Source organism: Euleptes europaea, chromosome 5, assembly GCF_029931775.1.
Source record: "Euleptes europaea isolate rEulEur1 chromosome 5, rEulEur1.hap1, whole genome shotgun sequence".
NCBI classification, from domain to species: domain Eukaryota; kingdom Metazoa; phylum Chordata; class Lepidosauria; order Squamata; family Sphaerodactylidae; genus Euleptes; species Euleptes europaea.
The window spans coordinates 40,771,019-40,843,107 of record NC_079316.1 but is presented as its reverse complement, the minus strand read 5'-3'; positions in this window follow the sequence as shown (position 1 = coordinate 40,843,107).

Here is a 72,089-nt window from a genome sequence, read left to right as displayed (position 1 = left end):
GGAGACAGCTATCATAACTCTTAATCAAGGTCTTGTCACATGACTCCATGGGATCTCCTGGCAACCAGGCCAAAATGAACCATTGGTGCTTGTGGGACAATAATCTCATATTTCATCCCCTTAAAGAATATTGTTTTCAGTACAAACCTGCCCCATAAACTAGTCCTTATTCAACATGATAACCATCTCCTGCCCCATAAATGAGAGCAAGCATGGTGTAGTGGTTAAGATCGGTGGGTCCAATTCTCCACTCCTCCACATGAAGCCTGCTGGGTGTCCTTGGGGTCAGTCACAGTTCTCTCAGAACTCTCTCAGCCCACAGGGAGGCAGACAATGGCAAACCACCTCCAAATGTCTCTGCCTTGAAAACGTTACAGGGTTGTCATAAGTCAGCTGTGACTTGATGGCACTGTCCTCCACACCCCATCAACATCTCTCTTGGAGAAATGGCATGAATTAACCTGATCTTGGTTGCCAGTGACACATCCTTACACTTAAGAATCTTTTCCAGCTCCTTCATGGCTGCCCTTCCTACTCTCACAGCCCATTCCTGAGCTGAGGCATACGGGGACGGCAAGAAAGAGGCGCAGAGGCGCCTCTTCCTAAGCCATTTCCCCAACACCGTTAAACAAAACAAAAAAGCCGTTTTGCGGCTTTTTTGTTTGTTTGTTTAACTGGGGCTTTTCGCCCCATTGAAAACAGCGAGGCTGCGCCTGCTATTTAGCAACGCTGCTCCGGCCGCAAGTGGCCAAAAAGGGATAGGGAGCCGACTAGCTGCCAGCTTCTCCCCCTGGCCTGCCCCCGGAACACCTGTCTGTGCCGGTGCGGCCTCTCCACGCCATTGCCGGAGCCACAGAGAGGCTGCGCCGGCAGAGGGGGGAGGTGCCATCCGGCGATGCTCTCCCGCCGGTGGGACTGGCCTTGCCACCAGCGTAAGTACGTTTAAACATGCGATTACACATACTTACGCTGGCAGCGAGGTCACGCCACCTCCTACAGACTTTCGGCCCAATTCTCAGGAATGGGCTGTCAATCTCCTTTGATTTCTTGGTTGCAGTCTCAGCTTTGAACTTTCCTTTTGTATCTATTCATGTCAACCACTGAACGTCCTTTCGGCTTTAGTCTAATCACTTCATTAACTATTTTTAAAGAATAATTTCCTCCTTCTTTGATTTCGCTTTATCTTGAAAGAAAAGAAAACAAAGATTTTTTAAAAGCTCCCTGGTCACTTATTTTCCTGTTACAGGAACTGCTGTGGTCACTCAAGCAAACAGTTGATTTCTTAAAAGGTAATTAAATACTCACTGAACAGGATAAATTTATAACTAAGAGAGCTATTAAAAGCAAATTATTGATACTTTATTATCTTTATTGCTGCCATCCTTGGAATCCAGGAGAAAACAAACCAGTTTTGTATGTTTTCTTTAAGATGCCATATGGGTAGATTCTGCTGGTACTGCTTATAGCATCATGGCCCTTTAAATATACCATAAGTCAGACAAGTACCAATGTTATTGCCACAAAGTGAGACAAGGAAACTGTCCATTGTTTCACTGAAATAACATGTTTATACTTTCGATTTGCACAAGACACTAGATGATTATGAAGGAATTTTCCTATAATGCTTTCAAGATAATTGTTATTGCTTTAGCTTGAAAACATCTGCCGTATTTTACAAGTGTTCTAATTGCAAACACCTTTTGTATGACCTTATGTAGAGTCTGCAAGGTTTTAGTGGTCCTGTTCATCAAAATTGCTTATTAATTCTAAGGCACAAATATCCTCATTAAAAATATTCTGTGTTATTTCTGGACTCATTACAAAAGACCATTATGCTGTAGGAGCTACTGAAAATGAATATAAGTGTTCGGGGGGGGGGGTTGGAGTGCAATCCTAAGCATAGTTACACTCTTCTAAGCCCATTGATTTCTAAGGGTGTAACTCTGCTTTCAATGGCAGTGTTAGATTAATAACTTGTAGTGAAAATGACACTTGAATATTCATAGTGCTCCTTCAGATGTGGAAAAGATGGATTCAAGGTTTATAAACCTTGCAGAGAGGGACTTGTTTTTGACATTGTTTCCTAAAGAGGAACACATACACACATACACGTGTGTGCGCGCGCACACACACACACAGAAAGAGGGAGAGAGGAACTTTACACTTATTTCCCTGTTGCAGGGAGAGTAATTTCAGTCTGTCAGATCGCAGTTGAAAAGATTTGGGTCAGTTGCTATAAATGCATAAAGAAAGCAGACATAGTAGGAATGGGAATGAATTGCATTATTAATTGAGGAGTACAAACTTAACTACATTTCCAAGAATGAAATCAGAAGGGCCATTAAACCAAACAAAAATCAGGAAACTCAGGAAAAACAGTCTCCCATAGGAAAGGTATTCCTGCCATTTATTAAAGGAGTCACTGATAGGATGGAGAAACTTTTGAAAAAACATAACCTACAAACAGTGTTTAAACCCACCAAGAAAATACAACAAATGCTACGATCAGCAAAAGACAAAAGAGACCCCCTCACCTCTGCAGGAGTATATGGTATACCTTGCAGCTGTGGAGAAGTTTACATCGGGACCACAAAACGCAGCATACAAACAAGGATAAAAGAACATGAAAGATACTGCAGACTTGGTCAACCTGAGAAATCAGCAGTGGCTGAACATGGACTGACACAAACAGGACACAGGGTCTTATTCCAAGACACTGAAAGACTGGACAATTCTACCAACTATTTTGTCAGATTGCACAGAGAAGCCATTGAAATTCATAAACATCAGCACAACTTTAACAGAAAAGAGGAGAGTTTAAGAATGAATAAGGCTTGGCTTCCTGTTCTGAAAACCTCCAGACTAACAAAGGCAACAGTCAACAATAGCCATGCAGATTAGCCTTGGATTACACACATTAACAGATCACTTCAGGATACAATGGTTCCATATTAACATACCATACCCTCATTAGCACATTATCTTGATACTTACAGGACAATGATTAGCACATTACTTTTGCAGGACAGTACTCAGCTCAAACCCAACCCCTTTCTGACTATATATTACTCTTCCTACACACTTGACACTGAGAGACACTGTCCTTCAGTGTTAATCCTCTGAAGATGCCTGCCACAGTTGCTGGCAAAACGTCAGGAAAGAAAATTCCAAGACCACGGTTACACACCCGGATAACCTACAAGAACCAATGAACTCTGACCGTGAAAGCCTTCGACAATATTAACTACAGTAAATCAAATGAGGCCAATTGGGCGTAGATTCCATCAGCTCCCCTCAAGGATCTGTCCAGCTGAAATAACTGACCTAAGTAATGGTACCTGACTTCAGAAAGGCCTGTAGTGTCACAAATCAGTTCCCTTTCAGGAAAAGTTGGGCATTAAGTTAGTTCCCCTTTTTGAAGCAATGATGGTTTGTTACCAAAACTGGACCCAGAGAAGGGGGAGTTAGCTTAAAAAGGATTCCAGAAAGGAATAACACAAGACCTTGTAGCCTCTGTATACCATGGTGGATCTTGGTAGGGGCACCCCAAAATAAAATGGTGAAGAGAGAGAGTGAGAGAGAATAATTGTAAACACAAACAAATAACTTTATTGAATACAAAATAAAATGAATAAAAATGCAAAGAACCTACCCTAGGCACCTGAGAACTGATTCCCTAAGCAATCACATACATACTGGCAAGAGAGCACACTTGTAGAAGATAGAAGGAAACTGGGAAGTTTTAAGGAAGGGACATAAAACCTTAAATCCAGGGCTTGAGATTTGGAGCGGTCCAGGGGCTAACACAGCTGAGGTCTAAGGTGCAGAGTACTGAGGAGAAGAGCCTGCAAAGTGGTTGCAGGGGTATTCAGGTAGTGGGACAATGGGGCACACTTTCCACAGACTTTGGATGGTGTTTTTACGGAGAGGGGTGCCATAGCTAGACATGGGAGCCCACTTCCACAGGAACTTGAGTGGTCCAAGATATGGAGTTTGAATTTTACTGGGCAATTTGAAAGTAACTGCTGTCAAAATCTGGCAGAAAGATCAGTAGGGAAATACCTGACATTCCAAGGTGGGGTGATTGTTGGACAGTTTTAGCATATTCATAAAGAACCAGGCATGAATGATGGGTTTAAATGTATCTTGATGGCTCATCCTGGGTGGATCAGGTATTAGGTGTCCTTTATCTATGGCTGGATTGGATTAGCGATATTTAAGGGTTGCCCAACAGTCTATAAGTGGAAATGGCTCACATTGCCTTGATGAAATATCCCTTGGAGCAAGGGATATTATTGTATTAGGCATGCCTTGGAGCTGGATAGACATTTCTGGGGGGTGTCAGGAAACTGGGTGATGTTCTTACTGTTTTTGTTCTTGAACAAGATATGCCATAGAGCTGGGGAGGGGGTTTGCACTTAATCAGTTTTTAATTCCAACATACACTTCCTCTTCTTTCCTGGGAGTTTCCAATATCATGGCTGAACCCAGATGCCTTTCTGAGACTCCCCAAGTTTCAGATCCCCTGGCACTTAGGCTCTAAAAGTCCAAAATAAAAGGGGGACCCTATTATCCATGGAGTCTCCGCTGAAGGAGGGGTGGGGTCCTCAGAGGTTGTTTATCCCCAGCCTGTATATCGCTATTGCACTTATGCTTATCAGCTTTTCTACTCTTTGAAGTGCTATTTTCCAGTTTGTACAAAGTTTCCCACTTCAGGCATATTTTCTTCGTCGGATTACTCTTCATTCTGTTATTTTCACCTGTATCTGCCTGGTCCATATCCTTCAGTTGTAGAAAGAGATCACATTACTTATTTACTATTTTTCAACATTTTTATGCCGCCCAACTTAGAGCCCCTAAGACAGCAATCAATTAAAAATTAGCTTTAATATATATATACACACACTCAAAACAATTAAAACAACAATTAAGCCAAACACACAATTCTTGGCATCCTTCTCTCCCTCTTTCATTATAATCCTTCAATCTAGATGTCATGTGGGCCCTTGATGATTCTAGGACAATTGCAATATTTACAACCTGCAATCACCATCACCATCACCACCTTCTCCTTCTCTTTCTCCCTCTCCTCCTTCTCCTCCTTTTCCTCCTCCTCCTCCTCCTCCCCAAAAATGTGTTCAAATTTTCACTTGTTTTCTACACCATTATCACAGGACATGTCTTTTAAAAGCAGCTAGCTTCAGTTGTATATACCCGTTACATGTCTGCACAGTTGGTGACATGTATTGTTTGGCAGCATTTTTCCATCCTCTTTTTCCCTGGCTCTCCACAGCCAGGAACCTTTTTTCTTCCCCTCCCCCATGGGCCCCCAACTATATTTCCCAAAGATGTTCACCTCCACAGCTAAGGAAGCTTTGGTCAACTGTATTGCAAGTTCCTAGTCTCCCAGCCATCCCCCACACCACTCAAGCAAGTATAATTTGCTCTCCTGGTGTATGCAAAATGAAAGTGACTAAAGTTTTTAGCCCAATCTCATCAAAACTTGGAAGCTAAGCAGGGTTGGCCATGGTTAATACTCAGATAGGAGACCAACAAGGAAGACTGGGGTTGCTACCCAGAGGAGGACAATAAAAAATCACCTCTGCTCATCTTTTGCCATGGAGACACTATGAGTTTGTTGCAACTTGACAAGAAATCCCATCTAACCAGGAAATCCAGGGTTGCCACACAGAAGGAGGCAATGGCAAACCACCTGTGTTTGTCTCTTGCCTTGAAAACTCTTCAGGGAAACCAAAAGTCAGCTTCAACTTGATGGCACTTTCTACCACCTAGGCTTTCTGTGCCTAAGAATTGCTTGGGTCAATTTCATATCATGCCTAGTCTGATAGATGTGTTCCATCGAAACCAATCCACTAATATAGAAAATAAAACTCACCAAGGTTTTCTAGTTCTTTCTCATCGTGGGTACACTGCCCATTGAAGGCCTTTAGTATGCCAGAGAATCTAGAAAATCTGGGAAGTTTTAAACCTTGTTTCTGCTTAAATGTTAATCTATTAAATTGTGATCCTGTGCATAGTTACCTAGGACTTTGCTCTATATAACACAGCAGGAATTACTTCTGAATAAGCATGCATTGGATCATGCTGATTTCAAAGAAATAAAATCAAATCTACTCAAAGTATTCTGAAACAGCAGAGTGAATTACCCTCCAGAGAGGTTTTGTGAAGTCCTTTCACTTGCTGTTTCTTTTGAAGCAGGTCAGAGTCTAGCTACTGTCAAAGATTGCCTGTTTGTGGGAGGTTTTGAAGAAAAAAGCAAAAGGAAAAATTGATTCAAGAGTCCTAGAAAATCCTTTTAGTGTGTCCCAGAGCACACCACAACTATAGTTTCTCTGAGAAGAAAATATCAAGGAAGATTACAGGTAGAGAAGACTTAATCTAATCATGAGAACACTTTTCTGAAAGAATGGCAGAAATATAAATTTAATGGTGTGGGAAGATTGTTCACCCTAGTAAGAGGTGTCTCCCACAAGTAATAAAGCTAGATTTAAGATTCCTTAGTATTCTTCTGAACTCCTGGCAGCTTTTACTCCATAATGAGCTTCCTGAGGCATTACCATACATAATGTATCAATGATCTGTGCTCATTCTTCCATTTAGTGCAATATAAGGTATTTGAAAAGTTCATCATAGGCTGCCTTGTAGCAACTGGGGAGAGCAGACTTTTTAAAAAATGTAAATTGCTGAATCCCCCCCCCCCGGTAAACTATGCATCTATCTGTTGTGCATGTAAATGGGTACTGTAGCTCCAAATGGAATTGTTAGATATATCCGCATCAAAATCTAAAAAGAGGAATCTTTGGCAGTGGTGTCATTTATCTTACTGACATGGTCATGTGGTCCAGCAAGCTGCTAACTATTGAAATACCTGAAATTGATTGTGAGGATTTTAAATTCATTATGCATCACCAAGGATGATACTTATGATAGATTAATGCTATAATTTCTTATTGATGTTCAAAAATTTCATATCATGGCTTTATCCATGACTTGGATGCCTATGGATCCATTCGTAGGATTATGATGTCTGGGAAACAAATCATATAATGTTGGCAAGATGTTTTAATTGGTAACATGCAGGAATCCTTACAGAGATGCCAGAACAAAATGAAAAATAGAAGAGTATTTTTTTATATCCTGGGTGCAGCCAATTCATATCAAATCAATATTTCAAATTTGTAATGTATTTTTTTAAATGGATCCTGAAGTGTTTCTGTTTACCTCTGCTAGTTTTGGAAGATAAAAGCAGAAAGAAAAACAAATAGCCATGATTAGACAGGTAATTGAATGCTTTGGTGATATGGGCACCCAGTGGAAAATCAGTTTTAGAATTATATTTTAGAAATTACATTTATACCATTGGTATAAGGCAACAGGGTTTAAGAGTATAAAATGAATGGAACTTGCTTAGAATGTATCTCTTTGCTATTTCTTTGGTCAAGCCTCTAAGGCTAACCAAACTTACAGGCATCATTGATATAACACTGTATTGAGAACATCTTGTTTGAAAGTGTAGTCAGAATTCACTGTTATTTTGGAATGAAAGGAACAGGAATATCTACAATTGGGAACTGACTCTGGGGGTTTTTAGGGTTGTGACACAGGTGATAAAGTGAAGATAAGGAGTAGTGGTCTCCAGTTAGGCCATAAAGTTCCAGTTTAGAGAACATAAGAAAACAACATCAAACAAACGTAATAAACAGGTAAATCATGCTTTCAAACATTCCAGCTAGGGGTAACCTAAAGTTCTCATTTTAATAGTAAAAGTCACACCCACAAAGAACAGCTTATTACTTTCACAGAACATGCTAAGGCCTATTATGGGATGTCTGTTCCAGTAAGCATGTGTAATTTATTCAGAATGATGTAATGTGATGTCAACTTGTCTGTAACCAATGATGCTCTGTTCTGTAGAATGCCTAATCAATTTGTAAAGTATATAAGCAGGAGCCCAACTAATGCTCAGGGCTACTGCCCTTTATGTGGTTATGCAGCAGTAAGCCTATTTTGTGCACAAAATTATGGGATGTCTGTTCCAGTAAGCATGTGTAATTTATTCAGAATGATGTAATGTGATGTCAACTTGTCTGTAACCAATGATGCTCTGTTCTGTAGAATGCCTAATCAATTTGTAAAGTATATAAGCAGGAGCCCAACTAATGCTCAGGGCTACTGCCCTTTATGTGGTTATGCAGCAGTAAGCCTATTTTGTGCACAAAATTATGGGATGTCTGTTCCAGTAAGCATGTGTAATTTATTCAGAATGATGTAATGTGATGTCAACTTGTCTGTAACCAATGATGCTCTGTTCTGTAGAATGCCTAATCAATTTGTAAAGTATATAAGCAGGAGCCCAACTAATGCTCAGGGCTACTGCCCTTTATGTGGTTATGCAGCAGTAAGCCTATTTTGTGCACAAAATAAACTTGGTGTCTGCTTCATTGACATTTCGGTAGAGCCTGTGCCAGCGCAGGCCAAGGGCTGGGCAATGCCCACAGTCCTCAGACGTTCGGGAGGTATTTAGCCCCTTTCGGAGCAGGCGACAAAGATTATGCTATCTACCAGGGTCAGAAGTCAGAGGCGTCGTCAAAGCAGGCAGGAGTCAACGGCCGGAAAGAGTAATCAGAGGCAGTAGCAGGAACACAGAGAAACTGCACAGTTGCTTCCGCAAAGTGAAAGCATGCCTGCACTGCCTTTATCAGTCAGTGCACTTCCAAGCTAGGCTTCATCCTGAAAAGACTCAGCACCAGTTCTCTGTTTGTTTAGCCTCTCCAAGCGAGCACTCCTCCTTTTACCCTGCAAAACCACAAGCTGCCGAATCCTGATATGCCTATCAGGTTCAGGTGAGCTTGGAGGGCTGTCATTCTCAGCTTCTGCTGTAGGGGTTGGGGGAAGAGTAGCTTCTGTCTGCCCTTGTTCCATCTCTCTGCCTAGCTGTGGTTCCTGCTGAGTTGTTTCAGGCTCCTGTGCTACTGACTGCAATGGAGGTACTGAAGGCCCAGAGGCAATCTGTTCCTCCACTTCAGCTTCAGAGTCCTCCGAGTCCTCAGCTCCCAAGGCAGGGCCCATGACAGAGCCACACAATGAACCCATTACCTAAACTGATGGTAACATTGGGGAGGAGAAATGAAATGCTCTCCCAGAACCAGCTTTCTTGCCCCTTTTCAAGGACTGCTCGCTGCCTGATCCAACTTCCCCTCAGACACATTTTTTAAAAAAAGTCTTTCCTATATGATCTAGTCAACAATGGAATCATGATGAAATCTCAATGCCACAATATTATGCATAACCACTGCTACATGGCAATGTCATATTTCCAAGTGAATCCTTTCCCCAAATCATTGATAGCATATATTTTTGGGATGTCCATGAAGCCAGTCCTCAAACATGCAGTTTGTACTGAGCAAGACAACTCATAGAAATCATCCACGCTGGATCAGGGAATATTACATGCCATAAGCATCATTGTCCATCAGTATGTGATCAATAATTGCACATTACAAGATTTCAGAGCCCTACAGTCATTGTTCACCAATAAGGTAATATTTCGACCCCCATGGTCTGCACTACAAGCAGTACTTAGGCAGTTTAATTTACCCAAAGTTGCCCATGAACTTCGTGGTTTCTAAGATCTACCCCTCTTAACAACCCCCCAGTGACTTCAGAGCCTTTAATCTAATGGTAGCTGAGCTTCCTGCCAACATAAATCTATTATGACACTAGAGGGGGGAAGAGAGAAAATAATTTAAGAATAATTTTAAAAGGTAGAGATCAGGGGATCTTCTGCCATCCTGGGAATTGTGAATATGCTAATATTTTATAGTTAGAAAACAAAACCGTGCTGGTGCCAAATTAACATATATGAGTAACCACAAATTGTAACTAGTGAAGCAATATAATTAGATTCTAAACTCATTTGGGAATATCTGAGTTCAGTTGGAGATGTATTCTGAAGACTAATTTTGTCTTCTGTAAACTTAAAAAGCCTGATAGATTTTCACTCATTTAAAAGCTTAGTCACTCCTTTTGCAAATCCTGTAATCAGGAATTTTTCACCCAAGACCAGAAAGATGCCAATACTATTCAAGACTATAAAAGAAATCATTACAATAACAGGCATGATAGAATTTCATTGCTCCCTGTATTACTAAGGTAATTCTCATTATCTGCAGCACTTAATTGGTGGGGGCTTTATAATCCATAGATCATTACTCCTTACAACAACCTCGTGAGGGAGGTTATTAACATGATAAGCATTTTATAAATGGAAACTATACTTTCTCCATTTTCCCCTCTTTTTCTATTTTGTCTTATATTTGTTTTGCTTCTTGCTCACTTTCCTGTTCTTTGGCTATTTTCCTTCATTGTAGTGACTATACCATCTTTCTTTTCCTTATGCCAGGCTTGCTCCCATGGTTTGCTATTTTCATTTTTATGCTCACTGCAGAAGGTCTCTGGTAGAAAACTCCTTCTGATTATTTTTATTCCAAGTTGGTCTTCTTTATCTGTCATGCTCCTTCAGGCTAAGAAGTCTTATTTTCCCTCTTTTACTCATTACCATGCCTTCTCTCCTAATCAACCAATCATTTATTTATTTGCTTTATATATTTCACCTTTCTCCCCAACAGGAACCCAAAGAGGTTTGCATTATTCTCATTTCCTCTATTTTATCCTCACAGCAACTCTATGAAGTAGGTTAGGCTGACAGTGGGTGAATGGTTCTAGGTCACCCATCATGCTTCCATGGCAGAGTGAGGTATTGAAACTGGGTCTTCAGGATCCTACTCCTCTGCATGGAGGGAGAGCTGATGGTCATAGCTCCTAACTAGGACTCTCCCCAGTGAGGCAGAGCTGCAAGGAGGGCAGGCTGCAAGTCTAGGAAGAGAATAAAAGAATATATATTAGGAGGCAGGTCACCTTTAATGACCCAATGATGAGGATGGGACAGGGAAGGCACTCAGCTGAGGGCAACCCCTCCTGCTGAGGCTTGCATAGGAGGGACTCTGGTAATTTCTGGCAATGGGAATATGTACTCCACTAGTCCACTTATTGTCTACAAGTCATTAGGGTTTGGATTATATAATTATACTTTTAAAATTCATGTTAATGGCGTTATGGGGGGAATATCTTATTCCTTTTGATTTTTAAATAAAATAATGTTCTTAAAATAAAGTATCAGTGAACTTTTGCATTACTTTCATTTAAAAGTGTAAAAGAGGTTGAACGCATACAATAATTCTCATTGCATAAATGTTCATTGCCCTTGTGGAACTAGGCAGGAATATATAATTTGAGCAATGATCTGTAGAATGTGACCTTACAAAACATATCTTTATTTCCTCCTGGTGTACTAGAAATTATATTTAGACCATGCATGACAAAATTGCAGAGCACATCTGGCATGGCTTTCAGCAAGATAACGTATTTTCTTTGTTAACCCTGACTGCTGGCCATTAAGGTGCCCACAGCCATTGAGAGAACCTTTTAAGCCTATGGTAATTAAGCATAGGTAATTGACCATAATACATGAACGCTCATACCTGAAAAGGTTATACATTGCTGTATCCATGTGTTAGTTGGCTTTAGCAGACACTTGATCCTGAATGAAAAATGAACTCTGAGACGCAGAAGTCTTCTGTTAGAAGTCTTTGTGTCTTTAAACGTTATAGCCTACACAAGTTGCATCCAAGGTCCCTGCCCTACCCTGTGTCAGACACAAACTGCAGGCTCTCGTCAATTCCCATGTGCATGGTGCCTGATTCAGATAGCAACTTTGGTGCTCGTGGCACTCCAAAAAATTATCGTTTTAATTCCATATTGGAAACTTAGGAAGGACATGATTAAGGATGAGGGCCACTGAACTGAAGCTCTATCCAAACAAGACTGAGGTGCTGATGCTCAATTGAGAAGTTTCTCTAGGACTGTAGGGTCAGCCTGGGATGGAGAGGGTTGCACTCCCCCTGAAGGAGCAGGCTCACAGCTTGGGGATGCTTTGGATGCTGGCCTGTGGTTGGAGGCTCAGATTTCCTCTGAACCACATAGAGGTGGGGTGAGGAGCAACTAGAGACAGGGCATTTTCTGTAGGGGCACCTTGCCTCTGGAACACTCTCTCCCTAGAGGCTTGCCTGTCATCTACTTTATTTTCTTTTAGATACCAGACCAAAACACCTCTTTTTACCTACACTTTAAATTAGGGGTTTTATCTTAGTAGCTTTTTAAATACTCTGCTTCCGGTTTATGGATAGATTTTGTGCTATTTTATGTCCAATGGCTTGTTTTCATGTTGCAATCTTGTTTTAAGTGTAAGCTTCCTCTAGCAGGAGAATAAAGAGGGGGTAAAGAAAATAAATAAATAGAGCTTCATAAAATATCAGAAGTATTGTTATCTTATTGAGAAGTTGTCTTAATAAATATCAGGAAAATATTCCCTAATGAAAGCAATAACCATGCCCTTTTAAAATGATACATTTTTAAGCCCCCGCCCACCCCCCACCCTGGAAGCAGCAGTAGCATGGAAGCCACAACTTCTCATGGAAAATAATGGCTCCTTAAAGTTGAAAGGACAGAAGTGCTGCTATCATTATCCACTAAATAAATCTGTAGCACAGAACAGTATGGAGTTGAGATAGTGAAACTGTGACTCATCTCCTAGTTTCACATACAATATTCTGCCACTATTCAATGGCAGTATGACAAGCATGTGTGTGTTAAGTGCCATCAAGTCGCTTCTGACTCATGGTGATCCTATGAATCAATGTCTTCCAAAAGTCCTATCTTTAACAGCCTTTCTCATGTCTTGCAAATTGAGGGCTGTGGCTTCCTTTATAGAGTCAACCCATCTCTTGTTGGGTCTTCCTCTTTTCCTGCTGCCTTCAACTTTTCCTAGCATGATGGTCTTTTCCAGTGACTCTTGTCTTCTCCTAATGTGACCAAAGTATGATAGCCTCAGTTTAGTCATTTTAGCTTCTATGGTCAGTTCAGGCTTGATTTGATCTAGAACCCACTGATTTTTTTTTTTTTGGCAGTCCACAGTATCTATAACACTCTTCTCCAACACTACATTTCAAAGGAATCTACTTTCTTCCTATCAGCTTTCTTCATTGTCCAGCTTTCACACCCACACAGAGTAATGATGAGAATACATAGTAATGATGAGCATACAGATATTAATAATGATTTCACTAAGTGATCTTCTTTGGGTACTTCTAATGTGTCCACAAAAACTTACAATGAGCACAGGAAGACATAAAAGAGGGAGAAATATACTCAGGGCCCTCTAAATATCGAATAGACAGAAGGTTCCTTCTTAGCATAAATTATTCTTGTACAATCTAGTACACTAGTACAATCTAGCCATAGTTAAGCACATGTAAGTTCCACTGATTCTACTGGGAGACATTTAAGTATACGTTTATGGCTCTCTGTGAAATTATAAATGGGATTTTGAGGTGATTAATTCTAGCTGGATTGTGCTCAGGTTGAGGAACAGTTTCCCAGTTTTTGCTTTCTTCCAGTTCTCATCCCATGCGCTTTGCAGTTTCCAATGCAAATGTGATGTTGTGGAGTGCCTCATGGATTTTGCAAATTACTGTCTTGTGCTGTGCAGTTTTGACCTTTTCAACATTCTGTAATTTCATTTGTTGGCTTGGTTCTTTAGGCTCTTCTCTCCCCTGCTAAAATGAAGATAGCAGACAAGAATGGCTGAGCAGCAGCTGAAGCAGATTATAGCGAGGGTGGGGGAGCAGGAAATCACAGTTATACAAAATATTGCTGTGTACATTCCATCTTTAATCAGTGAGGATTTCCAGGAACACTTTCGATTCTGTCATATGTAAGAGGACTGGAGACATAGAGACTTTATAATATTTGCTTTGTTCACCAAAACAGAGGCAAAGCAGTGTGGAAGTAAGTACAATTTTGTAAGCAGATAGCAGAGCGCAGAATTCTGCATCAGATGCCCAGAAAACAGCTGTGGCCCCTGGTGTATTAACTGCATAAGCACTTAGTGCTACTATAGGCATTGTACAAGGACATTAGAGAGCCAGTGTGGTGTAGTGGTTAAAAGCAGTTGACTCTAATCTAGAGAAACAGGTTCAATTCCCAAATAGGGTTGTTCCCCCCCCCCCCCGCAAAAAAAAAAAAGCTGAATACCCATAGCGGTAAATATTGGTGTTTGGCTTATTACCGGGTTTACCGAAAAATTGGGTCCATTATAGTCTATAGGGATTTTTTGAAGCTCCTGGATGATAACACATCAGCCAGAATATAAGCCATATTCCTATAAAGTATCTCTTTGTAAAATCGAACCATGACAGTTTCCAGACCAAGAGCCCAAGACTAAATGACATTTCCATACAGTCACAGGAAAGTATGTTACCACTAACTAGTTACAGTGAACAATGGATAACACATCTTTCTATAGAATAGGGGAACCAATCAGCTTGCAATAATTGCAGGAACACTTTGATAACATCATGCAATCCATTCTACATGTACCCACATACAATATAGTGAGTTGCCAAGAACAGTCTCCCGTGAGTCCTACAGCCCAGTGGGCAGGAGAGTAGCACCTAAACTAGTAACCTTAACCATGAAGCCTTCCCTCAGATCATAACTCTTGGCAACCAAAATGCAGCCTGCAAGTATAAGACAGGGAAAATTATAACAGCCAAACGACTCCATAGCCCAGTTATTAGGAAGAACCCTACATATAAATCCCATATCATTCATCACTGTTTTTATGCACAGGAATTTGCTGCTGAGAGATGGAGGTAATTTTTAGTGCTAACAAACCAATTCAATTCCCTAACTACAATTTCTATGCAATGGCTGCCTCTGAGATTACTCAGAAGTATTAAATTGCTAAAAATGAGTTCCACAAGACCTCTGTTATTCTCAGCCAGTCTTTCCCATTCTTCATTTCCCTCTGTTTTATAAGGGTGAGATGGCTTGGGAAAGGAGGGGGCCAATGTCATTACCATGCCACACCCCCATAACTACTATCTCAGTGTATCATGGCATTAAAGGTAAAAGGTAAAGGTCCCCTGTGCAAGCACCGGGTCATTCCTGACCCATGGGGTGACGTCACATCCCAACATTTACTAGGCAGACTTTGTTTACGGGGTGGTTTGCCAGTGCCTTCCCCAGTCATCTTCCCTTTACCCCCAGCAAGCTGGGTACTCATTTTACTGACCTCGGAAGGATGGAAGGCTGAGTCAACCTTGAGCAGTCCAACCTTGAAACCAACCTTGAAACCAACCTTGAAACCAACTTCCATTGGGATTGAACTCAAGTCGTGAGCAGAGCTTGGACTGCAGTACTGCAGCTTACTACTCTGCGCCACGGGGCTCTTATCATGGCATTACTCCCACATAAAGTATTAGAAGTGGTCCTATGCTAATCAGCTGGTGAAATGTATGGGATGGAATGTGCATTTTGTTTGTTCAGTTCAACAAACTTGGGGGGGGGACACCACTCTAAATGTTTGTGCCAATGCTTTGCTTCAGAACACTTGCACACCCTCCTATTTGTATTATATTGTGCTCATCCAACAGTTGATACATCACTCCAAAGAAGCCATTATTGATTGATTGAAATCTTTTATACCCCTCCTTTTTCCCCAATGGTACTCAAAGCAGCTAACACTCCATTTTATCCTCACAACAACCCTGTGAGGTAGCTTAGGCTGTGAGTGTGTGACTGGCTTAAACTCACCCAGCAAGCTTCCATAACAGCATGAAGATTTGAATCTGGGCGTCCCTAGCCCAACACTATAACCACTATACCATACCAATCTCAGTGGCTCAACGTCTGCTGGCCAAACCCATGTTACTGTTGGATCATGATCAGATTGCATTTATTAATTTCTAACAAAGAAAAAATCTAAAGTACTTTCTGAGTCAAACATTAGTTTCCCAAAAAATATCTCATTCAACACGTTCTTCAGAAACCTAACACAAGCTATCTAATTATCTTATAAAGCCTATTAACCGAATGCTTCCGCGGAATCACATGGACACTAGGGCAAGCTGTTTCTTTGGAAATGGTTTTCGTTAAGTGAGAAATTACTTTTGATTGCTACACCAGTGTTAGATGCTGCAGCAACTAATGAATCCAAGTTGCAAAGTGTATCTGTGCCCAGAGCAATCTCTCAATGCAACTGTGTTCATATTCATCCAAAGCAATCTGGGGTGCAAAATGAGGAATCAGAAGGCAGACAGTAAACATAAATCAGAGGGCTTTTTTGGTGGAGGCGGTGGGGAAGGAAAGAAGGACCTGGTAGTTTCAAGATGCTCAAATTCTCGGAAATAATTATTTCCCCTCCCCTCACAACTATTGACCAAAATCAGAGTAAAAAAATCTTATGACAGGAACGGTAATGACTGTGTCTGTGCCAGCTGTACTGGCTCAGGTTGTTTGAAAGAAGATTCATTAGTGGGTTAAGGAGCTTTCCAGCCCCAAGACTCATGAGAATGCACTAGTGGAGCAAACTAAAAATTTAGAATTTGTCCTTGATCATGTCTCGATGCTATGCCACCCCTCTGGAATCACTGCAGCATTCTTACAGGAAATTGTAACTGTCTCTACCCATCTATAAATCCACCAACGTTGACAGCTCATCAGTCCAATGAAATCTGCAATGTTCTGGCACTTCTGTGGTGTGTTTCATGCCTCACATCCAAAAAACCAAGCCGGCCTTCTTTGCTGCTCACTCTTGTCTCTCCTTGTATGCCTTTTTGCATGAAGGGATGTAAGAAAGAACTTTTTAGGAGGCTCATTTGAATGAGTGTTTTGAACATTCATTCTGGCACTGAAGGTCGTGTCCAGGTTCCACCCCCATGGATTGAAGCTGCCTCTGCCCCTTTACCCAAAAAGAAAGATGACGAGCTCTTGGGGTCATGCTGGGGCACCTGATCTGCTTTACTGGCCTCTGGTTGGTGATCACTGTTGGTAACCTGCCCTTAACGGTGAGCCCTCTGTTTCCTGAATTAGATAGTCTCCATTTTGGTTAGGGGAATTTGCACGGAAGACAAAACCTTGCGAGAGGCTGGGTAACCAGGAACGTTGAACCTGTTCATACATGGAACGATCCCTTAGGAAAACTCTCAAATGAAGATGAGAATTGTTCCAAAAAAATGGTGTTTTGTTACAAGAAGGTTTTTCAAGCACACAAGGTAAATGCCCGCACTCAATTCACACAAGAGTTCAAGAAAATAAAGAGAGGAGGGGTGGGATTCAAAAGTTAGGGTGATATTTACCAATCTAGAAGAGCAACTTTCAATGAAAGCAGTGCTGTAGAGGGAGGAAACAAAGCAGCGTTCCTGGGAAATAGCCCTGACATACACACACACACACACACACACACACCAGAATTATTCTACCTCGAGGATGTAGAATGCTGTAGGTTTGGCTGTGGCCTATATTTCTCACTAGTGGCACTTTCAGATGTAGGTTACTGTACATTACTGATTGTACAGGCTTTTAACTATTGTTTTAATTGTTTAACTTGTTTTTATCTTACAGTTTATTTTATGTGAGTCGTCTGAGCCTGGTCTGAGGTAGCTGGCAAACAAAAGCTTTACCAGGGACAAAGAGTTTAATTGTGCCTCTGGTGTTTGGACAAAGGTTAGGATGGGTATGAGGTACTGTCAGGAAGCTACAGAATACCTGTGGTAGTTTGATTAATGAACAGTGATTGCTTGGATATAGATATTAGAATGTGAAAGGATGTCTGAGTTTCTCAGGGTGGGTGTGAGTCAGACAGGAGGTCTGTCTGACTCACTTCTCCAAATGTTAAATGATGATTGAGGGTGCATCAGATGCAAAGGACTAGCGAGACCTTTTCTGAATAGCCTTGATTCTGATGAGATTAAAAGTTCTCACTATCAGTCCAGGTGTCTGTGAGGGGCCCTTCATTTAGTATGCAAAGGAGACTGCTTGCTCTCCATTGTTTCTCAGCCTTTCACAAGCTGGGGCCTGGGGAAATGCAAAGTGACCCATTCCTGCCTGTCAGCTCCAAGGTTCTACACAAACTCACAAAGATGGCTTCCAGGGTCCCCTGAAAGTGTGATTCACCTTTGTGCAGTAGTGCCCTGCTTTAGTGTCAGCATTGGTCCTATATGCCTCTATGGCATCCCAAGTAGCTGGGGCAGTCTGGGTACCAACACTCTGGGAGGGGGGGAAATACCTTCCATTAATTTTAATGTAAATAGCTGATTCTGTTACAGTGGCAGAAGACAACCATTGTCACAGCAGCTCTGCCATATTCCTCTCATCCGGAATTTCTGCAAAATAAAAAAGCCATTAAAACATTGTGACTATTCACACCATTTTAGTCATGACACCGAACATGTAAGACATCACATAGCTTTCAAGAAATGATCTATTTATTCTTGACCGGCCTTTAGGGGAAGGTAATACTGTAACTGTGATGGAAATGTGACGCAATCCAGTCAGTGTTTACGTATTTTAAATTAAGCCCTATTGATTTCAATTGGAGAGAATTAAGAGTACTAACTCTTCCACTGGCAGTAGTGACCTTGCCAAGCAAGGACGGTTATCCATGTACCATTGCTGTTGAATTTGCCATGCTGACTGTACATTCAAGAGAGGGAGCATTCAGTTAATGTTAAAGCCCATAATATAAAATAAAACATGTGTCTCTTGGGTAACCAGAACCTTAAAATGTCTGCCAGCAGCTAATATTCCAGGTCACTGCAATAATACCAGAAACCAGTTGCTTCCAATCCAGACATCTTTAGCACTGAAATAACCATTGATAGGGATGGCTTGTCAATTAGAAAAGAAATATTGATGGAAAAAGCATTCCTATAAATACAAACTTGTCAAAAGAATTTGTAATAAAGGCCAAAAAAGCTCATGATAGCCTTCCTCTCTCAAAATGGCTGGTGTTTCCCTGTCATAACTTGCTGTCTTGCTCCTGGGCTTCTCTTGATCCATGAAGATGTCATACCAGCTAAAAATATATTGGAAAAACATGAATGAACTGAGCAGTGAATGGCTTTGCAATGCCCATGACTTTCATTTTGCTAGCAGCACCAACAATCATCAGCGTCAGTCAAGCTGCTTTATCTTCACTGCTGCAGAAGTTCCAGTGAGTCCTATCATTTAATCTCTTTTTAATCTGCATCTAAAAAGCAGAAACGATATCTACTACTTGGTTTGTCAAGCATTGCTTAATGTTGAAACCCAGTGATGAACAAACAAGAACTGGTCATCAGGTTGCCAATATTCTTATATAAAATTATTTAAGTAGTGTAAAAAAATATTTATTAACCAACATTATATCTTGCTCCTGCACCCAGAAATGACAATGGCAAGATATGTGCTGTGGTTAAACTAGGGTGGTATTAACACTGCACAACTTATCAACTCTTCCCCAATCTCTTATTGTGAATTCCCTGAAAGGCTGCTCCCAGGTGTTGCACATATTTGGGAAATCCCACCCAGGATCCAAACAGAACAGTAGGGTTGCCATTCCTCACTGTTCATCAACACCATCCTCCTATGCTGGTGATGTGAATAAGGTGAAAAGGGTCCCTCTCTAAGCCAATTTGAGAATAACACAAACTAAAACAATAGAAATGACAACAGCAACACCCAGAAAAGAGCATCCATATATGCAATATGTATATGCATGCAAACAAAGAAGAGTAGGCACCTGATTTTTACTCCTGATGGTAGTCCCTCATACTCTGTGCTGCACTGTTGTGGAATACTCCCTTAACTTCATGGAGCTCTTGAGGTGTTGCCAAGTTAGGCCAATGAAAAACCTCGATAAATACACAGAACACTGTGCACAGTGATTTGGATCCCAGCTAAAAAATTATATGATTAACTTTTCCTGTAAGTCTGAAATGCCCTTCCACAGAAGTCCAAGAAACAATGCCCAAAAGTATGTATTTATGTTTGCTTGACACTTGGTCTCAAACTCTCTGTAGTTTATACAATGCCTCAGTTAGTGAGACTGAATTACAGTGAAGAGCCATAAAAAAAATCTAGAAAGGTTTTCATGCCTCTCAAATGATCTAAATACATTTAAGACTGAAAATATCAGTGAAATGTGTTACCATTTCCCTTGTCTTTACATTTAATTGAAAATGTCAGCTTCAGGAGTACCATTCAAAGGAATATAGAATTAGCCCGTCCATTGCCCAAGTTATTTTTCAGTATTATGAAGGTAAAATTATTCCCACTGATAAGTTTGGCCAGTTAGGCATCTCTGAGCTAACTTTCAGGCATGTCAGAGCACTTGGGAACCTGGAAGTAATTTTAATTTATATTTCTAATAATTTCATCTCAATATAAATTGTTTGTCCCTCACAAATACTCATTATCAACATTGGAAAGCTCAGTTTGACTTTCCATCTTTTCATCTCTTCTTTTCTGTAGAGAATCTGTCCACTCATTTAGGTTACAGGGAATATGTAAGTGTTTAAGTGAGCTAACCTATCTAGGCAGGTGGTAATACCTGCCTAGGAAAAACAGTAGAAGGAGGAAGTTGCCATAGCAACTAAATCAGGTATAAAGGCTACAGAAATGTTTAAAAATGCATTTTAGGAAGGGAAGAAAGATAAAAAAAAGACTTTAAATTGTAATAGGAACTTCTCTTAGTCAGAGTTTGGTTCAGGTCTTGCTTGAGGTTAGCACATGGACCCTCACATATACATTCCATACCCACTATTCCTTATAATTTATCGACATATTTTTAAAGGAGGGAAGGGTCATATAAATCACGCTTTCAGCATGCTCCTCCATCATTCAGAGAAAGCCCCTTCAGCTAAGTATGTAAAACAGTCCACAGTCTCTACTCTGGCCATTCTGCTCCTTTATTCTAAAGGGCAACAAGCAACAGCCACATTTGTGCATATAATGCATTTTAAGTCATTTTTTCGGTTTTGTTCGGAATATTGAAGCCTGAGGAAGGATGCATAGTTCAGAAGCCCCTTTCCCTTGCCCTAAATACTTTTTTTGGTCTAGCAGAAGGTATTATCTCACTTTCTTTTTGTTCCAAGGCAGTTTTGTAAGTTCTACAAATCTCATCTTTGAGGGACACAGGCCCTCTGACCTCTTTCCTTACACACCTTATACAGAGAGACATTTCTGAAAATTATTTTGCAAACAGATGGTGACTTTCTGGGCTTTCATCAATTCCATGGAGCATTTTGTGGGTGGGGAGGTGGCATGGTATATGGCCAGATCTTTTCAGATCTTAGACGCTAAGCAGTGTTAGTACTTAGAAGAGAGGCCACCAAGGAAGGCTTTGCAGAGGAAGGCAATGGCAAACCACCTCTGCTTCTCACTTGCCTTGAAAGCCCCTTTCTGGGGCCACCATAAATTGGTTTTTAATCTGAAGAAGGTAGTCCCTTATTTTATATTCTGGCATATCACTGTTCCACATAATGGATCCTCATATGGTCTAGTCAAGTGGTGGGTGGGCATTAAACAACCACTTCCATTGAGCAGTGGCCAAGAAGTAGAGAGAGCCCCACATCCTCACTTGTAGCTGTCTCTGTGAAGCAAAGAAGACAGAGGTAGTATGGACAGCACTGTGCAAATGGTCTGAGGTGAACAGGCAGCCATTTCCTACATTTGCACAACTGGGAGATATCATCAGTCATGCCGGGTGCTGCTGGCCTTCTACCAGAGTTCTTGCATACTGTTGCTCACATTGCTTCCTTGGTGGAAGTCTTAGCCATGGGGCATTCTTCCTCTCAGTAAGGATCGCCAGCAAGGGTCAGCCTCCCTCCCTCTTGAACTGATTGGTGGAGGCGGCCATTTCTTTCCACCTCACTGTTGCTGAAAAGTCTCCTCATTTCAAATGCAATAGCTGCAAAGTAGCTGTTATTTTTAAAATTGCCTTTCTGGAAATATCTAGCCACTGATATGATAGGTAGGAAAGCTCCCAAAGCTGTTCTAACCTGGTACGTAGCTCTCTGAGTTGTATTCCTTGAATATATAGATGCTGAAGCTGTAATTGATTTCACTTGGTGAAGTATAGCAAAATTTACAGTGATTTTCTATAAAGGACATTCAAGGGCTGAAGGAGGTTTATTTTCAGGATACAATGCTCATTGTCAAATGCTTGGTAACTTTTACTGCTATTTTGGAATATTTTCATGTAATGTCTTTCTAAGGTGATATTTGAACATTTAAACTATAAGCAACATAAAATTAGTGAAATATTGGCACTTAAAATGTAATGACCATTTTTTAATGAAATGCTATAATTGACATTGTAACAGTTTCTTCCTTCCACTTCAGCCATTATGTTATTGAAAGTACACAGTTATTGAAAGTACACAGGATTGACAATGTCACTTAAATTGTATATCATTTCAATAGCTTCCAACAGATCTGCAGATGCTTCCTTACTTGCATAGCCTTGATGACTTTTCCCCCATATTGTCAGCAACAGAAAATGCAGCTAAATCTACTGTGCTTACTACAAAATATATGAGCAGGAGGTGCACTTTATCAAAAGTTACATTCTATCTCACCTGCAAAATGTGGGTAATCATAATGTTAAAAGATATGTTTAAATGCAGCCTACATATAAAATGTCATGTTTGGAAACTGAAATGTGATCTTATTTTGGAATCTCTGTTTTCAAGACTTTAGCTGATGGTTTTTCTGCCCCTTCCTAAATCTGCCAAATATCTGCTATGCTCACCGAGCAAGCTCAGTCAATCAGAGCTATACATCATTACTGGCTGTCAAGAAATGGTTTCATGGAAGGAGTCATGTCGCCAAACCATCTATTACAAGGGCAATTCAGAATAATTCATTCAGGGATACTAAGGGAGTTACAAAGACCATTGACGGGGACACAAGGTTATACACGATGCATAATAATTGATGAAAAACATTTTACATCGAGATGCATTTGTTTTACTTATTGGACTGCCAAAGGCCTGTTGTGGTGAGCAGCACCAAAGTGGTCAACAACTGTCTTCTGATACAGAGACTTGGGCGGGCGAGGGTGTGTGTGTTCACTAACCAAAGAAATCAGGCTCTTTATTTTGTCATTTGACATGTGGTTCCTTAGATAATTTTGTCACCTCTCAAAATCATGGTAATGCTCTTTTTACATTGATCAGCAAGAGAGACATAAATTAATTAAGTCACTTTGAATAATTCCCTGCACCCTTCCAAATGAGTTGCGCTAAGTCAGCCTTGAATTATGAAGACGTGGGGATCACGTAGGCAAGATGCACAGGCCCTTCTTATATGCTCTTGGTGGTTTGTATAATCGCAGTGGACTTCAGACTTCCCCCTTTTAATTCTCACTGAGTCCAATCATGAAAAAGTGGCTGCATACAGCCTATGTATAGAGCCTCCTAGGTCCTAGTGTCCCTGGCTACTCAGCTGAGGTCAGCTAGTTTCATTGGCTCCTTCTTGCCAGTGTTTGGGGGGGGGGGGAGGCAGTCTGTTTTTAAGCAAAACCTGCAGTGTAGACATTAATCTGCTTAGATAATTTATTTGCTGTGATTCATAAATGGGTGCTACCATTTTAACCAGTTATAAGAGAGTAGTGGAAGCGTAGCAAAACATTTTTTTTTAGCAAAAGTGCCCAATGCCTCTTGCTACTGGCTGATCTATAATAACTTAAAATAGGACTAATTTCCCTGTTAAAATGGGTAGTGTCCAGAAAGTATATATACACCCAGATCTTTTGTGTAAGCAGTATTCTCAAGTCCCCATTCATCCCAGCAGCATCTTCACCACTGAAGTGAATGGGGAAACCCTTTCAGTTTGGTAGTTCCACATGTACAATGAAGCTCTTCTCCCAACAAGAAAAACACGGGTTAAGGGCCCGTGTGTTTTTTGAATGAACTGAGTACTTTAGCGCCCAACCCCCCCCCAAAAAAACCCCCTCCTAGCTCAAATCAAATATTAGCTATTATATGGGGTGTTACACAAAGCTCTGCTTCTGTTCAATGAAGAAACTTGCATTTGATGGAAATTGAACTTCATGCTGCTTGTTTTGTTTTGCTACGGAAATACCTTGTCATTTTTCCATTGAACATTGATTGACACCACAGCAATGATATCTAGAGGCATGTTAATTAATTTAGTAACTAAACTTCATGCTTGAATGGGGTTGGTAAAATAAGAGGTTATTTTCCACTGCAATGAAAGATGTTTATGCAAGGCAACTATATTTCAAAAATTTGTGGTTATTCTAACAAGAAATTGAATTGGATGTACAAGTGTACCATTATTCAAATAATTTTCCAAAGTAACCTAGCTCAAAGAAAAATGCCATTTTCTACACCAACAGAGCATGTAATGGTTTGTCATTACAAGTAAAGTTTAATTTACACAAAGGCTCACTCCCTATTCTTTGCAAGTTTTCTTAGAATCAATGAATCAGCCTCTCTGTGGCGTACTTTATTTGTATGTTGTTCCTGTATTTTTGTGAGTGTTTTCATCTGGAAGGGACACATCCCTGTTATGATAAAGTCATTATGAATATCCCTGAATGCATGTTGCGCAAGAACTAAATCCTAGTTGCAATCTCCCAGCCATGGCAAAATGTAGAACAAGGTCCCATGTCTAGCTGGTATCCTACAGTTAGATCAGTATCCTACTGATAGTATCCTACAGTTAGATCAGTGCATTGCTATTAAGTGTGTCCTCTGATTAGGGGTATGTCAAACACCCACAAATATTTTTAGCTTGAAATTAGTGTTTGAGGAGAAAAAGTTCTCTCCAAAATCCTTGTTCACTTTCTACTCTTCATTCCCCAATAGGCCATCTCTTCAACAATTCTAGTGTGATCTTAGAGTCTGTCACTTTGCCATACATTGCCCAAGCTGTTCTGATGTCAGAGAACCTGTGCATAAAGTAAATTCTGAGGACAGTAAACAAAGGAAAAAATGGTCAGATGAATCTGGAGACCCACAAAACTGGCTTTGAGGAACAGGACCACTGGGAAAAGGACATGATAGATAAGCACAGAGGAAATGGACAAAGAAAGGGTAAAGGATTAAAGGAAGGGAAGAGGAGAAGCTTGGCAAGATTTTGGGGCTGGGTTTTATTGTTATATAATGTTTTAATGCATTTTAATAGTTTAATATGTTCTTGTTTTATTGTAATATAAGCCATTCTGAGCCCCGCTCTGTCAGGGAGAGCGGGATATAAGAGTAATGAATACATACAGACATACAGAAGTAAATAAGAAAGAAGGAATGGCACAGAGGAATAAAGGGGAATATCATGGTCTGCAGGAGAAAATGAGGGATGAGATCTGTAATTATATAGTTGAAGATGGTAAAGAGAAAGCTACAGGAAGCAGATCAAGGCGACATCCAGCCGCTTGTTGGGATATTTATATGTCCTTTGTAAGAAAATAAATGGGCATTTAAAGAAAAAAAATCTCCTGGAGAAGTCAGGTTATGATAGCCCTACCTTCTCCATGCCAGTATCCAAGATAATCACTAGCTGCCCACTCCACTGCTTTAGTTCTATATGAAATGTCTGTATTAGATCCTCTGATGACAGTTGCCATACAGCAAGAAATAAGATATGTATTGGTACCCTCTCCTGTTCCTCCCCTGGTATTTTCATTGGCCCTTCTCCCTTCCATAGTGAGGCAAACAGAATCCTTTTCTATACTGCAGGTGGGATAGAAAGATGGATGAAAGGAACATGAAATGAATGGATGGGACTCAAATTTGATTGGTGCGTTTAAAGAAGAATCTCTACTCTCTGAGTTGCAGTGCAAAAAAAATCTACTTGTAGTTCTCTGGGTACAATCTGGCAGGAAGGAATTTTTCCCTTTCAGTCTTTTCTCTTACATAAGTATTTGCCAGGCAAAAGAGTTGAAAACAGAAGATATGAATTCTTTTCTGGGAATGAAAAATATTAGAATTTTTGCATCTTGTTTAAACAAGATTACTCCATTCTCTAAAAGGTTAAAATATAAAAGATTAAAAACAACAAGTTGCAAATCAAATAAATGAAGAACAGCAAGTTGCCCCAGCGCCCTGACCTGGATGGCCCAGGCTAGCCTGATCTCGTCAGATCTCAGAAGCTAAGCAGGGTCAGCCCTGGTTAGTATTTGGATGGGAGACCACCAAGGAAGTCCAGGGTTGCCATACAGAGGAAGGCACTGGCAAACCACCTCTGTTAGTCTCTTGCCATGAAAACCCCATAAGGGGTCGCCATAAGTCGGCTGCGACTTGACGGCACTTTACACACACACACACAAGTTGCCCCAGCACCCCATATAAGGACACAAGACCTCAAAATGGGTTTAACTAGTTTATTTAAATAGCTGATCTATGTCATGAATATTAAATATGCTAATATTTAAATAAATGGGTTGTGCTAGACAGCCTAATCATGGCTGCCATTGATTGGCAGATCCAACTGGCTCCAAACTCGGCCAGTGGCTTCCACTGGACTTGCTTATCCTTGGCTTCACATTATGTGTCTAGAGGTGCCAAGCCCCATTACCCTTCCCTGATGGGCCATAAGGCCACTATCAGGTTTGGTAAAATGTTGCTCAGCACCAAGCCTCTCTTTTTCAAGCCGAGCCTACCATAAGGCCAATTCAGAACATGCCCTCCATCACCTCCAATACCTCAGGGTACTTGCCCATCATCTCAACCTATCATGAGCAACATGCCCTATATCCCTGCCAATCTAGTTGTGGTGTAAACAGTCAAAGACCAGGTCTATTTAATTCAACTCTCACTTCCTGATTAGGGCTGTCGATTCGGTTCCATCTGACAAGAAAAACAGCCAAATTTTCCCTGATTCGGCGGTTTCTACTCAGATAGACCCAAAGTAAAAAAAGGCGGGGAAACGACAAACCGAACTCGCGAGTTCAGACGGACACCGGATAAATTTGTACAAGTTTGGTGCCCCCAAAGCAGCATTCTCCTGCGGCCAATCGGTGGCCAAGCTGGGTCTTCTTCTGGCCAATCAGTCGTGGATGAGTGCGTGAGCCCAGCTGCTGCGCGGCCCGGGGAGAGAGAGAGTGTCTGTTTGTGTGTGAGAGAAATCCCTGTGGGTGGGGGGGTGAGTGTGCACATTTGCGGCTTTCCGGGGCTCCAGGGGGGTATTTTTGGAGGTAGAGGCCCCAAACTTTCAGTGTAGCTTGAGGGGACCCTTCTTGCAAGAACCCCCAAGTTTTGTAAAGATTGGCTCAGGGGGTCCCGAGATATGGGGCCCAGAAGGGGTCCCCCCCAAAATCACCAATTAGAATGAAGGCATTAAAAACACATTCGCGGCTTTCCACGGCTCCGGGGGGGGCATTTTTGGAGGTAGAGGTCCCAAACCTTTGTGGTAGCTTGGAGGGACCCTACTTGCAAGACCCCCCAAGTTTTGTAAAGATTGGGTCAGGGGCCCCTGAGTTATGCGGTCCCCCCAATTGGAATAAGGCCATTAAAACACATTTGCGGCTTTCCATGGCTCCGGGAGGGCATTTTTGGAGGTAGAGGTCCCAAACCTTCAGTGTAGCTTGAGGGGACCCTTCTTGCAAGAACCCCCAAGTTTTGTAAAGATTGGGTCAGGGGCCCCGGAGCCGCGGAAATGGCTTTAAATGGCCGAATTTATTCACGAACTCCGAACTTAGTGCCGAATTCCACGGATCTGAATACGGTGAGTTCAGACTTCGGCATTTCCTGAATAAAAACAGGCTAAATTTTGCCAAATCCGAATTTTACCAATTTTTTTTTCAACAGCCCTATTCCTGATACATTGGTATGTAGGCAAACAAAGACTCCCCTGTGGCCAATCAAGGGAACCCGAAAGATTTCTGCTTGGCCCCATAAATGGTGACAAGCTAATCCCACAATAACCAGGGAGGGTGGGCAGGTCAGCAACAGGTGTCAAAAGCCTACCAGAAAGGCGCCGGGCTTGTTTATGTAGCCCCCTAGCCTGCACCTCCTCACTGGCTGACTCTACTCCAGACTCCACTTATTGTCTCACGTAGGGCTGTTGAAAAAAACATTCGGCAAAATTCGGTAAAGTTCGGCTTTGGCAAAAAGTCTGAACTCCCCCGTTTCGGATCCGCGAACTTCGGGGCGAGATCCGGAGTTTGGGGGAAAATTCGCGTGGGGGGCTCTTTAAACAAATCTGCGCCTTCCAGCTGGAAGGTGCAGATCTGTTTAAAGCACCCCCCGCGTGCCTTCAGGGAAGCCCCCTGAAGGCACACGGGGGGTGGGTGGGGGGTGGAACAGATCTGCGCCTCCCAGCCGGTTCGAATCGGGGAAAATTTAGTTCGGTTCGAATCGGGGGGAAATTCAGCTGATTTTCGGTTCGGGATGAAACTGAATCGACAGCCCTAGTCTCACGCCTCATTGGAAGAGGGGTTGGACAAATAGATCCCCAGAAAATGCTGTGAATGCCTCTTTTCAAAGGGATGTACATTTTAAACTAAATAATGGATTGTTGATGTTAGGCAGTCTGGTGGCTGAAGTTAAAGTGCACATCTTCCAATTGCTTTATAGAAGCCAATAACATGTACTTATCATCATCATTTGTATTGTTTCTGAGCTCATTTGTTAGTTGTCATTCTCTGCTGTAGTTCATGCATTGAATATCCAGAAATATTGGGAGGAAATGATGAATGGATGGATGGGTGATAGCTTCCTTTCTATTATGTGGCCTAATTCATCATGCTATGATTTATAAATTAGAAGTTTTAAGTGTCATCCACACATATAAGTTTTTGATTTATATAATATATGTCTGATTTATAAGTCACAACAATAATTTATTAGTGAGATAACTAATTTATTGGTCAAGTGCAAAATATACGTTACTCAATAGTTTCCTAAGTTATGTCACTGATGTATATATCATTTAAATGATTTATAATGTTGGAAATTGAATCAGTTGCAGTGGAGATTCATAAGCAAACACAAATATAAACTAAGAAGACCCAAGCTTCTTTTGCTTGTTTTGTTTCCTACCTTTAACCATTAACAAGGATGTGTCTTCTCCCAAGTACTATCCCAGTGATTCTCCAGAAGTCGAATTTCCTTCATTGTTTTTATTGTGCCAAGTTTTGATCACTCTTTCTCTTGTTATCAGGAGTAGCTCTTCTTCTGCATCTCTCCTACACCCTGTCAGAATCTTAATTCAAAAGTTTATATTTTATTAAACATTTACACGAGCAAGATATTAGTATTAATGAGGTAGTATATTAATATGACCCTGACCTGGATAGGCCAGGCTTGCCTGATCTCATCAGATCTCAGAAGCTAAGCAGGGTCAGCCCTGGTTAGTATTTGGATGGGAGACCACCAAGGAATACCAGGGTTGCTGTGCAGAGGAAGGCACTGGCAAACCACGTCTGATAGTCTCTTGCCATGAAAACCCCCAAAAGGGGGTCACCATAAGTTGGCTGTGACTTGAAGGCACTTCACACACACACATATTAATATGGAGGTCAGTTAGTTATATGTTGCCATGTCCTGATTGGCAACCAGCAGGAGACCAGGGAAGACATCATTGGGCCATCATTGGTGAAGGCGTTACATTATTTTTGGTTTCCCTCAGATACTGATGTCAGTTCTCTACAGGAATCACCAAAAACTCTGGTTCTACAAAGCAGTGCCCTCCCCCTTCCCCAGATAACATGCTGACCTTTTTTGCCAAACCAATAGCACAGGAATACTCAACCTGTGAAGAAGAATGCTTTTTAACTTTAGAGCTATCATAGTAGGGATTAACAGGAAGCCACTAGCAAACGAACACTACTAACACCGAAGCACAAGAGCACATGCAGAAAAGAACAGCAAAGACTCAAAAGGAGCATGAAATTGGGCCAAACCTCTCTTTTTTTTCCCCCACCAAAAACACCTGGATACAGGAATAAGAACAAACTGTGCTATCCTGCAAACAAATAAAGAAAAGCACACACATTTTTTTAAAGCAAAGATTCAAAAGGAGCGCAAAATGGTGTTTCCCCCCACTCCTAAGCTGATTTGCACTAGCGATCTAACACCATTTAAAAAAATAAAGTAGTAATGCACAAAGGAGAAGCACATGAACAGAAGGCATGTTAAGCGAACCCTACCCCCCACACACACACACAAACAGGGAGAAATTTCCACCAAGCTTGCTGCATGTTGTCTGTGATCCCGTTCTGAGCCTAGCTTGCTGGGAATGATAGTGGACTATAAATATAAGGAAATAACAACAACAATAATAACAATAATAATCCTAGGCTCATGCAGGTCTTCCCCAGATGATGGATTGCTCTGAGCAATGGTAGGGATGGCCTCACCAGTGTCTGGAAGGGGAAGAAACTGCAAGTCATTTCATTAATAAAGTACAATCAAGGGCACAAAAAGAGACAGAGGAATACCATTTCTTTGCACAGCAATGACACTTACCCACATCTAAATGCATTGAACACCGTATGTCATTGCGGTTGATTGTCAGAAGAGCATTAGAAAACAATTCCTCTGATCCTGCCATGCACTCTTCACTTGGCCTTCTCTCTTCTACTACCCATTGCAGATTTAGGCTTCTTGCAACACACTTTGTTGGCCTAATGCTTGCATCCCCACTTAGGTTGCAGTGGAGCTCCTTGTGGAACAGACAGGTACCCATTGAATTTCCTGAGCTATTATTGTGGGCAACAACCTACTTGTACTCCTGATGAAGTGCCTTGGTTTGGGTGCAGCACTCCACTGTGGAGCGCTTGTGACCCTGCACTGCCATCTGCTCCACAACGATCTCAAAAATGTCGATGGGAATTTCCCAAAGCCTCCTGCATTTTCATGTCACCCCATAAGGAGAGGAGGTCCAGGATCTACTTTTCTCCCCAGGAGACTCTACAGCCACCGTTTGCCTTGCTGCCATCATTGAAAAAGCCAGCAAGCACTGAAGGAAACCAGAGAATCACAATTAAAAAATGGCAATTCTGGGCCACTGACTAGGCATTCAATCTCTGTGCTCAAAGTTACCGCCTGCAGACAGTATTGTTTCTCTTGGATAGGTACCCCACTGCCCTTAGGGATTTGCCTGAGTGTGGCCATAAGGTGATTATCTGTTAGGCAATTAGCTAATAAACACACATGTGGCATAGTCTCCATTTTGATCAGTGGGTCCACACAATGCCAAAATAAGCAGCTCCCCAAAAAGTATTACCAGGTGCCATTTTAAAACACGTGTGGAGGAAAAGCATTTAAATCTGTTGTAGCCATGAGTAGGGCTGTCGATTCGGTTTGTCCCGAACCGAAAAACAGCCAAATTTCCCCTGATTCGGCGGTTTTTAGTTCGGATGGAACCACTCAAAAAAGGCGGGAAAACGGGGAGCCGAATTCAGTGAGTTCAGGGTGTTCGGTGAATAAATTCGGCAAACTCGGGGTTCGGCGCTGCAGCATAACTGTCAGTTAGTAAGCAACATTCTCCCCCGGCCAATCGGTGGCCAAGCTGGGTCTTCTTCTGGCCAATCAGTCGCGACTGAGTGCATGAGCCCAGCTGCTGCGCAGCCTGGCCGGGGGGGAGAAAGAGAGAGTATCTGTTTGTGTGAGAGAGAAATCCCCGTGGGGGGTGCTTGTGCACATTCGCTCCTTTCTGTGGCTGCAGGGGGCGCATTTTGGGGGGTACAACCCCCAAATTTTCAGCGTAGCTTCAGAGGAGCCTTCTTGCAAGAATCCCCAAGTTTTGTAAAGATTGGATCAGCGGGGCTGAGATATGGGCCCTGAAAGGGGTCCCCCCTTAATGTGCATTTTTATTCCATTTACAGCACACATTTGCTCCTTTCCGTGGCTGCAGGGGGCGCATTTTTGGGGGTACAACCCCCAAACTTTCAGCGTAGCTTCAGAGGAGCCTTCTTGAAAGAATCCCCAAGTTTTGTAAAAATTGGATCAGCGGGGGCTGAGATATGCCCCCCCTTTCCCTATTGGGATGAATGGGATCAGCCGATCCTGTGTGCATCTCGACAGTGGCAAATCCAAGGCAAAACCTCCCTTGCTTAAATGGAACTGTATTGGATTACCCAGTCCTCCAAGTCCCTCCTGATGGAACAGAAGACATCCACAGTAAGACCCCTTTTGGGGCTTTAATCTATATTTTTCTCCTGTGTGTGTGTGTGTGGGGGAAGCAGAGTCTGTGTGTGGGGGGGGGAGGGAGCAGTTTCTGTGGGTGGGGGGGAAGCCAAAGGGGGCTTTCGCCCATTCTGTCTGGGGTGTGTGTGCTCCCTCGAGTCTCTCTCTCCCTGGTTTGAGGGGGGGGGGCTTCAGTTGTGTGTCCTCAGGTTTTGCTTTGCAAGGTTGTGTTGCTTTGCATGGTTTGCAAACTTCTTCTGTCCCTTTCCATGGTTTGCAAACACCCAGGCGTCAGGTGTTGCTTTGCATGTTTGCAAATGTGATGGTTTGATGGTTGTGTTGCTTTGCATGGTTTGCAAACTTCTTCACACCTGCCCCGCCCTTGGTCCCCACAGCTCAGCTGTTTGTCGGGGCTGGGAGCTTCGAGTGGGCGGCAAGCTCTGCTAATTGCAAATGCACATTAAGGAGGGGGGACCCCTTTCGGGGCCCATATCTCAGCCCCCGCTTATTATTGCAAGAAGGGTCCTTTGAAGCTACGCTGAAAGTTTGGGACCTCTACCCCAAAAAATGCCCCCCCAGAGTCGCGGAAAAGTGCGGTTGTGATTTTAATGGCTTTATTCGGCTGAATTTTTCCCCGAACTCCGGACCTCATGCCGAATTGCACGGACCCAAAGTGGGGGAGTTCGGACTTCGGCATTTCCTGAATAAAAACGGGCTGAATTTTGCCGAATCTGAATTTTACCAAAAAAAATTTCCAACAGCCCTAGCCATGAGCAACAGATGGGGAATAAGAGCTCAATAAACACAGAATACCAACAAATATTAATAAAACCATAATGAACATTGGGCTTTGAAACTTTTGAACTATCGATGCCCGCTTGGTAACCCACTAGTGCGCTATCACTAGCTTCTTTTTAAAAAAAAATCGCAGACCTTGGGGCAGCAGAAAGATGGTAGAGAAGATGGAATTGGGTAGCCTTGATAGAGCATGATGAGAACAGAAAACATTTGAAAAAGGGAAAACCATTTGCAGCCTTCAACCATTTTCTGTGATTTTCTGTGATTTTCTGTTCCTCACCAATAACTTGCCTGATCAACAGGGCTGGGTTTCTGTTAGTGCTCTATTGCTAGCCTTCTTACTTGTATTTTTTAAAAGTTTATAAATGTAGTGTGTGGGTGGGGGAAGGCAGTGGAAAAGTAGGGGGATGTGCACCTATATTCGTGTGTTTAAAACGCTACAGAAAAGGTTTAGTGATAATGGGGGAAATCTCTACAGCCCTGTGGATTCTCTTTTCTTTACTAATACTTGCCTCATCAAGTGGAGGGAAAGTGTTAAAACCAAGCATACTATCTACCCCAATATTTAGGTGGGATATGATATCCCACCAATATTTAGGTGGGATATGATACCCTCTCTCCAAGGATATGCAACCTCAGAACACAAGAGGCAATGCCAATCGGTTCCCCCTTGGCATTCTATGGCTAGTTCCATTACTTTAAAAAAATCTGATCGCTAGTGCTATCAAAAGAAAAATATTTTTTAAATGGTAGCAAGGGTTGGAGGGGTGGAGGCATGGGAAGGTTATAGAGGAGGGGGCATGGATACAGTGAGGGTGAATGTTTTGGCTGTCAAGGTGTGGAGAAAAAAATGTACACATGGAATACAGATGACTCTGAAGCGGCTTGAAAAAAATTGGCCTAAAAATTCTCCACCCCCCCCCCCAAAATGAAAAATTGAAGTGACCCTCATACAGAGGAAAATGCATGTGGAAAAGAAAACAAACATCAACACGGTTGGGGATATGAACGAACGAAAACCACCTGTGAGGGAAAACCTAGCTCTTGCTTTCAGCTGTTAGAGATTCTCCCTATTATGTTTTTCTGTTGCCTCATATTACATCCTTCTGATATCCCTGTCCCTTCCATCCTGACAAAATCCCCTCCTGTAAAATTTATTGAGCTGTATTTTTTATGTATTCATAGAATAGCAATCAGATGGTAGCCAGTTTTAAACACTGAAACCAGCAGCTGTTGACATGACCACAAATGCCTTCAGCTGTTGCTTGTAGTTTGGCACAATCAGGACACGATTGATTTGTCAGACAGGATGGGACCATTTCAGACAGGCTATTGTATACATTTAAAAAAAATGGAGGCATAATCTGTCCAAACTTAAGTACTAGAGATGTGCACTCAGATACTAACAAATGAAAAACAGACATAAGTCCCTTCCTTTCCTGGATATATTTAGTATTCTGTATTGAGCTGCTAAAAGTAATAAAAGTTACAATCTCCAAAAATATTTAGAAATAGCTGTTATTCTTGTACTTCACTGTCTGCTTTCCATGTTTGTGAAAGAGGGGCTGTGATGGTAGAGAATGACTTTGCAGATAACTGACAGGGCATGTCCCAGCCAGAACAGATAACACATATTCATAGTCAAAAGGGCCAAAGGGCATTTCCAAGCACAGTGTTTCCATGTTCTGCCATTCATCGTACTGTCTAATTGACTTTAGGAGGGTTTTCTGGAACTATATAAGCAGCACTGTGTCTTGCTTGTTGCCATTCCATCTTCTGTTCTGCTTTGCTGCTTTACTGACCCACCTGCCAGGGGCAAAGGTTTTGTACTGTCTGAAAGTGGGTGCTGCAGACTGGGGAGGGGAGGGGCTGGGTTACATCCTCCCCTCCAATGATAGGCAGCTTGCTTGCAGGAAAAAGTGGCAAGTATTTTGCTTGTATCCTCTCAGGGAGCATAGAGGCAGAAGATTAGCCATACAGCAGCCCTTTACATGCAATAAAACACATTGCTTGTATCTGGACATGAAAATTGTGCCTAAAAAAAATCACATAAATTTTATATAAAACTGCTGAGAAAATATAAACAAGTATAAAGAAGAATGAAATAGGAAACATATATTCATTTCTAGGGTACAATCCTTACTACCTGTCCAACTATCTGAGGATTCTCAGCATGGAACGTTTTCACTTCCCGCTCCTGTTTAAGCCTCCTGAACCCATTGAATTCTTTCCCTAGGGGTCAGATTCAGATTTTATTCAGATTTATTAATACAGCAAAGCCATTAAAATATTCATATCAATTACAAGGTAGAATTAAAAGATACAGTATCTAAAACTATGGAATATATAAATCTTGAATAAATTAATTAACTAAAAACATCAGATTAATATAACATTTTCCATTTTAGGTTGGATTGTCAAATCCCCCCTAGGAGTCAGTTGACCCTCAGAACAGCATAAGGAGAAAAGGAGACTATGCAGTGGGAGGGGGAGTAGGTGAACATCACCATTCCCTCTTTCAAAAACCTAGATGTCATTCTGTTAGAACGAAGAACTGCATGATTGCATTTAAACCATTGAGAGTAATCATAAACGGGTCCACCCAGAAGTAAGTCCTATTTTATTCAACAGGGCATTGTCCTAGGAAAGTGTTCTTAGGATTGCATCCATAGCCCTACTTAAATGCACTTTAGTGACTGTTTGCAAGTGGATTTTGCCATTTCACACAGTAAAATCCAGTTCCTAAGTGCACCGAAAGTGCATTATTCAGTGTGTGTGAAAGTGCCATAGTTTTCATGAAAAGGCAACCCAGATACCCTTTCTTGATATAAAGGCAATAGAGCTAACAAGACATCAGTAGCGTATCTGTCTGTGCATTGGAGCGGGGGGGGGGGACAATGAAGTCATACTTTAGCCTCTTTTTTACATAGCAGCAGTTTACTTCTGCATTGCTGATAGTACTTCAGTACTATCTGCACAGTTTTAGATAAGTTTCTGTGCAAAAGTGCGTTTAATTCCCAGTCTTTAACTTTCTTCTTTACTCCTCCTGTGTGTATACCAATATATCATTGTGCAAATTGATATATAATGAACCTAGCTACACATTCATCCACACATGTGTCTTTCATAATTGCTGTAAATAGTGAGGTAAATGATGACTAAAAACATGGTAAGACTTGGAGAAATGTTGGATGTAAAAATCTTAGCTGCGCAGCTTGATCCCATCTCTGATTGTCATGTTCAGAATTCCTTAAAATTCTCATGAATTGTCTGAGGCGGACCCAACGAACTTTTCCACTCAACCTTGCCTTCTTTCTGCAATCCCCCATTTGACTTGGCTTTTGTCCTTGCAAGTCTCATAACACTCAGCATGGCCTTTGTGGTGACCAACCAACCCCCTCTTTTTCACTGGCTGGAAAGCTGGGCCCTGGTTCAAAATTCAAATTTTGCCACTTATTCGTTTCACAATCACAAGGAAGCAACATCCAGGATTAGGTCTCAGTTGGGAGAGTTGGCAACACTTGTTAAATACTGTAAAACTTTAAGGATCATATTGGAGTGAAACCACTCTTCTATTTTGATCCATCCGTAAAATGGTTTCATATTCATGCATCCTGGAGTGGCCATATTTTAGACTTAACAGTACAGGGTAGAATCTCTTGTGGTTTCTGCACAGAGGAGAATCTATGTGAACACCACCTTGCAGTAATGTGTAGAAAACCCCTCAGAATATTTCTGAATACATGCCTTATATTTTGTACAATAACTAATAGTATACCAGAAGGGTTTTGAATTCAGTCAAATGTACAAAAAACAGGAACAACAAGATTAAAGAGTCTAGAGGAGATTGACATATTAGAATCTTTCCCAAGTTCTCTCTAAGCATGGCTAACTCCTTATCCATTTATCTTCATCTCAATATATTCCAAATTTTGATTTACAGCATCAAATATTTTATTCTAAAGTTGTCTTGTTCCAGTTGTAAAGAACTATTTCCCAGCTTGTTTCATGATCATGACAATTTCACTGGCATGTCTTTGTGCTCCCTTGGTCAAAAGCGCTTGAAAGAATAGGATAAAAAGAGGAATAAAAATAGAGAACTAAATGCTGTAAATGAAGCACCTTCTGGGATGCCAGTGATACTGTCCAAGCTTAACCTCACTGAGAATTAGGCCTGTGGCAGCAATAAAACGAGCGTCTGCACAGAAGAACATTAGCTGCAAGATCTGGCACCAGCCATACTCTGAAAATAATTAATGAGGACCAATTTTCAGCAATTAAAAGATATTTCCTCCGGCAATGTATATAATGTGCCATGATTTTGCTTACAAGTCTCTCAAATAATGAGCAGCTCTGCCCTTCAGCACTCAGTTTCAAATAATGAAGAAAAAAGAGATAAGAACATGAATTAGTCCCAACGCAGCTACTTTGGAAAAGTAGCTCTTGGGGATGCTGGACTGGACATCTCTTAATCTTAGGAGTATTCTTGTTTGGATGAGTGATCACAGGTACCTTCTAGCAGGATACTGATAGTATTAGGAAAGTGTTGATGATGGTGGTGTGCATTACGAAGCTCATACCAAAGCCAATTATTATGCTCTTAGCACTGGGGCAGGAATATTCAAATATGCTGAGATGGCAAATATATCAGATGGATATTTGGCTCTCTCACATAGCTGGCTCTGGGTAGCTATCCTAAGCAAAAATACTAAGGAGTAAGCCCCATATTGGCCTTAGGAAAGTGCCCTTAGGACTTCAGCCCTGTATATGGCATTTCTGTGTGCCATATACAATCCTTTATCTGTCATAAGCAAATGAAAGACAATGCATACACAAATGCAATAGTTGTTGCTAAGTCAATTAAAACCAATACGAATTTGATCTTTGACCTCCAAAAGAAGAGGACTCAATCTATAATTAACGAGGCAATCCCATATTGTTTCTGGATCATGTTTGGTACCCCCACTCCCCTCCCAAAAGGAACAGACCTACAGTTCCATGGCTTGTATTACAATCAAAATAACCAGTGTAAAGTCAAGACATCAGTACTAGAAATGTCACATATGAAGTGGCTTGACTCCTTATTTGTTCTACGTTTGTTTCATTTTCCTCTGTCAAACGCAACCTTCAGTTTATAGTTGTTTTCTCTCTCAAGACTACGATTCTGTCCAAAAGTGTTCAATTGTAAATTAGTTTTAGAATGCCTACCAGCACTTCATTTAAAAAAAGAAAAGCTCTCAAAATTGGACAAAGAAAGGATGGTTTTGAAATGCCCCGTTCAGTTTGAATTGCCTTGTTACTCGCAAAAGTGCATTGATTGTCTCAAAGGAATTACTGCTTGATTGCCACTCATTGCCACTGGGCAGCCAATTCTAGAAAAATGTTCAAGGACTAGTTGAGTGGCCATCAAGCACAAAAATTATTTGATCATGCTCTAGCATCCCTTGAGCTAGGCCGTGGCCTATGGAAATCCATGCCAAAATAAACCAGCTAGGCTGCATTCCAGAGAACCACGCATGATGCCAGGCTATGGAAGAGAAAGAAAATAAACTCAGATTGTTATTTTTCAGATGTGAAACAAAGTACCTTTGATACTCACTGGGTGAAATACAGCATTATAGTTGGAAAGATTCAAAGTCCATTATTTTCCTGCTGCCTACTTTCCTAATTACTGTATTGATATTGATTCCCTCTAGTTTTTAAAGCCAATATTGTATATTTGAGGGCATGTGAGAAAATAAGGAATGGTTCCAGAAGAGCATATGAAGAGATGGGTAGCCAAAATGCCTCTGTATGTTTATACTTCTCCCTGAGAGTGAGATTTTCTGTGTACAAAGGAAGTAAACAAAAAGTATGGGAAAATTAGTCAAAATAAATTAATTGTGCTTATGATTCTTTAATAGGATATCTGTGTGCAAGTCTTGTCAGGGAATAAGTAAAAGAGCAGATGCTTCAGCTATTTGCCAGCAATGACTATTCCCCACAAGGTGGGACCAGATGATAGCTGAGGATTGATGCCTTCTATCCATATGTTATTACTTCACATTTTCTTAATCGTTTTCCTATTTTCTCACTTGGCAAAGGCTTCTTCAGGAACCATAAGTCTCTGGTTTTGTTTTGTTTTCTCCACTTATTGGCAAAAAGAAGTGTCATCTGGAAGAGAAAAACAGAAGTGGCAGAGGAATGAAGAAGAACTATCGGGCATAGTTGTGTTGTAAAGCATTAAAAGTACAAACCTAATGGTCTTAGGATGTTACTCTGAGTGTAACTCTGTGTAGAACTGTACTGTACTTAGATCATAAGTGCATCCCAAGCACAATATTCGTAGTCTCATTTGTGTACTAAACATGAAGTATAGGAAACATTCAAAGTGGGCCCCTTAGGCTGAACTTTTAGATAGCATGTTCACTTTCAGATAAACCTCATTCATGCCATCAGATAAAAAAATCTACCCACTGGCGTCTATAGGCAGGGGTTCAAAGAAAGCTTTAAAAAGATTGAGGTGGACTGTAACCATGTGGCTCTAATCCTCAACTATCTCTAGGGAGAGAGATCCACTGTTACTAAAGGCACCTGCTAAGGATATAGATCATGATGGGTAGCCATGTAAGTCTGTCTGTAGCAGTAGAAAAAAGGAAGAGTCCAGTAGCACTTTAAAGACTAACAAAATTTCTGGCAGGGTATGAGCTTTCATGAGTCACAGCTCATTTCTTCAGATATCTGAAGAAGTGAGCTGTGGCTCATGTCAGTTCATACCCTGACAGAAATTTTGTTAGTCTTTAAGGTGATACTGGACTCTTGCTTTTTTTCTGTGGCTCCTGCTAAGATTACCTTAGCTACATTAATCCTTCACATCTCTGAGAATTTCAGTCTGAAGTCTAAGAACATTTTAGTGATGCTGATTCAAAGTGTTGCCTCTTCCAGGACACAAAGCCATGCTGGTGTATGAAGAAGCCGCATCATGGTCTGCTCTCTAGGGCTGAGCTGAAATGGGCATTTTAAAAAAATTGCACTAAACTAAATTTTGTTTTATACAATTAATGAATTATCAGTGGTTGCTTCAAAAAGGGTTGCAAACCTTAATCTCTTTTTAAATCACTGCCCACATTCTTAATGGGTTCTGTTTGACCTCTGTGCCATCAGTATGTAGCCAAATCCAATCATTTCCCTACATAATTACCAGTAGGCTGAGATCACCCATGTGACTAATTCAGGAAACTTTGCCCTTACTCCCAGTTGGTTACATTTGCCCTCAACATCAATACTACGCAGTCTAATCTGATTAGCTATTTAGCATTCCCGCATCATTCCATTCACCCGTACACTTATCAAGAAAGAAGACACAGAAGAGTGTTGTAAAAATGTTGCTAAAAACTGCCTTCTAAAAAATCTATACCTCCAAGATACCTTTGCAACCCCAGAAGCTACATTTACTAGGCGAGAAGTCGTTTTACTTCAGGGAACAGTATGAATATAAAAATAGCCTCCTTGAGTCAGTACAGGGAAGTTTAACTCATTATTAAGTTTCATTGTTGAAACTTAATAAACTTCTGACAATCTCAGGATTATCCATTTGTTTCTTAATGTGAAATATCAGTGTTTTAAAAACTAATGAAGTGAAATTTCAAGGATGGTGGAATGTCTGTCAGCTCAGTAGCGGTTTAACATAAAAATTTAAGTGGCAATATATCTTTTGTACACATTAATTGAACTCAGCTTCAACTGTAGGTTCCCAAGGGTACATAGCATAATGATGCCCAAACAGATAATAAATAAATAAATATCCAGTGTTAAGTCACCAGAACCACCATGGCAATGTCTGCAGAAAATTGTCTCAGTGCAGGGGCATTGAGATCTCTTTTTGAAAAGCAAACCACAATGGAGATAGTAATTATATAGGTGTAGGGTTGCCACGTCCCTCTTCACCACCAGTGGGAGGTTTTTCGGGTGGAGCCTGAGGAGGGGAGGGTTTGGGGAGGGGAGGGACTTCAATGCCATAGAGTCCAATTGCCAAAGCAGACATTTTCTCCAGGTGAACTGATCTCTATTGGCTGGAGATCAGTTGTAATAGTAGGAGATCTCCAGCTAGTACCTGGAGGTTGTCAACCCTACATAGGAAGCATTCAAATGTAGAGGAAAAGGAGTGAAACAGAATAGTATGCAAGCATATTTGTTACCTGACCTGGATAGCTCCAAACTAGCCTAATCTCATCAGATTTCAGAAACTAAGCAGGGTCAGCCCTGGTTAGTATCTGGATGGACAAAATCCAAGGAACACCAGAGTTGTGGTGCAGGGACAGGCAATGGCAAACCATGTCTGAACGTCTCTTGCCTTGAAAACTCTACAAGGTTACCATTAGTCAGCTGTGACTTGATGGCACAAAAAATTGTTACTGCTGATTTGTTTTGAAAGGGATGGCAACATAATTACATAAAATAGCATTTGTTTGTTTGTTTAAAACATTTCTATGCTGCCTTTCCTCGTAAATAAGGTCCCCAAGGTGGTAAAGACATTAAATAATTTAAAATGTTAGAATGGCATTTAAATTAATGTATATATAAAATATTTAAACAATTTAATAAAAACATATAGACATACAAACACATGTAACAACACAATCAGGGAGGAGGGCCAATAAATAAGAGTTATAGGGGGTACTCCAAACAAAACAAAAAGTCTTCAGCTCCTGGTGGAAGACAATGATAGAAGGAGACAGATGAATCTAAGGAGAGAGTTTCAAAGTTTCAGTGCCATGACCAAGAAGGCCATTTCATGGTTACCACCCATCTAGTCCTAGTTGACAAGGGTACCTGAAGCAGGGCCTTGGAAGACAACTGCGGGGGACAGGTAGGTTCATAGGGGAGAAGGTGATCCTTCAGGTATGCTGGCCCCAAGCCATGTAGGGCTTTAAATGTCAATATCTGCACCTTGAATTGGGCCCAGAAGCAAACTGGGAGACAATGTAGGTAGAACAAGACTACAGTGATATGGTCCTGCTACCCACTCCAATCAACATCCCAGCTGCAGCATTCTGTAGCAACTGTACAGTGTAGACCTGCCGAATGCTTCAAGGTGATCAGGGGCTAGGGTTGGCAACATCCAGGCACTAGCTGGAGCTCTCCTGCAATTACAACTGATCTCCGGCTGGAGAAAATGGCCATTTTGGCAATTGGACTCTATGGCATTGAAGTCCCTCCCCTCCCCAAACCCCACTTTCCTCAGGCTCCACCCCAAAAATCTCCAGCTATTTCCAAACCCGGAGCTGACAACCCTATCAGGGTCCTATTGGGTTCCAGCCTACAGGAGGGGGTGGACTGCTCTTCTGTGATCATTTTGCATGGTGTAGAGATAGCCAGTGTTGTATAGTGGCTAAGAGCAGTGATTAGGAGTGGTGGACTCTAATCTGGAGAACCCCGTTGGTTTCACCACTCCTCCACATGAAGCCATCTGGGTGACCTTGGATTAGTCAATGTTCTCTTAGAGCTCTCTCTGCCCCCACCTACCTCACAGGGTGTCTGTTGTGGAGAGGGGAAGGGAAGATGATTGCAAGCCGGTTTGATTCTTCCTTAAGTAGTAAGAAAGTCAGCATATAAAAACCAACTCTTCTTCTTCTAAACAGTTTGTGGATAAAATATCTCAAATCTGATCCAACTTGGACTCTACATTATCAGTGACAGGATCAGTTGGTCCCAGCATGTTGATTTTTCAAAGTTGTGTCAGATACCTTTCAGCTTGTGCAGTTTGAGGATGTGAACAGGATTCAGGTTTGAGAACTACCACCTGCTTGCATAACCCTTGCCCCTCCTGGCTACTTAGATCTGTCTTGGAAATCCTATGGGGTCACCATAGGCCAGCTGGGACTTGACAGCACTTTCCACCACCAACAGCCAAAGGGCAATGAATTCGGTCTGCCTCTATAATACACTGTTAATTTAGCACCAGCAGCAGATTTCAGGCTTTACTTTTGTGGAACTCCTGAAGACTGAAATCTATGATGATGATCATGATGATGAAGATGATGATGATGAAGAAGAAGAAGAAGAAGAAGAAGAAGAAGAGTTGGTTTTTATATGCCGTCTTTCTCTACCATTTAAGGGAGACTCAAACCGGCTTACAATCACCTTCCCTTCCCCTCCCCACAACAGACACCTTGTGAGGTAGGTGAAGCTGAGACAATGTGACTTGTAGGGCTGTCGATTTGGTTCGTCCCGAACTGAAAAACCGCCAAATTTTCCCCTATTCAGCGGTTTCTAGTTTGAATGGAAGCGAATTCAAAAAAGGTGGGAAAACAACGAGCCAAATTCAATGAGTTCGAGGTGATCGCCGAATAAATTTGGCAAATTCAGGGGATCCGAATCAGCAGCATAACCATAAAGGCATTAAAAACACATTTGCGCCTTTCCATGGCTCTGGGGGGGCATGTTTGGAGGTAGAGGTCCCAAAATTTCAGCATAGCTTGAAGGGACCCTTCCTTCAAGAACCCCCAAGTTTTGTGAAGATTGGGTCAGGGACCCCCTGAGATATGGGGCCCGGAAGGGCCCCCCCCAAAATCGCCCACAGGAATAAAGGCATTAAAAACACATTTGCACCTTTCCGCGGCTCCGGTGGGGCATTTTTGGAGGTAGAGGCCTCAAACTTTCAGCGTAGCTTGATGTGACCCTTCTTGCAAGAACCCCCAAGTTTGGTGATGATTGGGGCAGGGGGTCCCGAGTTATGGGGCCTGGAAGGGGTCCCCCCACCCATCTGCCCATTACAGCCTTTAAAAACACATTCGAGTTGGGCCGTACCATTGCCCCAGCCTGGGGGTCTGGTCTGGTGGTTGCCTCGGATGTTGGGCCATACCATTACCCTGGCCTGGAGGTCTGGTTACCTCGGCAGTTGGGCTGTACCATTACCCTGGCCCGGGAGTCTGACTAAAAGGCAATTAATCCTGAGTTATGGGGTCCCCTCCCCATCCACCCATTGGAATGAATGGGAGCAGGCAAATCTTAATGTGCATCTAAAGAGCGGCAAATCCAAGGCAAAAAACCCCCGTTCCAGAGAGTATGTGTGTGTGAGGCTGCTAGAATCGTATTGGATTACTCCTGAGTCCTCCCAGTCCCTGCTCCTGATAGAAGAGAAGAAGACATCCCTTTGGGGGCTTTTCTCTATAATTCTCTATAATTTTTTTCCTGTGTGTGTGTGGGGGGGGGGATTCTGTGTGTGTATGTGTGTGAGAGAGGGGGGAAGCCAAAGGGGGTGGGTTTACCTGTTCTGCTGGGAGGTGGGGGGTGGACTTGATTGCCTCTGTGTGGGATTGTGCTTTCTACTGTTTTCACCGGTTGCCAACTTCGTGTGGAGTTAACTGTGGGTCAGTGAGTCTCTCTCTGGCTGGTTCCTATTGTTTCCAATGGGCTGTGCAGCCGCTCCTGTTGTTTTGAATGGGCTAGCCTATCATTCGTTTTAGTACATCCCCTGTAATGTATTTCAGTGGAGTCAATGCAAGTCAACTGACATTCCTCTCTCCCATTATCTTCAATGGGCTGGGCAGCCTCTCCCATTGCTTCAAATGGGCTGACTTGTCATTAGTACATCTAAATTGTTTATTTAGTACATCTAATAATTTAGTACATCTAAATTATTTTTGAAAAGTCTTGGCAAACAGGTGAGGTGCCAGAAGATTGGAGGCGGGCAAATGTTGTCCCCATCTTCAAGAAGGGGAAAAAGGAGGATCCAGGTAACTACCGACCCATCAGCTTGACTTCTATACCAGGAAAAGTGTTCGAACAAATCATCAAACAGTCCGTCCTTGAGCATTTAGAAAGGATGGATCTGATCACTAAGAGCCAGGATGGGTTTCTCAAGAATAAGTCATGTCAGACTAATCTTATCTCCTTTTTTGAGAAAGTTACTACCTTGCTGGATCAGGGGAATTCTGTAGACATAGTTTATCTAGATTTCAGTAAGGCTTTTGATAAGGTTCCACATAGTATTCTAGTTGAAAAATTGGGAACATGTGGGTTAGATCCTATTATTGTTAGATTGATCTGCAACTGGTTGACAGATCGTACCCAAAGAGTGCTAGTTAATGGTTCCTTGTCCACTTGGAGAGAAGTGACTAGTGGAGTTCCTCAGGGATCTGTGCTGGGCCCTGTGTTGTTCAACATCTTTATACATGATTTGGATGAAGGAATAGAGGGGATGCTTATTAAATTTGCAGATAATACTAAATTGGGAGGGGTAGCAAATGCAGTAGAAGACAGAGCCGATGCAGGATGATCTTGACAGGCTGGAGAAATGGGCTAGAACTAATAAAATGCACTTCAACAAAGACAAATGTAAAGTTCTGCATTTAGGTAGGAAAAATCAAATGCATAATTATAGGATGGGGGAGACTTGTTTGAGCAGTAGTGTGTGTGAAAAGGATCTTGGGGTCTTAGTAGACCAAACACTGAACATGAGTCAGCAGTGTGATGCTGTAACTAAAAAGGCAAATGCAGTCTTGGGCTGCATCAACGGAAGTATAGTGTCCAGATCACGTGAAGTGATGGTATCATTTTACTCCGCTCTGGTTAGACCTCAACTAGAGTACTGTGTTCAGTTTTGGGCACCACAATTTAAGGAAGATGTAGACAAGCTGGAATGTGTCCAGAGAACGGCAACAAAGATGGTGAGGGGTCTGGAGACCAAGTCCTATGAGGAAAGATTGAAGGAGCTGGGTATGTTTAGCCTGAAGAGGAGAAGAGTGAGAGGGGATATGATAACCATGTTCAAGTACTTGTAGGGCTGTCATGTAGAGGAGGGTGCCGAGTTGTTTTCTGTTGCTCAAGAAGGTCAGACCAGAACCATCGGGTTGAAATTAAATCAAAAGAGTTTCTGTCTAGACATTAGGAAGAATTTTCTAACCGTTAGAGTGGTTCCTCAGTGGAACAGTCTTCCTCGGGAGGTGGTAAGCTCTCCTTCCCTGGAGGTTTTTAAGATGAGGTTAGATGGCCATCTGTCAGCAACGCTGATTCTGTGACCTTAGGCAGATGATGAGAGGGAGGGCATCTTGGCCATCTTCTGGTCACTAGGGGTGTGGAGGGGGGAGATAGTTGTGAATTTCCTGCATTGTGCAGGGGGTTGGACTTGACGGCCCTGGTGGTCCCTTCCAATTCTATGATTCTATGATTCCATCCCTTTTAATGGCTTTATTCCAATGGGCAGATGGGGCAACCCCTTCCGGGCCCCATAACTTGGGGCCCCCTGACCCAATCTTCACAAAACTTGGGGGTTCTTGCAAGAGGGGTCCCCTCAAGGTACGCTGAGATTTTGGAACCTCTACCTCCAAAAATGCCCCCCAGAACCACAGAAAGGCGCAAATGTGTTTTTAATGGCTTTATTTGGCTGAATTTTTCCCCGAACTTGGAACTTGGCGCCGAATTCCACGGATCCGAATTGGCGGAGTTCGGACTTCAGCATTTCCTGAATCAAAACGAGCTGAATTTTACCAAAAAAAAATTTTAACAGCCCTAATGACTTGCCCAAGGTTACCCAGCTGGCTTTATATGTAGGTGTGGGGAAACAAATCCAGTTCACCAGATTAGCCTCTGCCGCTCAAGTGGAGAAGTGGGGAATCAAACCCGGTTCTCCAGATCAGAGTCCACTGCTCCAAACCACCGCTCTTAACCACTACACCACACTACATCCCACAGTTGCAGTCCCCACTGCTACCCTTCTGGCTCCATATAATCCTTGCTGCTTTGAACAGCATCTAGCCAAGTCATATTATGTGAAGCTCATTGTGGCTGTATGCCAAAGAATTATATCTAATACATCTGGGCTTTACTAAAGAAGTAGTGTTAGAGAAACATCAGATTCTTGAAAGCAACTCCTCAAAGACTCAGTTGTAGTGTATTTCAAAGCTGCTGTCTCTTTCCATATCTTCTTCTGTCTGCAGGCCTTCTGATCTTTAAAATGCATTATGGGCTTCTATGGCCCATCTATCTCTGCTTTTATTATAATCTTCTGCCTCTAGACTTGAACAAATGATGCCAGGAGCAAACGATGCCAACTCAATAAGTCAGGCTCACTTTCTTTTCATTGGGAAACACAATGTTTGTTTGTTTTTTCAGGTTTGGAGATGTTCCAATATGGCAAGGTCTGAAAACATCCTTGGAAGCAAATTTTAATTATAATAACTTTGTCAGGTCAAATTCATAAACACAAATAACTAATTACTATTATATAGGTAGCTTTTATAAACATTTTACATCATCATCAAGGAAATATTCCTACATTATCTTGATGTGAGTAATACTTTCAAAATTTGGAGTCATTGCTCTCATGATGTGTGTGGGATGCTAGTGAAAAAAATGATTAAAGGGTAACTCTATTACAGAACGCAACATACAAAATGAGAATCAGACAAGAATACCAAATGTGACTGTGGATATAAAATATGAGGAAATACAGTGACATGGAAAAGCATGCAAATATAAAATATTTAAAGATCCCTCGAGGTCCTTTATAGTAAGTCAAGTGAAAAATCTTCAGATCAATATAAACAGGAGCCAGAAGTCAATGTATGACTTGGTGAGAATGCAACATGAGCTTTTGGGGCAAGTAATAAATGTTGCAGTGACATTTTGCATTAATTGAAAATCTCTTGACTCTGGTTTCTTGCAGAACAGAATTGGAATGCATTATTTAGGTTTAGATGTAATAAAGAGATAAATGTCAATATATTCTAGAGGCCCAGAGTTCAATCTGATTTAAGAGATTGACAATGAATATGAACATTTCCAGTTTGATCTTATATAGAAATAGATCTTGGCTGTGCTCCAGAGGTGTGTGCAAGACAACGTCTGGTTATAGAGTGGCCTGGTTTCTTTTTGCTTTATATAGGAGACACACACTCATGACTTGTATGCCAACTTTAAACCACCATTGAACCCTGAGCAAAATGCTGGGGGAAGAGGGGTTGTTGTGTTGCAAGACTTTCTCTCCACCTATGTCCCTTCATGACAGCTATAGTCATCTGAGCAGGGCATCTGCCAGCACCACCCTATAGATGAGCAAGGTTAACAACTGTCCGTACATGTATCTTCTCTGTAGTCTCTCCCACCCAGTAGAATGGAGTAAATCAGGAAGGCTCCTACATTCCTGCCACTTTGTAAACTAAGTAAAACAGAATTGTTCAGGAAAGCATTTTTATAATGGAAATAGGGCTTCATCATAACAAAAAAAGAAGAGGAAGAGTTGGTTTTTATACCCCGCTTTTCCCTACTAAAAGAAGTCTAAAAGTGGCTTACAATCACCTTCCCTCCCCCTGCCCCAATTGGTCTAGAAAAATACACTGTGTTTCTACTAGTAATATCATGCTTCGGCATTGTTTAATACATCATGTTTAATACCTATGCTTTGTTCAGATGTCAACTCTGTTTCAAAGATTTTGTAATTCCTAATCCTATTACATTGCTTGTTAGCCGCATCTTCCTATTGATTGCATTGATTGACATTATGTAATCTGCCTTGAGTCTCAGTGAGAAAGGAGGACAATCAATAATATAAATAAATCATTTTTTTAAAAAATGTGGTCTTTTTATACCAAGTTGGACTATTGGTTCATATAGTTATTATTTATTATTTATTTTCAATTTCTATCCCACCATCCCCAGCCAAAGCCAGGCTCAGGGTGGGTTCTATAATGCCTCCTCTCTAGGGTCTCAGACACTTGGTATTTACAACCTCTTAATTGTTTGCGGCAGGTATAGAACCTTACACAGTGGTAGAGAATGTCCTCTACTTAGTGCATTCACAACCTACGTTGTCACCATCATCATCATCATCATCATCATCATCATCATCATCATCATCATCATCATTATGGTGGTGGTGGTGTTCATTTATAGTCCATATTTCTTGTTGAGATGTAAGGTGAATTGGTGGTCATGGAAAGTGCTGTCAAGTCACAGCCAGCTTATACGCCATAGGGTTTTCAAGGCAAGAGACATACAGAGATGGTTTGCCATTGCCTGTCTCTGTGTAGGGACCCTAGACTTCCTTGGTAGTTTCCCAGTCGAATACGAATCAAGGCCAATCCTGTTTAGCTTCTGAGATCTGACGAGATTGGACTAGCCTGGGTCATCCAGGTCAGGGCAAGGTGAATTACAGAACTAGAAAACAATACAACTAATACTAGTATAACATATACAATAGTACAATGAAACTGGATTGTAAGATTAGAGAACACTAAAATAAAAACAGTAGAAAAAAGTAGAAAAAGAGTACTGATGTACTGAGCACAAGAAAACACTACAGAAATCTGCTAATATTATGGTGCAGTATTTTGAAGATTCCAAATTCCATTTATCTAACAGTGAACCAAAGTACTAGTGATGGATCAGGCTCTAAGATGGAGAGCAGGAGTTTCACTTGAACATTCCACAGAAGGAAACCAAAATTAAAATTGGAATCCCCTTATGGTAAATGCATATTTCTGGCTAGATCCACTGGAGACTAATAAACGTGTGGTATTCAGTGCTGAAAACATTGTGATAAAAATGAATAAGGGCATCTATAACTTGTTGGGCGATTGTAAAAGTGGGGAAAATATGTGGATAAAATATTGTGCCAGACTCAGAAACCATGGATTAATGAGGGTAATCATGGATGTTTTTTATGATATATTTGCCATCAAATTTAACAGTTTGTGACATATAATTAACATAAACATATTCTGTTATTCTGTTATTGTTAGCAATGGTTGCTGTTTAATGTGGCAAATCTCTTCTGTTAAATAGAAAATATACTGTGAATCAGTTTTCCAACTAGGGGTATAAAGAACAGAAGTGAAATTAGCGATTTAATGGGGCAAGAGTTGTTAAGAGCATAAGAGTGTACTCGCTGGAAAACTCCAAAGGCCTCTCTAGTCCAACACTAGAGATGGATGAATCCCCACTGACTATTGGACCAGGGGAGAAATTGATCCATCTAAGCCAGGTCTTCTCCTTAGAAGATGCAGTGCATTTATTCACTAGAAATACTAAGCAGGACTTCGTTATGTGAAATGCCATGACACAGTGATAGAGTGCTTTTCATGCAGAAGGTTCCAAGTTCAATCCTTTGCATTTCCATCTTGGGTGGCAGATATTGGGAAAGGGCTTTATCTACCAACAGGAGTAGATAATGCAAAACTACACAATTCATATATACAGTGGTGCAGATACCTTATTTTATACTCTGGATGTAATGTTTTGTAAGCGGGAACCCACAAGGACTTGCAGGAGGCATCTCATGTCCCCCTCCCCCACTATTTCCTCTTTTCCTTTCCTGAAAGCCCCCATAGCTTCTTCCCTTTTCCTTCTTCCTTCTCTCCCAAACTACAGCCAACCTATGTTTATCTGCCCCTCTGACTTAAGTTTTCCCTCCTTCCCTGCTACCTAGGAAAACTGTGGCCCAGTTGTGTGGTGGCAGCCATGGGCCAGGCACACTTGAATGCTAAGGAACCCTCAATGAGTTGTGGGGTGGCACCTCACTTTCCCCTCTATCCCCCTCTCAATACTATTTCTTCTTTCCCTCCTCCTGGCAACCCCCATATTCTCCCTTTTCCCTGCCTCATTCTCTCCTTCTAAGCCATTCATAGACCTACTTTTTATCTGCCTATCATCTTCAGCTATATTTATTATTTATCTCATTTATACCCTGCCTTTCTCCAAAGTGGGGACCAAACAAGCTTACTCTCCTCGCCTCTTTTTTATCTGCACAACAAGTCTGTGAAGTAGGTTAGGCTGCAAGTATGTGAGTGGCCCAAAATAACCCAGTCAGCTTCCACAGGAAGATGGGGATTTGAACCTGGGACTCATAGACCCAATTCTGAACCTCTAACTGCTATACCACACTCACTTTCATAGGGTGGCTGCTGTTGAGTCATGCAAGTTATGTGGTATCAGATCACCCAGAGGTTACTGCCAGACCTAGGGTTGCTAAACTTCAGGTGGAACTTGGAGATCTCCCGGAATTACAACTGAACTCCAGATGCCAGACATCTGACCCCCTGGACAAAATGGCTGCTTTGGAGGAGAAACTCTATGACATTATATCCAGCTGAGGCTTCTCCTCCCCTCTCCCCAAACCCTGTCTCCCCAACTCCAACCCAAAATCTCCTGGAATTTCCCAATGTGGAGCTGGCTGTAGCCCCAGGTCTCACCCCTCTGAATCTTCTCTCAATGGCCAAAGCAGCCCTGAAAAGGGCCTTGCCCCCCTCCCCCTGCCTTTTACTCACAGAAACTCCAAGCCTGGAGGTAATCCATTTGTTAAAGCTTCTGGTGCTCCTTTTATTATTTGGGATTTTTTAAAAAAACCTAATATAATTTTTATTTCACAATTTTCTGCAAACCTGGGGCATTTTTCAGCATTGTGGAAATATCTGTCTTGCTCGTTCACCACTCCATTCTCTGAATTTAAGTATCCTCAGATTTATCTGACTTTGCTATCAGTATATAGATGAGAACGGCTTTAGATGGTACTAGGTGTTACCTTAGTTATTCAGATATGAAGCACAGAATGAACATTTAGCAATATTTTCTTCTACCAAGAAAACTCTACACTAAACTAAGGCTAAACTCAGAATAAATAAGTATTTCCGCTAGAGATATGTGTTTGGTAAATCAGAGCAGGAAAAAACCCCAAAAAAATACTTTTCAGGTATTTTTTTTCAGCTGAATACACACCAGAGAATCTGAACTGCAAGGCAGCTATTCTGATAAAAGCTGGGGGAAACTGGCTTTATTTGGGGAATATTCAGGAATTCTGAATAGCAGCAGTTAAAGGGGGGAGGCATGCTATGCCCTTTTCCCACTTTTTAGCTGGTTTCTAGGGCAACAGGAGGGGGATGAGACATCTCTGACAGGCAAATAGGAGAGCATCTTGGGGAGAGCTGTAATGTTTGCCCAATGCCAGCAGTTCTTTTACAAGGTTGCTTTGCTTCAAATGTAGAGTCCAACAAACTTGTTTTCCTGCCCCACAGCAGGTTTCCCAGGGAAGACGGGGAATGGGGAAGGAGGCAGTGGCAAATATGGCTGAATTTGAGGGAGAAAAGCACTCTTTGCCCAATCACAGGAGTTATTTCATGGCTGGTTTTCTTTCAAATACTTTTGTGCCTGGACAAAGAGCATAAAAACAGGTTCTGGCTGCAACTACACACCATTACAGAGAGAGGTTTGAGAGTGTGCACTGCTAAGCTTGGGGTTTAGTGGGGTGTTCGTAGTTGAGAAGTTTAGAATTGCTCCTGTGTTGTTTGCAGTTGGATAAGTTATTTTGATGTGCTGCTCCTGTTGGTTTCAATTGAGCCATTCGACTTGAAATTCTAGTAAGGTTTTAAATAAAGGCTACTTTTAATAAGGGTGTAGTAGAAACTGGTTTAAAAAGCTCAAATTCAATTTCAGTGTAGGGCTTATGTTCCTCCCTAATTAAGCTCGTGCTAAGCAATTAAGAAGAGTATTTTTAATATCCACCCTGAGCTTCAAAACAATTGAAGCCAGGCAGTTTTTGAAAACTAGTGCTTTAGGTAGTCCTTTTGTTCCATTTTTCAGAAGGGAGCTCCTGAATTCTTGAAAAGGAATTATGTACTTGTTGTAGAAGAGCCAGGAAAAGTTAAATACAGTTCATTTACACTGTTAAGAAAGTTTTCAAATTCCATTTTGAGGAAACTTTCAATAAAACCTTAGTCAGGTTTTAAAATAGAAAGTCACTAGTTAGTCCTTAAACACCCACACGTGCACACAAAAACAACACTGAAGCAAGGTTAGGTGCATTTTTACAAAACAAAAATGTATTGGGGGGGAGCGTTCATAAAAAGGTTTCAGAGTCTGTTAGGTTGTAGTGCAGGTAGCCATGTACATAACTTCCCTCAAGTAGTTAAACAGAATTTGGCCTGGGAACACAATGCATGGCAGGAAGGGAACACAGCAGGGCCCTGGGGAAAAGGTAAAGAAAAAGACTAGACAGGTGGAGGGCTGTAGGTTTTCCCCCACCTGTGCTGAGGCCTGCTGTACAGCCACCTTCCACCACCCTGACCTCTGGCTGGGGTGCTGCAATGAAGAGGCCCTGCAAAGCTCTTTCATTGAGGCAGAACTTCCTGAAGAGGTGCATGCAGGTGCTAGCACTGGGCAGAGGTCTGTTGCTCAGGCTGCCCCTCTTTCAGCTGTTGTTGATCCTCAGCAGCAGCAGGAGGAGGATCCTGAGCTGTCTTTTGCGGTAAGTCTGTGGATGAGAGTGTTCTAGCTCTGGAGCTCACCCCAGGGAAAGAGGCTGCTGGAAGAACTGGAGGATACAGTTCCTCCACAGCCCAGCAAGCCTTCCAAGGAAAAATGGGAGGGGAGGCCGGGGGTGGCACAAGAGGAAGAGATGAAGGTGCCCCCGAAGCTGCTGCCATCTCAGCCCCTTCTTCCTTGGGTACCTCTTTCTGTCCCCCTGCCTGTAAGCTCTAGTCCTGTGATAATCCCATAAACAGACATCAGCAGACAGGCAGTCTAAAAAGAGTTGATTTATTGGAAAATCCACAGGTTAACATAAGCCAAGAGTCAAATGGACACTAGTGAAAACTATGGGAACAGTACAGGGCATATATGGAAGAGCAAAGGGCAAATCGGGGTAGATCTGGATACCATGGCAACCCCCCTCCCAGGAGCTGTCAGGGTGCTGGGAGACTTTCCACAGAGAGCAGTCTAAACACACTGTTTACCGGACACAGAGCTGGCCAAGGCCAGCACCTGGAGAAACCACAACATTCCTTTCTCAGACCATGTCTGACACTGCCCTGTGCTCCTCACAGGAGGTGGCTCCAAGGGTGCCTGCAGCTGCTAGTCAGTGTAGGTGCCCCTTCTCCTCCAAAGTCTGGAAGTACATCCAGCTGATGGAGGATCCCTAGTTTGCATAATGCCTGCAGTGTAGGGGTGGGATCAGCCCTTACCTTAATATGGCTGATCTGGCCACCTACATCCATGCCACGGTGACATCACAACTAGACTACTACAATGCACTGTACACTATAATGCACTGTACATTGTAAACTCTATTAGAAAATCGGTTGGTGCATAATAGGGTTGTCAATTTGGTTCCATCCGAACCAAAAAACAGCCGAATTTCCCCCATTTTGGCGGTTTTCAGTTTGGATGGAACCGAATTCAAAAAAAGGCGGGAAAATGACAAGCCGAATTTGGCGACTTCAGGGCAATCGGTGAATAAATTTGGCAAATTCGGGGGCTCCGAATCAGCAGCATAACCGTCAGTTAGTAAGCAGCATTCTCCCGCGGCCAATAGGTGGCCAAGCTGGGTCTTCTTCTGGCCAATCAGTCGCGGTTGAGTGCATGAGCCCATCTGCTGTGCAGCCTGGGGAGAGAAAGAGAGAGCGTCTGTGTGAGAGAGATCCCCGTGGGGGGTGCGTGTGCACATTTGCAGCTTTCCACGGCTCCGGGGGGGGCATGTTTGGAGGTAGAGGTCCCAAATTTCAGTGTAGCTTCAGGGGACCCTTCTTGCAAGAACCCCAAGTTTTGTTAAGATTGGGTCAGGGGTCCCGAGATATGGGACCCGGAAGGGGTCCCCCAAAAAATTGCCCATTGGAATAAAGCGAATAAGAACACATTCACGGCTTTCCACGGCTCTGGGGGGGGGGCATTTTTGGAGGTAGAGGTCCCAAAATTTCAGTGTAGCTTCAGGGGACCATTCTTGCAAGAAACCCCAAGTTTGGTGAAGATTGGGTCAGGGGGTCCCGAGTTATGTGGTCCTCCCCCATCCACCCACTGGAATGATTGGAAGCAGGCGATCCTGTGCATCCAGAGAGTGGCGAATCCAAGGCAAAACCTCCCTTGCATAAATGGAATCGTATTGGATTACTCCTGAGTCCTGAGTCAGAAGACATCCACAGTAATACCCATTTTGGGGCTTTTCTCTATAATTTTTTTCCTCTGTGTGTGTGGGGGGGAAGCAGAGTCTGTGTGTGGGGGGGGGAGCAGTTTCTGTGGGTGGGGGGGAAGCCAAAGGGGGCTTTCGCCCATTCTGCCAAGGGGTGTGTGCCTAAAGATTTACTTCTCCTCCATGCTCCTGCTGGAAGACATCCACACAGTTTGATTTTGGGGGTTTTTCTCTATACCATTTCTCCTGTGTGTGGGGGGGTGGTTGGAGCAGTTTCTGTGGGTGGGGGGGGAGCCAAAGGGGGCTTTTGCCCATTCTGCCGAGGGGTGTGTGCCCGCTCGCCTCCGCAGGAGTGTGTGCTGTGCTGTGCTTTTATTTTTTGCCCCTAGCCTGGGGTTGAGTGTGACGGTGCGGCTTGCGTGAGTCTCTCCCCAGCGCCGCTCGGCAACCGCACCTCCTCCTCCTTGGTTTTTTTTTTCCCATTTGGGGCCAAGCCGTACTGGTTTGAGAGTGGGGGTTTCGCCCGTTCTGCCGGGGGGGAGCACTCGCGTCTCTCTCTCCCTGGTTTGAGGGGGGGCTTCAGTTGTGTGTCCTCAGGTTTTCCCTCATTCATAAGATCGGTTAGGTCTATTTTGATGCTCGCTCAAAATTGGTTTTCAAATTGTGACTTAAACAATGCATTTGCCCGGCCCCGAGACTCCCGAGTCGACTCCTGAGTCCATTGCAAAAGGGGAAATTCCACCCCCACCTGCTCCTTATGCATAGCTAGCGCGCCTCTGTCCCTTTCCATGGTTTGCAAACTCCCAAGGTCGCGTCACGTGTTGCTTTGCATGGTTTTGCAAACTCCGAGTCTAAACTGTCTATTTATTTCTATTCATTCCAATGGGCAGAGGGGGGACCCCTTCCGGGCCCCATAACTCAGGACCCCCTGCCCCAATCGTCACCAAACTTGGAGGTTCTTGCAAGAAGGGCCCCCTCAAGATACACTGAAATTTTGGGACCTCTATCACCAACAATGCCCCCCCCCGGAGCCCTGGAAAGCCATGAATGTGTTCTTAATTGCTTTATTCCAATGGGCTGATCATGGGGGGACCCCTTCCGGGCCCCATAACTCGGGACCCCCTGCCCCAATCGTAACCAAACTTGGGAGTTCTTACAAGAAGGGTCCCCTCAAGCTACACTGAAATTTTGGGACCTCTACCTCCAAACATGCCCCCCGGAGCCGCAGAAAGGAGCGAATGTGCTTTAAATGGCTTTATTCGGCAGAATTTTTTCCTGAACTCCGAACTTAGCGCCAAATTCTACATATCTGAATCGGGGGAGTTCAGACTTCGGCATTTCCTGAATCAAAATGGGCTGAATTTTGCCGAATCCGAATTTTACCGAATTCTTTTTCAACAGCCCTTGTGCACAATGCCGCAGCTCAGCTATTATCAGGAGCTGGGTGGAGCATACATATAATTCCCATTCTGCAGTCACTCCACTCCATCAGTCACTGGGCTCAGTTTTAACTATTGGCTATCACATACAAAGACCTTCATGGCCTTGGACCCTCAAATCTGTGAGAGCATCTCTCCCCTTCTGCTCTGCAATGACAGCTTTGCTCATCTGAACAGGGCCTTCTGCAGATACTAACCAGCCAATGGGCAAAAATCAACAGCTGCCTGTACACGTGCCTTCTCCGTTGTGAGCCCCACCTTGCGGAATGGTCTGCCTGAGGAGATAAGGAAGGCTCCCACTCTCCTGATGTTCCTCAAACTGTGCAAAACTGAATTATTCTAGAGGGCTTTCGTATAAAGGTAATAGGTGGCACTGTACAAAATTATTAACAAAGTCCTTGGACAATTATTAGGGACTGTGGTCTACACTACTGTGCATAGTTGCTGTAAGTTGGATCCTACTATGTGATTTAGCATCATTTAATGTGCCATGTTAACACTTACGCTTTGCTTCAGTTCTGGTTTTATTTTTATTATTATTATTTCTGGTTGGTTCTACAACCCAAATCCTGTTTAATTGTTTATTGAATGTCCCATCCTATTGATTGGTTTGGCTCATTCTGTGTAATCTGCCTTGAGTCCCAGTGAGAAAGGGGGATGATAAATAAATAAATAAGGATAAATCCAATAAAAAAGACTTTCAGTGCAACCGTAAATGATAACTACTATAAATAAACAAATAAAAATAAATTTTAAATCCTAAGGATAAATCCAATAAAAAAGACTTTTAGTGCAACCATAAAAATAGTTACATCCTTCAAAGACCACTGCCTTCAATGAACTTTGAAGGATGTTACTCTGTTTAGCATTGCACAATTACTGTTGCATATAATGCTATCTTGCATATATGTGCTCGAATCAAAACTATTTACAACACACAATGTGTAATGCATGCTTGCGAGATAATGCCTTGAAAGGGATGTGGTACCAGCTGAGGTCTTATAAAGGAGAACACAAACAAGACGCTTTATTAGGTATGCTGCTAGTACTCCCTCCCCAGTTCATTTATTAGATATATGCAAGTGAGCCTGTTATTTACAAATATTTACAATATTATTTACAAACAGGTTTTCCTGTTGCTGTCAAAACATAGGAAACCAAAGGCCATTCTCACAATAGCATTCAGAAAGGAGAAACGCTGGTATGGCTGAAGTCGGAAAATGAATCAAAGGTTGCCTTAATCAAATTAAAATAGATCCAGTGCAACCCTTTAATTAATTAATTGATTAATTTACCTTTGACAAAGCTTATTGATAAGATTAGACTTTGCATAATAGTTATTAATGAGTGTTTGTTATTGTGTTGCTAGGCTTGACAACCTATTCCATGCTTCTTATAGCCATGATGACTTTGCTTTCTCCAAAGGGCATAATTCCTAATCTGTGCTGCTATAGAGAACTTTGCAAAATTACCTAACTTTGAAAGAGCAGAGAAGGAGTAGATGAGAATGGGCTCTGATATATTTATTTATCAGGAACACTAAGCAGGACCATATAACACTACAGCTTGTGTTTGTATCCCCTCCTTCCTGAGGTTCTGGGGGCTGCCCCCACTCTCAGACCTGCTCCAAGTAGGGTTGCTGGGTTCCTCTTCGCCACCAGCGGGAGATTTTGGGGACAGAGGCTAAGGAGGGCGGGATTTGGAGAGGGGAGGGACTTCAATGCCATAGAGTCCAATGGCCAAAGCAGCCATTTTCTCTAGGTGAACTGATCTCTATCAGCTGGAGATCAGTTGTAATAGCAGGAGATCTCCTGCCACCACCTGGAGGTTGGCAAGCCTAGTTCCAAGATCCAACCATAGTGGTATCTCTGACTATATAGGGCATCTTAATATGTATCTAGTGCAAATTGTCCATGGGAGCTGAGTTGGTTCTGGAGAAAAACATGGGGCGGGGAGGAGCATTGGAAATTATACCTACTCAGAATGTAACAAAGGAATAAGAACATACTGTTCAATAAGCTTTATTATCTTAGTCATAGACCATAACAGTCAATCACACAAATCTATAGCTATAAACAAGATATAGAGACTATAAAATGTTATGTTTACATGGCAGCATTCCAGTCTACAAAGCTGACTTTAAATCATTTTTCTCTAGTTTTGCAGCCAACAGAGCATTACAGAGTAGCATTGTATCCCACTCACCATAGAGTACTGCAATATTGAAAAGTTTTTCACCAGTAGTGACTGCAGTGTATGTAGTCCCTGCTCATGTATGATGCTTTCTTCAACCCCCTTTTCACTTCTCTGAGCTCTTTCTTTCTTTCTTTCTTTCTTTCTTTCTTTCTTTCTTTCTTTCTTTCTTTCTTTCTTTCTTTCTTTCTTTCTTTCTTTCCTTATTCCCCAGAGGCTAAAATGTATATAGATATTGTATGGCCTAGTCTAGGATGCACAGGAACTGAAAACCCTTTGTTGGTATATGTCCAAATAAAGCACACATGAGGCTGATATGAATTCACAACACATATACTGTTTTATTTCACTCCCATGAGGAAATGGTCAAGTCAGACTGTCAGGGAGGTTCCAGGTTTAAATGTGGCAGGTGAAAAAGCAACAGGAATGAGGGAACCTTTGTACAACTATATACAATAGATGGTTTATTGCAAAACTGGAACTGTTTTGTTTGACAAACAGGTGTTTGAAGCTGTTGAAAGAGATTACTTTGCTGTCACTACTTAGATAAATATGCACGAGCTTAGTTGACACAAAACAGCTAAAATCTGTGGAGGCAGGTTCCAATTTTCTGACTTTAACTCCTTTCCTAGGAGCTATATCCCTCGAGGAAGCACTACCAGTTCCACCCTACTAGATTTTATTTTCTTGAACATGTCTTTTTTAAATATTGTATTACTTTGTGGATGATGTTTTGTGAAGGCCTATGGCCACATACAAATAAATTTCTCACTTCACTACCAGTTCCAATTCCAATGTCAGGATCCTCCCAGATCCTTCACTCTCCTTTTTACTCCCCCTTTTCTAACCAACACTCTTAACTGACCTATCTTAGGCAGTGGCAGATCTACTATGAAACTAATGAAGCTTCAGCTTCAGGGCCCCTAATCCCAGAGGGGCCTTGAAGCAACATTTTTTAAAAAAATGCAGCGCCCAAACCCCCAGCTGTATGGTCTTGCTGAGCCCACCAAAATCTATTCACAGCCTACATTTTGGCAGCTGGATCCTCAAATCCTTCGTCGGTGCACAGCGTAATAGTTCTATAGTTCAGCCCTTAGACTAGAGCCAATCAGAACCATAAAAAGACATCTGAATTCTCAATTCAGGCTGCACTCATGCGCCAATGATCTTAGGTAAACAATAGAATTCTGCCTGAACCTCCTGTCGATCAGTGTTTTCAGACAGATATAATGCATCTGCAGTTAGCTGTCCATCACAGCATGATGTAGGAACTGCAATAAACTTTTGGTTAGTACTATATTTACTCAAATACAAGACTAGGTTTTTCTCCAGGTATGCCATAAAAGGGGAGGCATTCAAATACAAGTTACAGTAATGTCCAATAATAAAACATCTTTTTTTTGTGTGCATAACATTTGGGGAGCTCTAGTATGACATTCCTTTTGACTAAATACAATAATAGTAGTTATCCAGAAGGGGAACAAACTTTATACAGCTCTGCATTTGAGCCATCATAAAAAAAAAAAAAAAAAAAAAAAAAACTATTTAACCGAATGAGCCTTTCACAGTTTTGGAACCAGACTGGGAAATTGGATGATGACCTGGAAAATTTAGCAGACTATGTTGTTTAGAACATCTTTTCACTTTTAATTTGAACTGTGTGGTATGGCTATTCCTGCAAGACAATAAGCATTGAACTCAACATACCACTTCTACAGTTGCATTTAAGTGCAGAATTGCACTTTAAAGGCACAGTGAGCAAATATTGATTTATTTTATGTTCCTTGATGTCCTCTTCTTTTAATCACATGAGCAGTCACCTCCTGTGCATCTTTAGTGCAATTGCTCATGTTATTCAAAGTAGACACCAAAGTGTGACTCATCTGCACTAATATATCCACCAGCTGCTTCTTGCATGAGATTGGTGTTTAACTAACACTCGCCCCTGTCTTAAAGTGATACTAATGTTTCTTGAACAGCTGTGGCTTGGTCCACCTACAACTGGCACATAAATTGTCAGTTTCATGCAGGTCCCCTAGGTGATCATAAGCTGTCAGCAACCTATAGTACATCAAGGTTCTGTCAAAAAATCTTTTACTATCATCATTGGTAGAGCTTTAAAAAAATCAAAGCTTGAAATGCTTTTCTGGGGAAAGATGAAATTTTATGATTCTTTCACAGATGGAAATAAGAACTTGGGTTGTTTTCTGGTCCTTGCATCAAAGCTGCAAAATGACGTGGTCAGTGGTTCAGGTCCTAGAAGTGTGGGATTGTTGTTGATCATACAATTTACAAACTCTAACCCTAAACTAATGGTAATAGGCACTGCAGAACCACATATTACTCATAGAAACCTGGCTGGCCATGTGTCACCGGGGTATACTTACCCATTTTTTTCTGTTGAGCCCATTAAGAAGCAGCATACTAGGTCATAAAAGAAATCACAAAATATAAGTTTAATTTTTTTTAAAAAGTCTGTCAGAACCATAACAACAGAAGTAAATCTGCAAAGGAAGTAAAGTCCAAAACCAAAGGTTCAGTAGTATATCTATTATCATAAAACAATGTGCAAACTCTCAAGTTCTCCAGGACTGTTAATCTGATTTGATGTTAAAAGGAGGGGAGGTATTTTTCAGGCCATGGGGGAAAGGCTTGTGGTTTGCCCCTTGTGTATTCAGACTGCATCCTTAATCAGATTAAGTAGTGCTGGGTGCAGCTGGTTTAACAAAGTACTGTGACAACCCTTTATCAAGGGAAGAAAATCACTTTTTCCTGCCGTTCTCTGTTGTCTTCTCTATCCCCACTCTAAAAGCATAGACACATTTTAATGTCAAGTTTCTTCTTTTAGTTCTGATCAAGAAGTACAGCAGACTGAGGTGCAAGAATGAACTGCAGGTTAGCATCTCTATTTTTTAATTTCCCCATTTAAAAACTCTCTGCAATTAAAAAAAAACCCTATCATATCAATACAATACAATACCTTTATTGGCATCTTAACCCTATCATATCATTAAGGGCAGTACTTCTCTAGTCTAATCCCTGCTATGTTAGATTTTGACTTACATAATCATTAGAGCACATTAGAAAATGTTAAACTCCACTAATGTTAGAATCTACCACATAGGGTTCTACCACCCAACTCCCAATTCTTTGGCATGTGTAGACCTGAAGCCTAATAAATTGTGCCCTCTTGCTAGGCTAATTGAGTATGGCTGTAATCCCTCCTCCGCCACCACCTCTCCTTCCCCGGGTCCAAGGCCCCAGCGCCTTCACCGCCGCTCAGCTCAGCCTTGGCAGCCCGGCGGCGGCAGCCCCTCCTCCTCCTCCTCTTCCACACAGCCAAGCAGGCAGTTCCTTCCCCGCCCTCCTCTTCCTTCCCTGGTCTGCCCCTTCCCTTCCTGCCGCTGGGATCACAGGAGGGAGGAGGCAGGGATGGGAGACGACTTCTCTTCTTCCCCCCTTCTTCCTCCTCCTCCTCCTCCTCCTCCTGCTTTCCTTCCCTGGCTCCTGGGAGGATAGAGTCTTGTTTGGGGGGCTTCCTAGAGACCTCTGGTTTGGCCCCTGTGTGAACAGACTGCTGGACTCGATTGGCCTTGGTCTGATCCAGCCAGGCCTTTTCTTATGTTCTTAGGATCTCCTGCGGCAGCGACCTTGCTTTGCCTCCCCTTCCCAGAGGGCGGGGGAGAAGCAACAAGGCCGGGAGGTTGAAGAAAACAAAACAGGTGATAATGGGGAGGGAGACTAAAAGGTGACTGCAGCGTGGTTGCTATTCTGGCCTTCCGGTGTGTCTTTCTTTTGGGCGGCTTGAAAAGTTTGAGAAAAAAACATAAATATTCAGAAGACTATCTAAAATTTGGCTTTACCACCTTGATCAGCAATGGCATAGAGAAGCCACAATGCGTTTTGTGCAATGTTGTTCTCAGTGCTGAATCTATGAAACCTTCAAAACTCAAACATCACTTAGAGACAAAACACTCAGCCACGAATTTTGAAGCTGGTTACCCAGATGCAAGCACAACCATTGCATTAAATATTAATTAATTAATTAATTAAATTAGTTAATTAAATATTACGTTGGAATTATATTCTGAAAAATCTATTTTTAATGTGTTTTCTTTATCCTATTGAAAATGTCATTTTAGGGCTTTATGCAAATGTGGCAGAGGTCGCAGGTTACTTGGCAATTGTAAAAGGGGGTCGCGACTCGAAAAAGGTTGGGAATGACTGGCCTAGAGGATGGGGTGACCCCTTTGTGGGCCCATAAAATTGGATCCCCTATCCCAACATTCACCAAACTTCAGTGACTGTCTAAGGAGAGTCCCTTGCAGCTACGCAGCAAATTTGGTGACTCTACCTCCAAAAATGCCCCCACAGGAGCTTCGAACAAAATCCCCATAGACTATAATGGACCCGAATTTTTCTTGTAAACCCGGAAATAAAGCTGAAATACCCCTTTACCAGTATGGATATTCAGCTTATTCTGAGTTTACCGGAAAAAACTGGGCCCAATAAACCCAAACCCAAAATTTACTGCATTTTTTTTTTTACACAACCCTACTCACGTTCTTTTTCTACAGTCCACCAATGGTCCAATGAATCTACCAATGGTCCATAGGCAACCTTTAAAAAATGAGGCAGGTGTTGTAAATTCACAGGTTCAAGGACAAAGACAAACATTCGTGTGACAAATAGGATCTACCAGGCATTTTCTCCTGTGCATTGTTTTGTGACTTGAGGGATGTTTCGCTTCCCCTGCTGCAAATGCCTTTGGGTAATTTCTTGCATTGTCTGTATCAATTTAACTTATAGGGAGCTACAATGAAGCTCCAGTCTGCTGGTGACATAAATCCGGTTCAGACTCTCTGTGCCTTTTTATAGTCCATACATGGAGGGGGAGTGGCTTTGCACTACTTCTTACCTACATGTGTGTGTAAAGTGCCATCATATCACAGATAATTTATGGTGACCCCAACAAGGGGCTTTCAAGGTGAGAAGCATTTGCCATTGTCTTTCTCTGCAGAGTCTTCCTTGGTGGTCTCCCTTCCAAGTACTGACCTTGCTTAGCTTCTGAGATCTGACAATATCAGGCTATACCATGCTGCCTTCCCTCCCTCCCTCCTACATACATAGATTGATTCAAAAGTCTGAATGTAGCTTATGTACATTATACAGGGTTCCTGATCAAGCAGTGAAAGTGTGCACATATCATCTAATGGTTCAGTGGCAAAGGATCTGCTTTGCATGAAGAAAGTCCCAGATTCAATCCCTGGCATCTCTAGTAGGAGGTGATGTGAAAGACCTGAGCCTCTGATTCACACCTTCCTAGACCTATTCAGAATAAGACAGCTACATGTGAAGGGTCTCTTCAGGTGTTTAATTCAATGCAAGGTAGTGTGAGCAGGCTCAGTAGTGCATCTCTGTTCCCCTCCCCTCTTCACAGGGTTTAAAGGGGGCTATGCTGTTTTCGGTTCTGTAGGGCTGGTGTAACTACTGCAGACGGACTTGATGATCTTTTGGTCTCTTCTCCTTATGATTTTATCATGATCAAAGCTGGCTATTCTGGCTCACATTCAGCCATAATACAAGTTAAGGATCTGTTTAGGCAATGTTTACAACTTGAGCCCAGCATCTTCATTTTCAAACCGATTTTTGGGCTTCACTGTGATGCTAAAAACAAATTACAGTTCTTAAATCCTTTTCATTTACAGGAAGAGGGGGAAAAAACTTCTACCTAGTACTTCTGTTCTTCAGTTGATGAGATGGGAAATATCCTCCTTTGCTTTTATGGACTGTATTTTCTTTGAGAGGAAAAAAACCCTCTGGATTTCTCCTTCAGGAAAATCTTTTCAGGGTGAAGGCACACACTTGCTGTGCTGCTAGGAGCCATGATAATTTCATATGTAAATGTTTGCCTAGACAGTATTCTCAAAAATGTAGTTTAGTTTAGATGTTATCAAGTATTTTTAGGAGCCTTTCAGATGGGTTCAATTTAAAACTCTCACCCCAATAAAATTTTTACACATTTGGAGAGTAAAATTGGTTACCATCTATACTGACAATCTCACCTGAGTAAGGCTGAAGTAGAGATCAGTAAAACTTTGAATAGTGTTTAGTGACACATGACTATTAAAAGTTGTTGCAACCAGTGAAACAACAACATGGGATTTGTTATTTTGTGGTTGTTTCCCTTTAACAACAGAGCAAATGGGTATGACATGATGAGTAGGAAGAATTAGATACACATTAAGTTGGGGTACATTCATTCAGGGGTGGCATAAATTAAAGATTTTTTAATTAAATAAAAATAAAATAAAGGTTTGTTAAATAAGGCTGCTGCCATCTTTTGTGAAAAGCACATTTGGTACCATATTTCCTGTTCTGTAAAAATTGAATAGTATGTCAAAACAATCGGCAAGCTTAGAATGGATCCTTGTTTTCAGAAGAATCATGTGTTGCAACAGTTCTAGGAATGAATATTTACTACATTTGTTGACTGCACGTTTATCCCACCCTTCTTCCAAAGAGCCTAGAGCACCATTCACCATTCTCCTTTTCTCCATCTTACCCTCATAATAACCCTGAAAGGTAGGTTAGGCTGAGGGACTGTAAGTGGCTACAGCAAGCTTCCATGGCAGAGCAGTGCTTCCAACCTGAGGCTAGTCTGACACGTTAACTATTATGCCATGTGAATTCCCAATACAAAGTAAACTTGTTTGAAAACTGAGCTCCCAGCACACAATTTACAGTCCAAATTATTCCATTTAAGTCTTAAGTAGTGACCCAATAATTAATTAAGGATTTGTCAGGTTAAAAGAATAAAGTGACATTTTGCATTTATTCATTACCACCTGCTAAAGGAATGGATGTGTCTTTCTGGTATCTTTAGAAAGGCAGATTGCTTAACTCTGGGACAATCTGAAGCCTATCAATTTTTTTACATATTATTCATGAACATCTTAATCAGGCTCAATTGATAATATGAAATATTTAATTGGCCAATGTTTTATTAATCTCCCATCATGAAATATTAATAGTGACCTTTTGCTGGTATAATAGTGAAGGTCTTACTGCATCTAACAACTTTCTTTCCCGTCCCTTCCCCCTTTGACAGATTTTGATGTCACTGCCTTAGCTGTGGTAATGGAATATCAGACCCATAAAGGTGACAAAGAATGAAAATTATAGTCCATGCTTCCACTTACCAGTTTCAGAGGAACAAAGTACAGCTGACAACCTGAAAAACACATCAAGGAGGAATATTATTTGCATCGTGGGCTTCCCCTCCGGAGAAGTCCAAGATGATTAACTTTCAACAACAAGTCTCCAGCATTCACTCCAGCTTAATGACCTGCCAAGGCAAGATTCAGGAGGCACACAGGACTGAACTGTGAAATGGCTAAAAGTGCAATTAACTAAAGCAATGGTAAAAATGTGGGGGTGGGGGTGGGAAGGTGAGCTTGACAGAAGAAAGGCCCAAAGCTGGAGATATGCAAAACTGGTCAATTGAACTCTGAACATTTTGCTCTTTTCCATCTCTCCTATTCCTTTGAACATTATACAGACATAAACCAATCTGTATTCTTTCACACCAACACAAAGCATTTTTTTCCTGTTTTAATGTTTGAACACATTTTTAAACACAAGGAATTTCACCCCAGTGCTAGGTACTTGTGCTTTTTAAATTTTTGGTTACTTTTTTTTAATGTTGTTATAACACATGTTGATGTCTTTATTGAATAGGGTTGCCAGGTCCCTCTTTGCCACCAGCAGGAGGTTTTGGGGGCAGAGCCTGAGGAGCGGAGGATTTGGGAAGGGGAGGGACGTCAATGCCATAGAGACTAATTGCCAAAGGGGCCATTTTCTCCAGGTGAACTGATCTCTATTGATTGGAGATCAGTTGTAATAGCAGGAGATCTCCAGCTAATTACCTGGAGGTCCCTTCACTCTGAGTTTGGCCAAATGTCGCTCGAAGCCAGGGCATGGTTGGCCACCTTTAAGTTACAACTTAAGGTGCACTTTAGCACTGAGGGGCTCCTAGCTTCTCTGAAGCATGACCCCTTTAAATCCTCATGGGGAAAAATCTTAGATGATAAATGTTTATTATTTGACAACTCCTCGTCTTTCTAGAGCCTTCTGTTTCGCTAGACTGAATGCTAACCCCTCTATGGTTATGCAGGGCAGGATTTTGAATATACCATACCCAAACAGGACCTGTCCTTGCTCTTCTGGCTCTATTGATTCATTAGCTCATGCCCTCTTGGAATGCCGCTTTTATGAGGAACTTTGTTCACATTATATCTCTTCCCTTTTAACATATAAATCTAATGCCTCTGTGACTGACATAATGCCTTTTTTATTAAGTGACAGGGATCCCAAGGCTACAATTTCAGTGGCAAGATTTATTTCAGCCCTTATATCCCTCAAACACTAGATTTACGCTGCTCAAGATCAATGGATCAAGGAGCTTCTAAGAGATAAAGGAAAGGAAAAGAAAGGAAAGTATCTGGAGGTTGGCAACTCTATTATTGATGTCATTATTTATTTCCATTGATTTCAACAGGAACCCCCCTATTCCGCTGAGATAAAATTAATAAATGTGCTGCTCATCCAGGAGATCATCAATGCATCTCACTGCTGTCGAGACCCAGGTTCAGAGCCCCACTCTACCATGGAAGCTTGCTGATTGACTTTGCACCAGTCACATTCTCTCAGCCTAACCTTCCTCACAGGATTGTTGTTGTGAGAAATGGAGGAGGGAAGAACTTTGGTCTAAGTTGCTTTGGGTCCTCATTGATGAGAAAAGCAGTGTATGGAGGGAGATACATGGGAAAGTGAAACCTTGCAGGTTTCCCACCATGCAGCTGGGCCTTGCCTGGCCAGCACTAGACTACTGAGCCCATCTCAGGCAGTACCATGCAACTGGAACTGGCCTGGTGATTGGCACCTCATAACCTGGCCAGAGTTTTCTAAGAAAGAGTCTATGAGAGGGAGAGATGCAGGGAAAGCTGAGGATGGGGGCAGAGAAATGTAGGTTGGCTGGGGGTGGGAAGCAGAAAAGGAAGCAGAAAAACGGGAGAGGCTATAGGGGTTTTCAGGGAAGGGAAAGAGGGAAAAGGTGGTAAAAATAATGTGCTCCCAGGAAGCCCTTGGAGATCCCCCACTTCCCGTGTGTGTGTGTGTGTGTGTGTGTGTGTGTGTGTGTGTGTGTGTGTGTGTGTGTGTGTGTAAATCCCTGACCTGGATTGCCAAGGCTAGCCTGACCTTCTCAGAAGCTAAGCAAAGTCGACCATGGGAAGTATTTGGATGGGAGACCTTCAAGAAATATCAGGGTTGTGATGTAGAGACAGGTAATGGCAAACCACCTCTGAATGTCTCTTGCCTTGAAAACTCATTGGGGTCCCCATATTCAGATCTGGGAAACATAAGGTGACAAAGGGAAATTCTTGAAAATTGTTTTTCCCCAATGTTGATTTTTCTTTTCTTTTGTATTTCTTTAATACTTTGCATGAAAATCCTGAGTAATGCATGAGAGCATTGCTTAGACACTGAATTCTGTTGCACCCCACTTCCCTTTGTCGCTAGAGGCTTCCTTAATTGCTAGGCTAAGTATGTGCTAAAATGAGTGCTTTGTGAGTTAAGCCACTACCTAATTGAAGCAATTAACACCCTCTTCTTAAGGCTTCCTGTGCAATCAAATATAAGTATGAAATGAAGTATGTTACATCAACAGGTGTTGTACACGCAGAATAAATAATAAAATGAAAAATTTAAAATATGAGAGCTGGCCCACATTTTTTCAGGAAGGTGGTTGCGGTGACATATATCTTTAGGTCGGAGGTGCCTGTTTTATATTCAAAACTGGTTTTCTTGGAAAATAGCTAGTTTCTCATTTTTACCCATTAATTCTGGGTAATATAAAAGTTAATAGATATTCGCAAATTACAGTTGTTCCCATCAAGGTGCAGCCATAGAACCAAGACATTTGAAATGCCAATAAAGAGTCATAACAGTTTGTAGAAAGTACTCTTTTGTGCATTTTCCACTGGCATATGCTGCTGGATTTCACAGCTTCCTTTAGCCACTTTATTAGAAATTGTATAAAATGTAACTTCCAAATAGGTTTTTGTGGCCAGATCACTTTCGTAGAGGGAGCATCCAGAAAATTCCAATTCCGAGCTTAATCTGAAATCAAGATTTACTGGATTCAGAAAAACCTCTGGATGCTAGAATCTATATCATACATTTGGGCATGCTGTTTTATGTGCCTATTGAGGCCAACTGAAGAAAAGTGTATGCCATTTTCAACATTTAAGATGTGTGATATATTCTTCATGGGATGTACCACCTCAGAATTAGGGATTCAAAGATCCTTGAAAATAACTTGTTCAAAAATTGGATTTACCCTGCTCTCCTGGGGAAAGCATCACATATGCTCATATTAATGGTTTGTTCACAATTTTTTAAAAATGAAAAGTAGTACAACTGCATTTGCATCTGCTTATCTGGCAGCATTCATCATCACACCGGCAAGTGGCCAATAGCTGTTGTTGGTGTAGACTTTGGATTTAGTGGATTGCTAGGATTCATAGGAGCTGTAGCTGTATCAGCATTTTTATTCAATTTGGAGAGCAAAACAAAAACTAAATTTCTATCAGTCATTACACGAAGTCATGCTAACTAAGATTGGGGGAAGTAATTTTCAATAAAATGTCCCAGAGACAAAACATGCAAAGAATCCTGTTTTGTCTGAAGAGACTCATGCCTTGTGGAACCTGCCTAGGAGAGCCAGCATAGTATAGGGCTGTCAATTCGGTTCATCCCGAACCAAAAAACAGCCAAATTTCCACTGATTCGGCGGTTTTTAGTTCGGATAGAACCGAACTCAAAAAAGGCGGGAAAATGGGGAGCCGAATTCAGCGAGTTCAGGGTGTTCGGTGAATAAATTCAGCAAATTCAGGGTTCGGTGCAGCAGCATAACCGTCAGTTAGTAAGCAGCATTCTCCCGCGGCCAATCGGTGGCCAAGCTGGGTCTTCTGGCCAATCAGTCATGATTGAGTGCATGAGCCCAGCTGCTGCACGGCCCGGGGAGAGAAAGAGAGAGTATCTATTTGTGTGTGAGAGAGATCCCCCTTGGGGGGGGTGCGTGTGCACATTCGAGCCATTCCGTGGCTGCAGGGGGCACATTTTTGGGGGTACAGTCCCCAAACTTTCAGCATAGCTTCAGAGGACCCTTCTTGCAAGAACCCCCATGTTTTGTAAAGATTAGATCGGGGGTGAAATATGGGCCCCGGAAGGGGTCCCCCCCTTAATATGCATTTTTATTCCATTTACAGCACACATTCGCACCATTCCATGGCTGCAGGGGGCGCATTTTTGGGGTAGAGCCCCCAAACTTTCAGCATAGCTTCAGAGGACCCTTCTTGAAAGAACCCCCAAGTTTTGTTAAGATTGGGTCGGGGGGGCTGAGATAAGGGCCCTGAAAGGGGTCCCCCCTCCTTAATGTGCATCTCTGACAATGGGGGGGTTGCAATTAGCAGAGCTTGACACCCACGCCCAAAGCTCCCAGCCCCGACAAACAGCTGAGCTGCGGGGAGCAAGGGCAGGGCAGGTGCGAAGAAGATGGAACAGAAGACATCCACAGTAAGACCCGTTTTGGGGCTTTTCTCTATAATTTTTCTCCTGTGTGTGTGTGTGGGGGGGAAAGCAGAGTCTGTGTGTGTGTGGGGGGGAGGGAGCAGTTTCTGTGGGTGGGGGGGAAGCCAAAGGGGGCTTTTGCCCATTCTGCCTGGTGTGTGTGTGCTCCCTCGAGTCTCCTTCTCCCTGGTTTGAGGGGGGGGGGAGCTTCAGTTGTGTGTCCTCAGGTTTTCCCTCATTCATAAGATCGGTTAGGTCTATTTTATGCTTGCTCAAAACTGGTTTTCAAATTGTGACTTAAAGAATGCATTTGCCTGGTCCCGAGTCCGATGCAAAAGGGGAAATTCCACCCCTCCTGCTCCTTTAGCGTCCCTCTGTCCCTTTCCATGGTTTGCAAACTCCCAGGCGTCACATGTTGCTTTGCATGGTTGCAAACGTGTTGCTTTGCATGGTTTGCAAACTTCTTCGCACCTGCCCCGCCCTTGCTCCCCGCTGCTCAGCTGTTTGTCGGGGCTGGGAGCTTCGGGAGTGGGCAGCAAGCTCTGCTAATTGCAAACCCCATTGTCAGAGATGCACGTTAAGGAGGGGGGACCCCTTTCGTTTCGGACCTCTACCCCCAAAAATGCCCCTCCAAGCCACGGAAAGGCACGATTGTGTTTTTAATGGCTTTATTCGGCTGAATTTTTCCCCGAACTCCGGATCTCATGCCGAATTGCACAGACCCGAAGTGGGGGAGTTCAGACTTCGGCATTTCTCTAATAAAAACGGGCCAAATTTTGCCAAATCCGAATTTTACCAGTTTTTTTTTTCAACAGCCCTAGCATGGTAGTGGTTAGGAACAGTGAACTCTAAACTGCAGAACTGGGTTTATTCCCTACTCCTCCACATGAGCAGTGAACTCTAATCTGATGAACCAGGTTGGTTTCCCCACTCCTACACATGAAGCCTGCTGGGTGACCTTGGGCTAGTCACAGTTCTCTCGAAACTCTCTAGGCCCTGCCTACTTCATAAGGTGTCTGTTGTTGGGATTGGAAGGGAAGGAGTTTGTAAGCTGGTTTAATTCTCCTTTCAGTAGAGAAAATTGGGGTATAAAAACCAACTCTTCTTCTTCTAGGTTTCACAGGGCCTGTAAAATGGAATTTTACAGGGCCTGTAAATTAGGCTTCCAGGCATTACATTGAGACAGTCTTACTGGGCCTACTATCAGCTTTTCTGATCATCATGCCAGTGTATTAAATTGTTTTATAGAAAAATTGTTTTATAAAAACCTCCAGACTAACAAAGACTATAGTCAACAATACCCATGGAGATTAGCTTTGGACTTCACACATTAACAGATCACTTCAGGATACAATGGTTCCATATTAACATACCACACCGTCATTAGCACATTATCTTGATACTTACAGGACAATGATTAGCACATTACTTTTGCAGGACAATGACTCAGCTCAAACCCAACCCCTTTCTGACTATATCTTCCTACACACTTGACACTGAGAGACACTGTCCTTCAGTGTTACTACTCTGAAGATGCCTGCCACAGTTGCTGGCGAAACGTCAGGAAAGAAAATTCCAAGACCACGGTTACACAGCCCGGATAACCTACAAGGACCAATGAACTCTGACCGTGAAAGCCTTCGACAATATTTTGTTTTATAGAAAATGTGTATTTTAATTATTTTTTGTATCTATATTGTTAAATGCCCCAATCCCTGATTGCTGGGGAAGGGGAAGGATAAAAATTGAATGATATAAATAAAATACTTAAATAAATAAATAATGTCATGAATGGGTATTCCAACTGGGGTCTTCCAGATCCTAGTCTGACAGTCTTAATCACTACTCTACGCTGGCTCTCCATGTCTCTCTGTATTTCAGAGAAAGAGTTAAAGCTGTAGTCCTGATGCCATAAAATCTTTGCAGCATGACCATTCTCACACTGCAGATGGTAGCTGGATAGACACATGGCCAAAAAACAAAAACAAAAAAAAACATAGTGAGCATCTCTCTATAAGGAGTGAGGACAATTCAAACAGAGTCCCTAAACAGAAGTCAAATCAGATGAAAATGTGATCTCTAGAAAAGGGA